The sequence below is a fragment of the Medicago sativa genome, chromosome 6 (assembly GCF_051527215.1).
Source record: "Medicago sativa cultivar Bolivia chromosome 6, Bolivia_mono, whole genome shotgun sequence".
Lineage (NCBI taxonomy): Eukaryota > Viridiplantae > Streptophyta > Magnoliopsida > Fabales > Fabaceae > Medicago > Medicago sativa.
The window spans coordinates 100,780,575-100,852,663 of NC_140754.1; positions in this window are offsets into that span (position 1 = coordinate 100,780,575).

The following is a 72,089-nucleotide window of genomic DNA, read 5'->3' on the forward strand; positions in this document are numbered from 1 at the left end:
ACCCCCATTTTGGCTGAATTTTTAGAGAATGCAAAAATATCCCATGGAAGTCGTAGTTATGTTGTTTACCTATCCAACGAATTGTCACACGCTAAGATTCAATGCAAATCGGCCACATTATGGCCTTCCTACTAAAAAAGGGTCGAAAACGAGTAATGTCCCAAATTAACGAGGATATTTTCTTAACCCCCATTTTGGCTGAATTTTTAGAGAATGCAAAAATATCCCATGGAAGTCATAGTTATGTTGTTTACCTATCCAACGAATTGTCACACGCTAAGATTCAATGCAAATCCGCCACATTATGGCCTTCCTACTAAAAAAGGGTCGAAAACGAGTAATGTCCCAAATTAACGAGGAGATTTTCTTAACCTCCATTTTGGCTGAATTTTTAAAAAATGCAAAAATATCCCATGGAAGTCGTAGCTATGTTGTTTACCTATCCAACAAATTGTCCCATGCTAAGATTCAATACAAACCGGCCACTTTATGGCCTTCCTTATAAAAAAGGGTCGAAAACGAGTAATGTCCTAAATTAACGAGGGGATTTTCTTAACCTCCATTTTGGCTGAATTTTTAGAGAATGCAAAAATATCCCATGGAAGTCGTAGTTATGTTGTTTACCTATCCAACGAATTGTCACACGCTAAGATTCAATGCAAATCGGCCACATTATGGCCTTCCTAGTAAAAAAGGGTCGAAAACGAGTAATGTCCCAAATTAACGAGGAGATTTTATTAACCTCCATTTTGGCTGAATTTTTAAAAAATGCAAAAATATCCCATGGAAGTCGTAGCTATGTTGTTTACCTATCCAACAAATTGTCCCATGCTAAGATTCAATACAAACCGGCACTTTATGGCCTTCCTTATAAAAAAGGGTCGAAAACGGGTAATGTCCTAAATTAACGAGGGGATTTTCTTAACCTCCATTTTGGCTGAATTTTTAGAGAATGCAAAAATATCCCATGGAAGTCGTAGTTATGTTGTTTACCTATCCAACGAATTGTCACACGCTAAGATTCAATGCAAATCGGCCACATTATGGCCTTCCTACTAAAAAAGGGTCGAAAACGAGTAATGTCCCAAATTAACGAGGAGATTTTCTTAACCTCCATTTTGGCTGAATTTTTAAAAAATGCAAAAATATCCCATGGAAGTCGTAGCTATGTTGTTTACCTATCCAACAAATTGTCCCATGCTAAGATTCAATACAAACCGGCCAATTTATGGCCTTCCTTATAAAAAAGGGTCGAAAATGAGTAATGTCCTAAATTAACGAGGGGATTTTCTTAACCTCCATTTTGGCTGAATTTTTAGAGAATGCAAAAATATCCCATGGAAGTCGTAGTTATGTTGTTTACCTATCCAACGAATTGTCACACGCTAAGATTCAATGCAAATCGGCCACATTATGGCCTTCCTACTAAAAAAGGGTCGAAAACGAGTAATGTCCCAAATTAACGAGGATATTTTCTTAACCCCCATTTTGGCTGAATTTTTAGAGAATGCAAAAATATCCCATGGAAGTCATAGTTATGTTGTTTACCTATCCAACGAATTGTCACACGCTAAGATTCAATGCAAATCGGTCACATTATGGCCTTCCTACTAAAAAAGGGTCGAAAACGAGTAATGTCAAAAATTAACGAGGATATTTTCTTAACCCCCATTTTGGCTGAATTTTTAGAGAATGCAAAAATATCCCATGGAAGTCGTAGCTATGTTGTTTACCTATCCAACGAATTGTCCCATGCTAAGATTCAATACAAACCGGCCACTTTATGGCCTTCCTTATAAAAAAGGGTCGAAAACGAGTAATGTCCTAAATTAACGAGGGGATTTTCTTAACCTCCATTTTGGCTGAATTTTTAGAGAATGCAAAAATATCCCATGGAAGTCGTAGTTATGTTGTTAACCTATCCAACGAATTGTCACACGCTAAGATTCAATGCAAATCGGCCACATTATGGCCTTCCTACTAAAAAAGGGTCGAAAACGAGTAATGTCCCAAATTAACGAGGAGATTTTCTTAACCTCCATTTTGGCTGAATTTTTAAAAAATGCAAAAATATCCCATGGAAGTCGTAGCTATGTTGTTTACCTATCCAACAAATTGTCCCATGCTAAGATTCAATACAAACCGGCCACTTTATGGCCTTCCTTATAAAAAAGGGTCGAAAACGAGTAATGTCCTAAATTAACGAGGGGATTTTCTTAACCTCCATTTTGGCTGAATTTTTAGAGAATGCAAAAATATCCCATGGAAGTCGTAGTTATGTTGTTTACCTATCCAACGAATTGTCACACGCTAAGATTCAATGCAAATCGGCCACATTATGGCCTTCCTACTAAAAAAGGGTCGAAAACGAGTAATGTCCCAAATTAACAAGGATATTTTCTTAACCCCAATTTTGGCTGAATTTTTAGAGAATGCAAAAATATCCCATGGAAGTCATAGTTATGTTGTTTACCTATCCAACGAATTGTCACACGCTAAGATTCAATGCAAATCGGCCACATTATGGCCTTCCTAGTAAAAATGGGTCGAAAACGAGTAATGTCCCAAATTAACGAGGAGATTTTCTTAACCTCCATTTTGGCTGAATTTTTAAAAAATGCAAAAATATCCCATGGAAGTCGTAGCTATGTTGTTTACCTATCCAACGAATTGTCCCATGCTAAGATTCAATACAAACCGGCCACTTTATGGCCTTCCTTATAAAAAAGGGTCGAAAACGAGTAATGTCCTAAATTAACGAGGGGATTTTCTTAACCTCCATTTTGGCTGAATTTTTAGAGAATGCAAAAATATCCCATGGAAGTCGTAGTTATGTTGTTTACCTATCCAACGAATTGTCACACGCTAAGATTCAATGCAAATCGGCCACATTATGGCCTTCCTACTAAAAAAGGGTCGAAAACGAGTAATGTCCCAAATTAACGAGGAGATTTTCTTAACCTCCATTTTGGCTGAATTTTTAAAAAATGCAAAAATATCCCATGGAAGTCGTAGCTATGTTGTTTACCTATCCAACAAATTGTCCCATGCTAAGATTCAATACAAACCGGCCACTTTATGGCCTTCCTTATAAAAAAGGGTCGAAAACGAGTAATGTCCTAAATTAACGAGGGGATTTTCTTAACCTCCATTTTGGCTGAATTTTTAGAGAATGCAAAAATATCCCATGGAAGTCGTAGTTATGTTGTTTACCTATCCAACGAATTGTCACACGCTAAGATTCAATGCAAATCGGCCACATTATGGCCTTCCTACTAAAAAAGGGTCGAAAACGAGTAATGTCCCAAATTAACGAGGATATTTTCTTAACCCCCATTTTGGCTGAATTTTTAGAGAATGCAAAAATATCCCATGGAAGTCATAGTTATGTTGTTTACCTATCCAACGAATTGTCACACGCTAAGATTCAATGCAAATCGGCCACATTATGGCCTTCCTAGTAAAAAAGGGTCGAAAACGAGTAATGTCCCAAATTAACGAGGAGATTTTCTTAACCTCCATTTTGGCTGAATTTTTAAAAAATGCAAAAATATCCCATGGAAGTCGTAGCTATGTTGTTTACCTATCCAACAAATTGTCCCATGCTAAGATTCAATACAAACCGGCCACTTTATGGCCTTCCTTATAAAAAAGGGTCGAAAACGAGTAATGTCCTAAATTAACGAGGGGATTTTCTTAACCTCCATTTTGGCTGAATTTTTAGAGAATGCAAAAATATCCCATGGAAGTCGTAGTTATGTTGTTTACCTATCCAACGAATTGTCACACGCTAAGATTCAATGCAAATCGGCCACATTATGGCCTTCCTAGTAAAAAAGGGTCGAAAACGAGTAATGTCCCAAATTAACGAGGAGATTTTATTAACCTCCATTTTGGCTGAATTTTTAAAAAATGCAAAAATATCCCATGGAAGTCGTAGCTATGTTGTTTACCTATCCAACAAATTGTCCCATGCTAAGATTCAATACAAACCGGCACTTTATGGCCTTCCTTATAAAAAAGGGTCGAAAACGGGTAATGTCCTAAATTAACGAGGGGATTTTCTTAACCTCCATTTTGGCTGAATTTTTAGAGAATGCAAAAATATCCCATGGAAGTCGTAGTTATGTTGTTTACCTATCCAACGAATTGTCACACGCTAAGATTCAATGCAAATCGGCCACATTATGGCCTTCCTACTAAAAAAGGGTCGAAAACGAGTAATGTCCCAAATTAACGAGGATATTTTCTTAACCCCCATTTTGGCTGAATTTTTAGAGAATGCAAAAATATCCCATGGAAGTCATAGTTATGTTGTTTACCTATCCAACGAATTGTCACACGCTAAGATTCAATGCAAATCGGCCACATTATGGCCTTCCTAGTAAAAAAGGGTCGAAAACGAGTAATGTCCCAAATTAACGAGGAGATTTTCTTAACCTCCATTTTGGCTGAATTTTTAAAAAATGCAAAAATATCCCATGGAAGTCGTAGCTATGTTGTTTACCTATCCAACAAATTGTCCCATGCTAAGATTCAATACAAACCGGCCACTTTATGGCCTTCCTTATAAAAAAGGGTCGAAAACGAGTAATGTCCTAAATTAACGAGGGGATTTTCTTAACCTCCATTTTGGCTGAATTTTTAGAGAATGCAAAAATATCCCATGGAAGTCGTAGTTATGTTGTTTACCTATCCAACGAATTGTCACACGCTAAGATTCAATGCAAATCGGCCACATTATGGCCTTCCTAGTAAAAAAGGGTCGAAAACGAGTAATGTCCCAAATTAACGAGGAGATTTTATTAACCTCCATTTTGGCTGAATTTTTAAAAAATGCAAAAATATCCCATGGAAGTCGTAGCTATGTTGTTTACCTATCCATCAAATTGTCCCATGCTAAGATTCAATACAAACCGGCACTTTATGGCCTTCCTTATAAAAAAGGGTCGAAAACGGGTAATGTCCTAAATTAACGAGGGGATTTTCTTAACCTCCATTTTGGCTGAATTTTTAGAGAATGCAAAAATATCCCATGGAAGTCGTAGTTATGTTGTTTACCTATCCAACGAATTGTCACACGCTAAGATTCAATGCAAATCGGCCACATTATGGCCTTCCTACTAAAAAAGGGTCGAAAACGAGTAATGTCCCAAATTAACGAGGAGATTTTCTTAACCTCCATTTTGGCTGAATTTTTAAAAAATGCAAAAATATCCCATGGAAGTCGTAGCTATGTTGTTTACCTATCCAACAAATTGTCCCATGCTAAGATTCAATACAAACCGGCCAATTTATGGCCTTCCTTATAAAAAAGGGTCGAAAATGAGTAATGTCCTAAATTAACGAGGGGATTTTCTTAACCTCCATTTTGGCTGAATTTTTAGAGAATGCAAAAATATCCCATGGAAGTCGTAGTTATGTTGTTTACCTATCCAACGAATTGTCACACGCTAAGATTCAATGCAAATCGGCCACATTATGGCCTTCCTACTAAAAAAGGGTCGAAAACGAGTAATGTCCCAAATTAACGAGGATATTTTCTTAACCCCCATTTTGGCTGAATTTTTAGAGAATGCAAAAATATCCCATGGAAGTCATAGTTATGTTGTTTACCTATCCAACGAATTGTCACACGCTAAGATTCAATGCAAATCGGTCACATTATGGCCTTCCTACTAAAAAAGGGTCGAAAACGAGTAATGTCAAAAATTAACGAGGATATTTTCTTAACCCCCATTTTGGCTGAATTTTTAGAGAATGCAAAAATATCCCATTCGTAGCTATGTTGTTTACCTATCCAACGAATTGTCCCATGCTAAGATTCAATACAAACCGGCCAATTTATGGCCTTCCTTATAAAAAAGGGTCGAAAATGAGTAATGTCCTAAATTAACGAGGGGATTTTCTTAACCTCCATTTTGGCTGAATTTTTAGAGAATGCAAAAATATCCCATGGAAGTCGTAGTTATGTTGTTTACCTATCCAACGAATTGTCACACGCTAAGATTCAATGCAAATCGGCCACATTATGGCCTTCCTACTAAAAAAGGGTCGAAAACGAGTAATGTCCCAAATTAACGAGGATATTTTCTTAACCTCCATTTTGGCTGAATTTTTAAAAAATGCAAAAATATCCCATGGAAGTCGTAGCTATGTTGTTTACCTATCCAACAAATTGTCCCATGCTAAGATTCAATACAAACCGGCCAATTTATGGCCTTCCTTATAAAAAAGGGTCGAAAATGAGTAATGTCCTAAATTAACGAGGGGATTTTCTTAACCTCCATTTTGGCTGAATTTTTAGAGAATGCAAAAATATCCCATGGAAGTCGTAGTTATGTTGTTTACCTATCCAACGAATTGTCACACGCTAAGATTCAATGCAAATCGGCCACATTATGGCCTTCCTACTAAAAAAGGGTCGAAAACGAGTAATGTCCCAAATTAACGAGGATATTTTCTTAACCCCCATTTTGGCTGAATTTTTAGAGAATGCAAAAATATCCCATGGAAGTCATAGTTATGTTGTTTACCTATCCAACGAATTGTCACACGCTAAGATTCAATGCAAATCGGTCACATTATGGCCTTCCTACTAAAAAAGGGTCGAAAACGAGTAATGTCAAAAATTAACGAGGATATTTTCTTAACCCCCATTTTGGCTGAATTTTTAGAGAATGCAAAAATATCCCATTCGTAGCTATGTTGTTTACCTATCCAACGAATTGTCCCATGCTAAGATTCAATACAAACCGGCCACTTTATGGCCTTCCTTATAAAAAAGGGTCGAAAACGGGTAATGTCCTAAATTAACGAGGGGATTTTCTTAACCTCCATTTTGGCTGAATTTTTAGAGAATGCAAAAATATCCCATGGAAGTCGTAGTTATGTTGTTTACCTATCCAACGAATTGTCACACGCTAAGATTCAATGCAAATCGGCCACATTATGGCCTTCCTACTAAAAAAGGGTCGAAAACGAGTAATGTCCCAAATTAACGAGGATATTTTCTTAACCCCCATTTTGGCTGAATTTTTAGAGAATGCAAAAATATCCCATGGAAGTCATAGTTATGTTGTTTACCTATCCAACGAATTGTCACACGCTAAGATTCAATGCAAATCGGCCACATTATGGCCTTCCTAGTAAAAAAGGGTCGAAAACGAGTAATGTCCCAAATTAACGAGGAGATTTTCTTAACCTCCATTTTGGCTGAATTTTTAAAAAATGCAAAAATATCCCATGGAAGTCGTAGCTATGTTGTTTACCTATCCAACAAATTGTCCCATGCTAAGATTCAATACAAACCGGCCACTTTATGGCCTTCCTTATAAAAAAGGGTCGAAAACGAGTAATGTCCTAAATTAACGAGGGGATTTTCTTAACCTCCATTTTGGCTGAATTTTTAGAGAATGCAAAAATATCCCATGGAAGTCGTAGTTATGTTGTTTACCTATCCAACGAATTGTCACACGCTAAGATTCAATGCAAATCGGCCACATTATGGCCTTCCTAGTAAAAAAGGGTCGAAAACGAGTAATGTCCCAAATTAACGAGGAGATTTTATTAACCTCCATTTTGGCTGAATTTTTAAAAAATGCAAAAATATCCCATGGAAGTCGTAGCTATGTTGTTTACCTATCCAACAAATTGTCCCATGCTAAGATTCAATACAAACCGGCACTTTATGGCCTTCCTTATAAAAAAGGGTCGAAAACGGGTAATGTCCTAAATTAACGAGGGGATTTTCTTAACCTCCATTTTGGCTGAATTTTTAGAGAATGCAAAAATATCCCATGGAAGTCGTAGTTATGTTGTTTACCTATCCAACGAATTGTCACACGCTAAGATTCAATGCAAATCGGCCACATTATGGCCTTCCTACTAAAAAAGGGTCGAAAACGAGTAATGTCCCAAATTAACGAGGAGATTTTCTTAACCTCCATTTTGGCTGAATTTTTAAAAAATGCAAAAATATCCCATGGAAGTCGTAGCTATGTTGTTTACCTATCCAACAAATTGTCCCATGCTAAGATTCAATACAAACCGGCCAATTTATGGCCTTCCTTATAAAAAAGGGTCGAAAATGAGTAATGTCCTAAATTAACGAGGGGATTTTCTTAACCTCCATTTTGGCTGAATTTTTAGAGAATGCAAAAATATCCCATGGAAGTCGTAGTTATGTTGTTTACCTATCCAACGAATTGTCACACGCTAAGATTCAATGCAAATCGGCCACATTATGGCCTTCCTACTAAAAAAGGGTCGAAAACGAGTAATGTCCCAAATTAACGAGGATATTTTCTTAACCCCCATTTTGGCTGAATTTTTAGAGAATGCAAAAATATCCCATGGAAGTCATAGTTATGTTGTTTACCTATCCAACGAATTGTCACACGCTAAGATTCAATGCAAATCGGTCACATTATGGCCTTCCTACTAAAAAAGGGTCGAAAACGAGTAATGTCAAAAATTAACGAGGATATTTTCTTAACCCCCATTTTGGCTGAATTTTTAGAGAATGCAAAAATATCCCATTCGTAGCTATGTTGTTTACCTATCCAACGAATTGTCCCATGCTAAGATTCAATACAAACCGGCCACTTTATGGCCTTCCTTATAAAAAAGGGTCGAAAACGAGTAATGTCCTAAATTAACGAGGGGATTTTCTTAACCTCCATTTTGGCTGAATTTTTAGAGAATGCAAAAATATCCCATGGAAGTCGTAGTTATGTTGTTTACCTATCCAATGAATTGTCACACGCTAAGATTCAATGCAAATCGGCCACATTATGGCCTTCCTACTAAAAAAGGGTCGAAAACGAGTAATGTCCCAAATTAACGAGGAGATTTTCTTAACCTCCATTTTGGCTGAATTTTTAAAAAATGCAAAAATATCCCATGGAAGTCGTAGCTATGTTGTTTACCTATCCAACAAATTGTCCCATGCTAAGATTCAATACAAACCGGCCACTTTATGGCCTTCCTTATAAAAAAGGGTCGAAAACGAGTAATGTCCTAAATTAACGAGGGGATTTTCTTAACCTCCATTTTGGCTGAATTTTTAGAGAATGCAAAAATATCCCATGGAAGTCGTAGTTATGTTGTTTACCTATCCAACGAATTGTCACACGCTAAGATTCAATGCAAATCGGCCACATTATGGCCTTCCTACTAAAAAAGGGTCGAAAACGAGTAATGTCCCAAATTAACAAGGATATTTTCTTAACCCCAATTTTGGCTGAATTTTTAGAGAATGCAAAAATATCCCATGGAAGTCATAGTTATGTTGTTTACCTATCCAACGAATTGTCACACGCTAAGATTCAATGCAAATCGGCCACATTATGGCCTTCCTAGTAAAAATGGGTCGAAAACGAGTAATGTCCCAAATTAACGAGGAGATTTTCTTAACCTCCATTTTGGCTGAATTTTTAAAAAATGCAAAAATATCCCATGGAAGTCGTAGCTATGTTGTTTACCTATCCAACGAATTGTCCCATGCTAAGATTCAATACAAACCGGCCACTTTATGGCCTTCCTTATAAAAAAGGGACGAAAACGAGTAATGTCCTAAATTAACGAGGGGATTTTCTTAACCTCCATTTTGGCTGAATTTTTAGAGAATGCAAAAATATCCCATGGAAGTCGTAGTTATGTTGTTTACCTATCCAACGAATTGTCACACGCTAAGATTCAATGCAAATCGGCCACATTATGGCCTTCCTACTAAAAAAGGGTCGAAAACGAGTAATGTCCCAAATTAACGAGGAGATTTTCTTAACCTCCATTTTGGCTGAATTTTTAAAAAATGCAAAAATATCCCATGGAAGTCGTAGCTATGTTGTTTACCTATCCAACAAATTGTCCCATGCTAAGATTCAATACAAACCGGCCAATTTATGGCCTTCCTTATAAAAAAGGGTCGAAAATGAGTAATGTCCTAAATTAACGAGGGGATTTTCTTAACCTCCATTTTGGCTGAATTTTTAGAGAATGCAAAAATATCCCATGGAAGTCGTAGTTATGTTGTTTACCTATCCAACGAATTGTCACACGCTAAGATTCAATGCAAATCGGCCACATTATGGCCTTCCTACTAAAAAAGGGTCGAAAACGAGTAATGTCCCAAATTAACGAGGATATTTTCTTAACCCCCATTTTGGCTGAATTTTTAGAGAATGCAAAAATATCCCATGGAAGTCATAGTTATGTTGTTTACCTATCCAACGAATTGTCACACGCTAAGATTCAATGCAAATCGGTCACATTATGGCCTTCCTACTAAAAAAGGGTCGAAAACGAGTAATGTCAAAAATTAACGAGGATATTTTCTTAACCCCCATTTTGGCTGAATTTTTAGAGAATGCAAAAATATCCCATTCGTAGCTATGTTGTTTACCTATCCAACGAATTGTCCCATGCTAAGATTCAATACAAACCGGCCACTTTATGGCCTTCCTTATAAAAAAGGGTCGAAAACGAGTAATGTCCTAAATTAACGAGGGGATTTTCTTAACCTCCATTTTGGCTGAATTTTTAGAGAATGCAAAAATATCCCATGGAAGTCGTAGTTATGTTGTTTACCTATCCAATGAATTGTCACACGCTAAGATTCAATGCAAATCGGCCACATTATGGCCTTCCTACTAAAAAAGGGTCGAAAACGAGTAATGTCCCAAATTAACGAGGAGATTTTCTTAACCTCCATTTTGGCTGAATTTTTAAAAAATGCAAAAATATCCCATGGAAGTCGTAGCTATGTTGTTTACCTATCCAACAAATTGTCCCATGCTAAGATTCAATACAAACCGGCCACTTTATGGCCTTCCTTATAAAAAAGGGTCGAAAACGAGTAATGTCCTAAATTAACGAGGGGATTTTCTTAACCTCCATTTTGGCTGAATTTTTAGAGAATGCAAAAATATCCCATGGAAGTCGTAGTTATGTTGTTTACCTATCCAACGAATTGTCACACGCTAAGATTCAATGCAAATCGGCCACATTATGGCCTTCCTACTAAAAAAGGGTCGAAAACGAGTAATGTCCCAAATTAACAAGGATATTTTCTTAACCCCAATTTTGGCTGAATTTTTAGAGAATGCAAAAATATCCCATGGAAGTCATAGTTATGTTGTTTACCTATCCAACGAATTGTCACACGCTAAGATTCAATGCAAATCGGCCACATTATGGCCTTCCTAGTAAAAATGGGTCGAAAACGAGTAATGTCCCAAATTAACGAGGAGATTTTCGTAACCTCCATTTTGGCTGAATTTTTAAAAAATGCAAAAATATCCCATGGAAGTCGTAGCTATGTTGTTTACCTATCCAACGAATTGTCCCATGCTAAGATTCAATACAAACCGGCCACTTTATGGCCTTCCTTATAAAAAAGGGTCGAAAACGAGTAATGTCCTAAATTAACGAGGGGATTTTCTTAACCTCCATTTTGGCTGAATTTTTAGAGAATGCAAAAATATCCCATGGAAGTCGTAGTTATGTTGTTTACCTATCCAACGAATTGTCACACGCTAAGATTCAATGCAAATCGGCCACATTATGGCCTTCCTACTAAAAAAGGGTCGAAAACGAGTAATGTCCCAAATTAACGAGGAGATTTTCTTAACCTCCATTTTGGCTGAATTTTTAAAAAATGCAAAAATATCCCATGGAAGTCGTAGCTATGTTGTTTACCTATCCAACAAATTGTCCCATGCTAAGATTCAACACAAACCGGCAACTTTATGGCCTTCCTTATAAAAAAGGGTCGAAAACGAGTAATGTCCTAAATTAACGAGGGGATTTTCTTAACCTCCATTTTGGCTGAATTTTTAGAGAATGCAAAAATATCCCATGGAAGTCGTAGTTATGTTGTTTACCTATCCAACGAATTGTCACACGCTAAGATTCAATGCAAATAGGCCACATTATGGCCTTCCTACTAAAAAAGGGTCGAAAACGAGTAATGTCCCAAATTAACGAGGATATTTTCTTAACCCCCATTTTGGCTGAATTTTTAGAGAATGCAAAAATATCCCATGGAAGTCATAGTTATGTTGTTTACCTATCCAACGAATTGTCACACGCTAAGATTCAATGCAAATCGGTCACATTATGGCCTTCCTACTAAAAAAGGGTCGAAAACGAGTAATGTCAAAAATTAACGAGGATATTTTCTTAACTCCCATTTTGGCTGAATTTTTAGAGAATGCAAAAATATCCCATGGAAGTCGTAGCTATGTTGTTTACCTATCCAACGAATTGTCCCATGCTAAGATTCAATACAAACCGGCCACTTTATGGCCTTCCTTATAAAAAAGGGTCGAAAACGAGTAATGTCCTAAATTAACGAGGGGATTTTCTTAACCTCCATTTTGGCTGAAATTTTAGAGAATGCAAAAATATCCCATGGAAGTCGTAGTTATGTTGTTTACCTATCCAACGAATTGTCACACTCTAAGATTCAATGCAAATCGGCCACATTATGGCCTTCCTACTAAAAAAGGGTCGAAAACGAGTAATGTCCCAAATTAACGAGGAGATTTTCTTAACCTCCATTTTGGCTGAATTTTTAAAAAATGCAAAAATATCCCATGGAAGTCGTAGCTATGTTGTTTACCTATCCAACAAATTGTCCCATGCTAAGATTCAATACAAACCGGCCAATTTATGGCCTTCCTTATAAAAAAGGGTCGAAAACGAGTAATGTCCTAAATTAACGAGGGGATTTTCTTAACCTCCATTTTGGCTGAATTTTTAGAGAATGCAAAAATATCCCATGGAAGTCGTAGTTATGTTGTTTACCTATCCAACGAATTGTCACACGCTAAGATTCAATGCAAATCGGCCACATTATGGCCTTCCTACTAAAAAAGGGTCGAAAACGAGTAATGTCCCAAATTAACAAGGATATTGTCTTAACCCCCATTTTGGCTGAATTTTTAGAGAATGCAAAAACATCCCATGGAAGTCATAGTTATGTTGTTTACCTATCCAACGAATTGTCACACGCTAAGATTCAATGCAAATCGGCCACATTATGGCCTTCCTAGTAAAAATGGGTCGAAAACGAGTAATGTCCCAAATTAACGAGGAGATTTTCTTAACCTCCATTTTGGCTGAATTTTTAAAAAATGCAAAAATATCCCATTGAAGTCGTAGCTATGTTGTTTACCTATCCAACGAATTGTCCCATGCTAAGATTCAATACAAACCGGCCACTTTATGGCCTTCCTTATAAAAAAGGGTCGAAAACGAGTAATGTCCTAAATTAACGAGGGGATTTTCTTAACCTCCATTTTGGCTGAATTTTTAGAGAATGCAAAAATATCCCATGGAAGTCGTAGTTATGTTGTTTACCTATCCAACGAATTGTCACACGCTAAGATTCAATGCAAATCGGCCACATTATGGCCTTCCTACTAAAAAAGGGTCGAAAACGAGTAATGTCCCAAATTAACGAGGAGATTTTCTTAACCTCCATTTTGGCTGAATTTTTAAAAAATGCAAAAATATCCCATGGAAGTCGTAGCTATGTTGTTTACCTATCCAACAAATTGTCCCATGCTAAGATTCAACACAAACCGGCCACTTTATGGCCTTCCTTATAAAAAAGGGTCGAAAACGAGTAATGTCCTAAATTAACGAGGGGATTTTCTTATCCTCCATTTTGGCTGAATTTTTAGAGAATGCAAAAATATCCCATGGAAGTCGTAGTTATGTTGTTTACCTATCCAACGAATTGTCACACGCTAAGATTCAATGCAAATAGGCCACATTATGGCCTTCCTACTAAAAAAGGGTCGAAAACGAGTAATGTCCCAAATTAACGAGGATATTTTCTTAACCCCCATTTTGGCTGAATTTTTAGAGAATGCAAAAATATCCCATGGAAGTCATAGTTATGTTGTTTACCTATCCAACGAATTGTCACACGCTAAGATTCAATGCAAATCGGTCACATTATGGCCTTCCTACTAAAAAAGGGTCGAAAACGAGTAATGTCAAAAATTAACGAGGATATTTTCTTAACTCCCATTTTGGCTGAATTTTTAGAGAATGCAAAAATATCCCATGGAAGTCGTAGCTATGTTGTTTACCTATCCAACGAATTGTCCCATGCTAAGATTCAATACAAACCGGCCACTTTATGGCCTTCCTTATAAAAAAGGGTCGAAAACGAGTAATGTCCTAAATTAACGAGGGGATTTTCTTAACCTCCATTTTGGCTGAAATTTTAGAGAATGCAAAAATATCCCATGGAAGTCGTAGTTATGTTGTTTACCTATCCAACGAATTGTCACACTCTAAGATTCAATGCAAATCGGCCACATTATGGCCTTCCTACTAAAAAAGGGTCGAAAACGAGTAATGTCCCAAATTAACGAGGAGATTTTCTTAACCTCCATTTTGGCTGAATTTTTAAAAAATGCAAAAATATCCCATGGAAGTCGTAGCTATGTTGTTTACCTATCCAACAAATTGTCCCATGCTAAGATTCAATACAAACCGGCCAATTTATGGCCTTCCTTATAAAAAAGGGTCGAAAACGAGTAATGTCCTAAATTAACGAGGGGATTTTCTTAACCTCCATTTTGGCTGAATTTTTAGAGAATGCAAAAATATCCCATGGAAGTCGTAGTTATGTTGTTTACCTATCCAACGAATTGTCACACGCTAAGATTCAATGCAAATCGGCCACATTATGGCCTTCCTACTAAAAAAGGGTCGAAAACGAGTAATGTCAAAAATTAACGAGGATATTTTCTTAACCCCCATTTTGGCTGAATTTTTAGAGAATGCAAAAATATCCCATGGAAGTCGTAGTTATGCTGTTTACCTATCCAACGAATTGTCACACGCTAAGATTCAATGCAAATCGGCCACATTATGGCCTTCCTACTAAAAAAGGGTCGAAAACGAGTAATGTCCCAAATTAACGAGGAGATTTTCTTAACCTCCATTTTGGCTGAATTTTTTAAAAATGCAAAAATATCCCATGGAAGTCGTAGCTATGTTGTTTACCTATCCAACAAATTGTCCCATGCTAAGATTCAATACAAACCGGCCACTTTATGGCCTTCCTTATAAAAAAGGGTCGAAAACGAGTAATGTCCTAAATTAACGAGGGGATTTTCTTAACCTCCATTTTGGCTGAATTTTTAGAGAATGCAAAAATATCCCATGGAAGTCGTAGTTATGTTGTTTACCTATCCAACGAATTGTCACACGCTAAGATTCAATGCAAATCGGCCACATTATGGCCTTCCTACTAAAAAAGGGTCGAAAACGAGTAATGTCCCAAATTAACGAGGATATTTTCTTAACCCCCATTTTGGCTGAATTTTTAGAGAATGCAAAAATATCCCATGGAAGTCATAGTTATGTTGTTTACCTATCCAACGAATTGTCACACGCTAAGATTCAATGCAAATCGGTCACATTATGGCCTTCCTACTAAAAAAGGGTCGAAAACGAGTAATGTCAAAAATTAACGAGGATATTTTCTTAACCCCCATTTTGGCTGAATTTTTAGAGAATGCAAAAATATCCCATGGAAGTCGTAGCTATGTTGTTTACCTATCCAACGAATTGTCCCATGCTAAGATTCAATACAAACCGTCCACTTTATGGCCTTCCTTATAAAAAAGGGTCGAAAACGAGTAATGTCCTAAATTAACGAGGGGATTTTCTTAACCTCCATTTTGGCTGAATTTTTAGAGAATGCAAAAATATCCCATGGAAGTCGTAGTTATGTTGTTTACCTATCCAACGAATTGTCACACGCTAAGATTCAATGCAAATCGGCCACATTATGGCCTTCCTACTAAAAAAGGGTCGAAAACGAGTAATGTCAAAAATTAACGAGGATATTTTCTTAACCCCCATTTTGGCTGAATTTTTAGAGAATGCAAAAATATCCCATGGAAGTCGTAGTTATGTTGTTTACCTATCCAACGAATTGTCACACGCTAAGATTCAATGCAAATCGGGCACATTATGGCCTTCCTACTAAAAAAGGGTCGAAAACGAGTAATGTCCCAAATTAACGAGGATATTTTCTTAACCCCCATTTTGGCTGAATTTTTAGAGAATGCAAAAATATCCCATGGAAGTCATAGTTATGTTGTTTACCTATCCAACGAATTGTCACACGCTAAGATTCAATGCAAATCGGCCACATTATGGCCTTCCTAGTAAAAAAGGGTCGAAAACGAGTAATATCCCAAATTAACGAGGAGATTTTCTTAACCTCCATTTTGGCTGAATTTTTAAAAAATGCAAAAATATCCCATGGAAGTCGTAGCTATGTTGTTTACCTATCCAACAAATTGTCCCATGCTAAGATTCAATACAAACCGGCCACTTTATGGCCTTCCTTATAAAAAAGGGTCGAAAACGAGTAATGTCCTAAATTAACGAGGGGATTTTCTTAACCTCCATTTTGGCTGAATTTTTAGAGAATGCAAAAATATCCCATGGAAGTCGTAGTTATGTTGTTTACCTATCCAACGAATTGTCACACGCTAAGATTCAATGCAAATCGGCCACATTATGGCCTTCCTACTAAAAAAGGGTCGAAAACGAGTAATGTCCCAAATTAACAAGGATATTTTCTTAACCCCCATTTTGGCTGAATTTTTAGAGAATGCAAAAATATCCCATGGAAGTCATAGTTATGTTGTTTACCTATCCAACGAATTGTCACACGCTAAGATTCAATGCAAATCGGCCACATTATGGCCTTCCTAGTAAAAAAGGGTCGAAAACGAGTAATGTCCCAAATTAACGAGGAGATTTTCTTAACCTCCATTTTGGCTGAATTTTTAAAAAATGCAAAAATATCCCATGGAAGTCGTAGCTATGTTGTTTACCTATCCAACAAATTGTCCCATGCTAAGATTCAATACAAACCGGCCACTTTATGGCCTTCCTTATAAAAAAGGGTCGAAAACGAGTAATGTCCTAAATTAACGAGGGGATTTTCTTAACCTCCATTTTGGCTGAATTTTTAGAGAATGCAAAAATATCCCATGGAAGTCGTAGTTATGTTGTTTACCTATCCAACGAATTGTCACACGCTAAGATTCAATGCAAATCGGCCACATTATGGCCTTCCTACTAAAAAAGGGTCGAAAATGAGTAATGTCCTAAATTAACGAGGGGATTTTCTTAACCTCCATTTTGGCTGAATTTTTAGAGAATGCAAAAATATCCCATGGAAGTCGTAGTTATGTTGTTTACCTATCCAACGAATTGTCACACGCTAAGATTCAATGCAAATCGGCCACATTATGGCCTTCCTACTAAAAAAGGGTCGAAAACGAGTAATGTCAAAAATTAACGAGGATATTTTCTTAACCCCCATTTTGGCTGAATTTTTAGAGAATGCAAAAATATCCCATGGAAGTCGTAGTTATGTTGTTTACCTATCCAACGAATTGTCACACGCTAAGATTCAATGCAAATCGGCCACATTATGGCCTTCCTACTAAAAAAGGGTCGAAAACGAGTAATGTCCCAAATTAACAAGGATATTTTCTTAACCCCCATTTTGGCTGAATTTTTAGAGAATGCAAAAATATCCCATGGAAGTCATAGTTATGTTGTTTACCTATCCAACGAATTGTCACACGCTAAGATTCAATGCAAATCGGCCACATTATGGCCTTCCTAGTAAAAATGGGTCGAAAACGAGTAATGTCCCAAATTAACGAGGAGATTTTCTTAACCTCCATTTTGGCTGAATTTTTAAAAAATGCAAAAATATCCCATGGAAGTCGTAGCTATGTTGTTTACCTATCCAACGAATTGTCCCATGCTAAGATTCAATACAAACCGGCCACTTTATGGCCTTCCTTATAAAAAAGGGTCGAAAACGAGTAATGTCCTAAATTAACGAGGGGATTTTCTTAACCTCCATTTTGGCTGAATTGTTAGAGAATGCAAAAATATCCCATGGAAGTCGTAGTTATGTTGTTTACCTATCCAACGAATTGTCACACGCTAAGATTCAATGCAAATCGGCCACATTATGGCCTTCCTACTAAAAAAGGGTCGAAAACGAGTAATGTCCCAAATTAACGAGGATATTTTCTTAACCCCCATTTTGGCTGAATTTTTAGAGAATGCAAAAATATCCCATGGAAGTCATAGTTATGTTGTTTACCTATCCAACGAATTGTCACACGCTAAGATTCAATGCAAATCGGTCACATTATGGCCTTCCTACTAAAAAAGGGTCGAAAACGAGTAATGTCAAAAATTAACGAGGATATTTTCTTAACCCCCATTTTGGCTGAATTTTTAGAGAATGCAAAAATATCCCATGGAAGTCATAGTTATGTTGTTTACCTATCCAACGAATTGTCACACGCTAAGATTCAACGCAAATCGGCCACATTATGGCCTTCCTACTAAAAAAGGGTCGAAAACGAGTAATGTCCCAAAATAACGAGGATATTTTCTTAACCCCCATTTTGGCTGAATTTTTAGAGAATGCAAAAATATCCCATGGAAGTCGTAGCTATGTTGTTTACTTATCCAACGAATTGTCACACGCTAAGATTCAATGCAAATCGGCCACATTATGGCCTTCCTACTAAAAAAGGGTCGAAAACGAGTAATGTCCCAAATTAACGAGGAGATTTTCTTAACCTCCATTTTGGCTGAATTTTTAGAGAATGCAAAAATATCCCATGGAAGTCGTAGTTATGTTGTTTACCTATCCAACGAATTGTCACACGCTAAGATTCAATGCAAATCGGCCACATTATGGCCTTCCTACTAAAAAAGGGTCGAAAACGAGTAATGTCCTAAATTAACGAGGGGATTTTCTTAACCTCCATTTTGGCTGAATTTTTAGAGAATGCAAAAATATCCCATGGAAGTCGTAGTTATGTTGTTTACCTATCCAACGAATTGTCACACGCTAAGATTCAATGCAAATCGGCCACATTATGGCCTTCCTACTAAAAAAGGGTCGAAAACGAGTAATGTCCCAAATTAACGAGGATATTTTCTTAACCCCCATTTTGGCTGAATTTTTAGAGAATGCAAAAATATCCCATGGAAGTCGTAGTTATGTTTTTTACCTATCCAACGAATTGTCACACGCTAAGATTCAATGCAAATCGGCCACATTATGGCCTTCCTACTAAAAAAGGGTCGAAAACGAGTAATGTCCCAAATTAACGAGGATATTTTCTTAACCCCCATTTTGGCTGAATTTTTAGAGAATGCAAAATATCCCATGGAAGTCATAGTTATGTTGTTTACCTATCCAACGAATTGTCACACGCTAAGATTCAATGCAAATCGGCCACGTTATGGCCTTCCTAGTAAAAAAGGGTCGAAAACGAGTAATGTCCCAAATTAACGAGGAGATTTTCTTAACCTCCATTTTGGCTGAATTTTTAAAAAATGCAAAAATATCACATGGAAGTCGTAGCTATGTTGTTTACCTATCCAACGAATTGTCCCATGCTAAGATTCAATACAAACCGACCACTTTATGGCCTTCCTTATAAAAAAGGGTCGAAAACGAGTAATGTCCTAAATTAACGAGGGGATTTTCTTAACCTCCATTTTGGCTGAATTTTTAGAGAATGCAAAAATATCCCATGGAAGTCGTAGTTATGTTGTTTACCTATCCAACGAATTGTCACACGCTTAGATTCAATGCAAATCGGCCACATTATGGCTTTCCTACTAAAAAAGGGTCGCAAACGAGTAATGTCCCAAATTAACGAGGATATTTTCTTAACCCCCATTTTGGCTGAATTTTTAGAGAATTCGAAAATATCCCATGGAAGTCATAGTTATGTTGTTTACCAATCCAACGAATTGTCACACGCTAAGATTCAATGCAAATCGGCCACATTATGGCCTTCCTACTAAAAAAGGGTCGAAAACGAGTAATGTCCTAAATTAACGAGGGGATTTTCTTAACCTCCATTTTGGCTGAATTTTTAGAGAATGCAAAAATATCCCATGGAAGTCGTAGTTATGTTGTTTACCTATCCAACGAATTGTCACACGCTAAGATTCAATGCAAATCGGCCACATTATGGCCTTCCTACTAAAAAAGGGTCGAAAACGAGTAATGTCCCAAATTAACGAGGATATTTTCTTAACCCCCATTTTGGCTGAATTTTTAGAGAATGCAAAAATATCCCATGGAAGTCGTAGTTATGTTTTTTACCTATCCAACGAATTGTCACACGCTAAGATTCAATGCAAATCGGCCACATTATGGCCTTCCTACTAAAAAAGGGTCGAAAACGAGTAATGTCCCAAATTAACGAGGATATTTTCTTAACCCCCATTTTGGCTGAATTTTTAGAGAATGCAAAAATATCCCATGGAAGTCATAGTTATGTTGTTTACCTATCCAACGAATTGTCACACGCTAAGATTCAATGAAAATCGGCCACGTTATGGCCTTCCTAGTAAAAAAGGGTCGAAAACGAGTAATGTCCCAAATTAACGAGGAGATTTTCTTAACCTCCATTTTGGCTGAATTTTTAAAAAATGCAAAAATATCACATGGAAGTCGTAGCTATGTTGTTTACCTATCCAACGAATTGTCCCATGCTAAGATTCAATACAAACCGACCACTTTATGGCCTTCCTTATAAAAAAGGGTCGAAAACGAGTAATGTCCTAAATTAACGAGGGGATTTTCTTAACCTCCATTTTGGCTGAATTTTTAGAGAATGCAAAAATATCCCATGGAAGTCGTAGTTATGTTGTTTACCTATCCAACGAATTGTCACACGCTTAGATTCAATGCAAATCGGCCACATTATGGCTTTCCTACTAAAAAAGGGTCGCAAACGAGTAATGTCCCAAATTAACGAGGATATTTTCTTAACCCCCATTTTGGCTGAATTTTTAGAGAATTCAAAAATATCCCATGGAAGTCATAGTTATGTTGTTTACCAATCCAACGAATTGTCACACGCTAAGATTCAATGCAAATCGGCCACATTATGGCCTTCCTACTAAAAAAGGGTCGAAAACGAGTAATGTCCTAAATTAACGAGGGGATTTTCTTAACCTCCATTTTGGCTGAATTTTTAGAGAATGCAAAAATATCCCATGGAAGTCGTAGTTATGTTGTTTACCTATCCAACGAATTGTCACACGCTAAGATTCAATGCAAATCGGCCACATTATGGCCTTCCTACTAAAAAAGGGTCGAAAACGAGTAATGTCCCAAATTAACGAGGATATTTTCTTAACCCCCATTTTGGCTGAATTTTTAGAGAATGCAAAAATATCCCATGGAAGTCGTAGTTATGTTTTTTACCTATCCAACGAATTGTCACACGCTAAGATTCAATGCAAATCGGCCACATTATGGCCTTCCTACTAAAAAAGGGTCGAAAACGAGTAATGTCCCAAATTAACGAGGATATTTTCTTAACCCCCATTTTGGCTGAATTTTTAGAGAATGCAAAAATATCCCATGGAAGTCATAGTTATGTTGTTTACCTATCCAACGAATTGTCACACGCTAAGATTCAATGCAAATCGGCCACGTTATGGCCTTCCTAGTAAAAAAGGGTCGAAAACGAGTAATGTCCCAAATTAACGAGGAGATTTTCTTAACCTCCATTTTGGCTGAATTTTTAAAAAATGCAAAAATATCACATGGAAGTCGTAGCTATGTTGTTTACCTATCCAACGAATTGTCCCATGCTAAGATTCAATACAAACCGACCACTTTATGGCCTTCCTTATAAAAAAGGGTCGAAAACGAGTAATGTCCTAAATTAACGAGGGGATTTTCTTAACCTCCATTTTGGCTGAATTTTTAGAGAATGCAAAAATATCCCATGGAAGTCGTAGTTATGTTGTTTACCTATCCAACGAATTGTCACACGCTTAGATTCAATGCAAATCGGCCACATTATGGCTTTCCTACTAAAAAAGGGTCGCAAACGAGTAATGTCCCAAATTAACGAGGATATTTTCTTAACCCCCATTTTGGCTGAATTTTTAGAGAATTCAAAAATATCCCATGGAAGTCATAGTTATGTTGTTTACCAATCCAACGAATTGTCACACGCTAAGATTCAATGCAAATCGGCCACATTATGGCCTTCCTACTAAAAAAGGGTCGAAAACGAGTAATGTCCTAAATTAACGAGGGGATTTTCTTAACCTCCATTTTGGCTGAATTTTTAGAGAATGCAAAAATATCCCATGGAAGTCGTAGTTATGTTGTTTACCTATCCAACGAATTGTCACACGCTAAGATTCAATGCAAATCGGCCACATTATGGCCTTCCTACTAAAAAAGGGTCGAAAACGAGTAATGTCCCAAATTAACAAGGATATTTTCTTAACCCCCATTTTGGCTGAATTTTTAGAGAATGCAAAAATATCCCATGGAAGTCATAGTTATGTTGTTTACCTATCCAACGAATTGTCACACGCTAAGATTCAATGCAAATCGGCCACATTATGGCCTTCCTAGTAAAAATGGGTCGAAAACGAGTAATGTCCCAAATTAACGAGGAGATTTTCTTAACCTCCATTTTGGCTGAATTTTTAAAAAATGCAAAAATATCCCATGGAAGTCGTAGCTATGTTGTTTACCTATCCAACGAATTGTCCCATGCTAAGATTCAATACAAACCGGCCACTTTATGGCCTTCCTTATAAAAAAGGGTCGAAAACGAGTAATGTCCTAAATTAACGAGGGGATTTTCTTAACCTCCATTTTGGCTGAATTGTTAGAGAATGCAAAAATATCCCATGGAAGTCGTAGTTATGTTGTTTACCTATCCAACGAATTGTCACACGCTAAGATTCAATGCAAATCGGCCACATTATGGCCTTCCTACTAAAAAAGGGTCGAAAACGAGTAATGTCCCAAATTAACGAGGATATTTTCTTAACCCCCATTTTGGCTGAATTTTTAGAGAATGCAAAAATATCCCATGGAAGTCATAGTTATGTTGTTTACCTATCCAACGAATTGTCACACGCTAAGATTCAATGCAAATCGGTCACATTATGGCCTTCCTACTAAAAAAGGGTCGAAAACGAGTAATGTCAAAAATTAACGAGGATATTTTCTTAACCCCCATTTTGGCTGAATTTTTAGAGAATGCAGAAATATCCCATGGAAGTCATAGTTATGTTGTTTACCTATCCAACGAATTGTCACACGCTAAGATTCAACGCAAATCGGCCACATTATGGCCTTCCTACTAAAAAAGGGTCGAAAACGAGTAATGTCCCAAAATAACGAGGATATTTTCTTAACCCCCATTTTGGCTGAATTTTTAGAGAATGCAAAAATATCCCATGGAAGTCGTAGCTATGTTGTTTACTTATCCAACGAATTGTCACACGCTAAGATTCAATGCAAATCGGCCACATTATGGCCTTCCTACTAAAAAAGGGTCGAAAACGAGTAATGTCCCAAATTAACGAGGAGATTTTCTTAACCCCCATTTTGGCTGAATTTTTAGAGAATGCAAAAATATCCCATGGAAGTCATAGTTATGTTGTTTACCTATCCAACGAATTGTCACACGCTAAGATTCAATGCAAATCGGCCACATTATGGCCTTCCTAGTAAAAAAGCGTCGAAAACGAGTAATGTCCCAAATTAACGAGGAGATTTTCTTAACCTCCATTTTGGCTGAATTTTTAAAAAATGCAAAAATATCCCATGGAAGTCGTAGCTATGTTGTTTACCTATCCAACGAATTGTCCCATACTAAGATTCAATACAAACCGGCCACTTTATGGCCTTCCTTATAAAAAAGGGTCGAAAACGAGTAATGTCCTAAATTAACGAGGGGATTTTCTTAACCTCCATTTTGGCTGAATTTTTAGAGAATGCAAAAATATCCCATGGAAGTCGTAGTTATGTTGTTTACCTATCCAACGAATTGTCACATGCTAAGATTCAATACAAATCGGCCACTTTATGGCCTTCCTAGTAAAAATAGGTCGCAAACGAGTAATGTCCTAAATTAACGAGGAGATTTTCTTAACCTCCATTTTGGCCAAATTTTTAGAGAATGCAAAAATATTCCATGGAAGTCGTAGTTATGTTGTTTACCTATCCAACGAATTGTCACACGCTAAGATTCAATGCAAATATGCCACATTATGGCCTTCCTAGTAAAGAAGGGTCGAAAATGAGTAATGTCCCAAATTAACGAGGAGATTTTCTTAACCTCCATTTTGGCTGAATTTTTAGAGAATGCAAAAAAATCCCATGGAAGTCGTAGCTATGTTGTTTACCTATCCAACAAATTGTCCCATGCTAAGATTCAATACAAACCGGCCACTTTATGGCCTTCCTTATAAAAAAGGGTCGAAAACGAGTAATGTCCTAAATTAACGAGGGGATTTTCTTAACCTCCATTTTGGCTGAATTTTTAGAGAATGCAAAAATATCCCATGGAAGTCGTAGTTATGTTGTTTACCTATCCAACGAATTGTCACACGCTAAGATTCAATGCAAATCGGCTACATTATGGCCTTCCTACTAAAAAAGGGTCGAAAACGAGTAATGTCCCAAATTAACGAGGATATTTTCTTAACCCCCATTTTGGCTGAATTTTTAGAGAATGCAAAAATATCCCATGGAAGTCGTAGTTATGTTGTTTACCTATCCAACGAATTGTCACACGCTAAGATTCAATGCAAATCGGCCACATTATGGCCTTCCTACTAAAAAAGGGTCGAAAACGAGTAATGTCCCAAATTAACGAGGATATTTTCTTAACCCCCATTTTGGCTGAATTTTTAGAGAATGCAAAAATATCCCATGGAAGTCATAGTTATGTTGTTTACCTATCCAACGAATTGTCACACGCTAAGATTCAATGCAAATCGGCCACATTATGGCCTTCCTAGTAAAAAAGCGTCGAAAACGAGTAATGTCCCAAATTAACGAGGAGATTTTCTTAACCTCCATTTTGGCTGAATTTTTAAAAAATGCAAAAATATCCCATGGAAGTCGTAGCTATGTTGTTTACCTATCCAACGAATTGTCACACGCTTAGATTCAATGCAAATCGGCCACATTATGGCCTTCCTACTAAAAAAGGGTCGAAAACGAGTAATGTCCCAAATTAACGAGGATATTTTCTTAACCCCCATTTTGGCTGAATTTTTAGAGAATGCAAAAATATCCCATGGAAGTCATAGTTATGTTGTTTACCAATCCAACGAATTGTCACACGCTAAGATTCAATGCAAATCGGCCACATTATGGCCTTCCTAGTAAAAAAGGGTCGAAAACGAGTAATGTCCCAAATTAACGAGGAGATTTTCTTAACCTCCATTTTGGCTGAATTTTTAAAAAATGCAAAAATATCCCGTGGAAGTCGTAGCTATGTTGTTTACCTATCCAACGAATTGTCCCATGCTAAGATTCAGTACAAACCGGCCACTTTATGGCCTTCCTTATAAAAAAGGGTCGAAAACGAGTAATGTCCCAAATTAACGAGGATATTTTCTTAACCCCCATTTTGGCTGAATTTTTAGAGAATGCAAAAATATCCCATGGAAGTCGTAGTTATGTTGTTTACCTATCCAACGAATTGTCACACGCTAAGATTCAATGCAAATCGGCCACATTATGGCCTTCCTACTAAAAAAGGGTCAAAAACGAGTAATGTCCCAAATTAACGAGGATATTTTCTTAACCCCCATTTTGGCTGAATTTTTAGAGAATGCAAAAATATCCCATGGAAGTCATAGTTATGTTGTTTACCTATCCAACGAATTGTCACACGCTAAGATTCAATGCAAATCGGCCACATTATGGCCTTCCTAGTAAAAAAGCGTCGAAAACGAGTAATGTCCCAAATTAACGAGGAGATTTTCTTAACCTCCATTTTGGCTGAATTTTTAAAAAATGCAAAAATATCCCATGGAAGTCGTAGCTATGTTTTTTACCTATCCAACGAATTGTCCCATACTAAGATTCAATACAAACCGGCCACTTTATGGCCTTCCTTATAAAAAAGGGTCGAAAACGAGTAATGTCCTAAATTAACGAGGGGATTTTCTTAACCTCCATTTTGGCTGAATTTTTAGAGAATGCAAAAATATCCCATGGAAGTCGTAGTTATGTTGTTTACCTATCCAACGAATTGTCACATGCTAAGATTCAATACAAATCGGCCACTTTATGGCCTTCCTAGTAAAAATAGGTCGCAAACGAGTAATGTCCTAAATTAACGAGGAGATTTTCTTAACCTCCATTTTGGCCAAATTTTTAGAGAATGCAAAAATATTCCATGGAAGTCGTAGTTATGTTGTTTACCTATCCAACGAATTGTCACACGCTAAGATTCAATGCAAATATGCCACATTATGGCCTTCCTAGTAAAGAAGGGTCGAAAATGAGTAATGTCCCAAATTAACGAGGAGATTTTCTTAACCTCCATTTTGGCTGAATTTTTAGAGAATGCAAAAAAATCCCATGGAAGTCGTAGCTATGTTGTTTACCTATCCAACAAATTGTCCCATGCTAAGATTCAATACAAACCGGCCACTTTATGGCCTTCCTTATAAAAAAGGGTCGAAAACGAGTAATGTCCTAAATTAACGAGGGGATTTTCTTAACCTCCATTTTGGCTGAATTTTTAGAGAATGCAAAAATATCCCATGGAAGTCGTAGTTATGTTGTTTACCTATCCAACGAATTGTCACACGCTAAGATTCAATGCAAATCGGCTACATTATGGCCTTCCTACTAAAAAAGGGTCGAAAACGAGTAATGTCCCAAATTAACGAGGATATTTTCTTAACCCCCATTTTGGCTGAATTTTTAGAGAATGCAAAAATATCCCATGGAAGTCGTAGTTATGTTGTTTACCTATCCAACGAATTGTCACACGCTAAGATTCAATGCAAATCGGCCACATTATGGCCTTCCTACTAAAAAAGGGTCGAAAACGAGTAATGTCCCAAATTAACGAGGATATTTTCTTAACCCCCATTTTGGCTGAATTTTTAGAGAATGCAAAAATATCCCATGGAAGTCATAGTTATGTTGTTTACCTATCCAACGAATTGTCACACGCTAAGATTCAATGCAAATCGGCCACATTATGGCCTTCCTAGTAAAAAAGCGTCGAAAACGAGTAATGTCCCAAATTAACGAGGAGATTTTCTTAACCTCCATTTTGGCTGAATTTTTAAAAAATGCAAAAATATCCCATGGAAGTCGTAGCTATGTTGTTTACCTATCCAACGAATTGTCCCATGCTAAGATTCAATACAAACCGGCCACTTTATGGCCTTCCTTATAAAAAAGGGTCGAAAACGAGTAATGTCCCAAATTAACGAGGATATTTTCTTAACCCCCATTTTGGCTGAATTTTTAGAGAATGCAAAAATATCCCATGGAAGTCGTAGTTATGTTGTTTACCTATCCAACGAATTGTCACACGCTAAGATTCAATGCAAATCGGCCACATTATGGCCTTCCTACTAAAAAAGGGTCGAAAACGAGTAATGTCCCAAATTAACGAGGATATTTTCTTAACCCCCATTTTGGCTGAATTTTTAGAGAATGCAAAAATATCCCATGGAAGTCATAGTTATGTTGTTTACCTATCCAACGAATTGTCACACGCTAAGATTCAATGCAAATCGGCCACATTATGGCCTTCCTAGTAAAAAAGCGTCGAAAACGAGTAATGTCCCAAATTAACGAGGAGATTTTCTTAACCTCCATTTTGGCTGAATTTTTAAAAAATGCAAAAATATCCCATGGAAGTCGTAGCTATGTTGTTTACCTATCCAACGAATTGTCCCATGCTAAGATTCAATACAAACCGGCCACTTTATGGCCTTCCTTATAAAAAAGGGTCGAAAACGAGTAATGTCCTAAATTAACGAGGGGATTTTCTTAACCTCCATTTTGGCTGAATTTTTAGAGAATGCAAAAATATCCCATGGAAGTCGTAGTTATGTTGTTTACCTATCCAACGAATTGTCACATGCTAAGATTCAATACAAATCGGCCACTTTATGGCCTTCCTAGTAAAAATAGGTCGCAAACGAGTAATGTCCTAAATTAACGAGGAGATTTTCTTAACCTCCATTTTGGCTGAATTTTTAAAAAATGCAAAAATATCCCATGGAAGTCGTAGCTATGTTGTTTACCTATCCAACGAATTGTCCCATGCTAAGATTCAATACAAACCGGCCACTTTATGGCCTTCCTTATAAAAAAGGGTCGAAAACGAGTAATGTCCTAAATTAACGAGGGGATTTTCTTAACCTCCATTTTGGCTGAATTTTTAGAGAATGCAAAAATATTCCATGGAAGTCGTAGTTATGTTGTTTACCTATCCAACGAATTGTCACACGCTAAGATTCAATGCAAATATGCCACATTATGGCCTTCCTAGTAAAGAAGGGTCGAAAATGAGTAATGTCCCAAATTAACGAGGAGATTTTCTTAACCTCCATTTTGGCTGAATTTTTAGAGAATGCAAAAAAATCCCATGGAAGTCGTAGCTATGTTGTTTACCTATCCAACAAATTGTCCCATGCTAAGATTCAATACAAACCGGCCACTTTATGGCCTTCCTTATAAAAAAGGGTCGAAAACGAGTAATGTCCTAAATTAACGAGGGGATTTTCTTAACCTCCATTTTGGCTGAATTTTTAGAGAATGCAAAAATATCCCATGGAAGTCGTAGTTATGTTGTTTACCTATCCAACGAATTGTCACACGCTAAGATTCAATGCAAATCGGCTACATTATGGCCTTCCTACTAAAAAAGGGTCGAAAACGAGTAATGTCCCAAATTAACGAGGATATTTTCTTAACCCCCATTTTGGCTGAATTTTTAGAGAATGCAAAAATATCCCATGGAAGTCATAGTTATGTTGTTTACCTATCCAACGAATTGTCACACGCTAAGATTCAATGCAAATCGGCCACATTATGGCCTTCCTAGTAAAAAAGCGTCGAAAACGAGTAATGTCCCAAATTAACGAGGAGATTTTCTTAACCTCCATTTTGGCTGAATTTTTAAAAAATGCAAAAATATCCCATGGAAGTCGTAGCTATGTTGTTTACCTATCCAACGAATTGTCCCATGCTAAGATTCAATACAAACCGGCCACTTTATGGCCTTCCTTATAAAAAAGGGTCGAAAACGAGTAATGTCCTAAATTAACGAGGGGATTTTCTTAACCTCCATTTTGGCTGAATTTTTAGAGAATGCAAAAATATCCCATGGAAGTCGTAGTTATGTTGTTTACCTATCCAACGAATTGTCACATGCTAAGATTCAATACAAATCGGCCACTTTATGGCCTTCCTAGTAAAAATAGGTCGCAAACGAGTAATGTCCTAAATTAACGAGGAGATTTTCTTAACCTCCATTTTGGCTGAATTTTTAAAAAATGCAAAAATATCCCATGGAAGTCGTAGCTATGTTGTTTACCTATCCAACGAATTGTCCCATGCTAAGATTCAATACAAACCGGCCACTTTATGGCCTTCCTTATAAAAAAGGGTCGAAAACGAGTAATGTCCTAAATTAACGAGGGGATTTTCTTAACCTCCATTTTGGCTGAATTTTTAGAGAATGCAAAAATATTCCATGGAAGTCGTAGTTATGTTGTTTACCTATCCAACGAATTGTCACACGCTAAGATTCAATGCAAATATGCCACATTATGGCCTTCCTAGTAAAGAAGGGTCGAAAATGAGTAATGTCCCAAATTAACGAGGAGATTTTCTTAACCTCCATTTTGGCTGAATTTTTAGAGAATGCAAAAAAATCCCATGGAAGTCGTAGCTATGTTGTTTACCTATCCAACAAATTGTCCCATGCTAAGATTCAATACAAACCGGCCACTTTATGGCCTTCCTTATAAAAAAGGGTCGAAAACGAGTAATGTCCTAAATTAACGAGGGGATTTTCTTAACCTCCATTTTGGCTGAATTTTTAGAGAATGCAAAAATATCCCATGGAAGTCGTAGTTATGTTGTTTACCTATCCAACGAATTGTCACACGCTAAGATTCAATGCAAATCGGCTACATTATGGCCTTCCTACTAAAAAAGGGTCGAAAACGAGTAATGTCCCAAATTAACGAGGATATTTTCTTAACCCCCATTTTGGCTGAATTTTTAGAGAATGCAAAAATATCCCATGGAAGTCGTAGTTATGTTGTTTACCTATCCAACGAATTGTCACACGCTAAGATTCAATGCAAATCGGCCACATTATGGCCTTCCTACTAAAAAAGGGTCGAAAACGAGTAATGTCCCAAATTAACGAGGATATTTTCTTAACCCCCATTTTGGCTGAATTTTTAGAGAATGCAAAAATATCCCATGGAAGTCATAGTTATGTTGTTTACCTATCCAACGAATTGTCACACGCTAAGATTCAATGCAAATCGGCCACATTATGGCCTTCCTAGTAAAAAAGGGTCGAAAACGAGTAATGTCCCAAATTAACGAGGAGATTTTCTTAACCTCCATTTTGGCTGAATTTTTAAAAAATGCAAAAATATCCCATGGAAGTCGTAGCTATGTTGTTTACCTATCCAACGAATTGTCCCATGCTAAGATTCAATACAAACCGGCCACTTTATGGCCTTCCTTATAAAAAAGGGTCGAAAACGAGTAATGTCCTAAATTAACGAGGGGATTTTCTTAACCTCCATTTTGGCTGAATTTTTAGAGAATGCAAAAATATCCCATGGAAGTCGTAGTTATGTTGTTTACCTATCCAACGAATTGTCACACGCTTAGATTCAATGCAAATCGGCCACATTATGGCCTTCCTACTAAAAAAGGGTCGAAAACGAGTAATGTCCCAAATTAACGAGGATATTTTCTTAACCCCCATTTTGGCTGAATTTTTAGAGAATGCAAAAATATCCCATGGAAGTCATAGTTATGTTGTTTACCAATCCAACGAATTGTCACACGCTAAGATTCAATGCAAATCGGCCACATTATGGCCTTCCTAGTAAAAAAGGGTCGAAAACGAGTAATGTCCCAAATTAACGAGGAGATTTTCTTAACCTCCATTTTGGCTGAATTTTTAAAAAATGCAAAAATATCCCATGGAAGTCGTAGCTATGTTGTTTACCTATCCAACGAATTGTCCCATGCTAAGATTCAATACAAACCGGCCACTTTATGGCCTTCCTTATAAAAAAGGGTCGAAAACGAGTAATGTCCCAAATTAACGAGGATATTTTCTTAACCCCCATTTTGGCTGAATTTTTAGAGAATGCAAAAATATCCCATGGAAGTCGTAGTTATGTTGTTTACCTATCCAACGAATTGTCACACGCTTAGATTCAATGCAAATCGGCCACATTATGGCCTTCCTACTAAAAAAGGGTCGAAAACGAGTAATGTCCCAAATTAACGAGGATATTTTCTTAACCCCCATTTTGGCTGAATTTTTAGAGAATGCAAAAATATCCCATGGAAGTCATAGTTATGTTGTTTACCAATCCAACGAATTGTCACACGCTAAGATTCAATGCAAATCGGCCACATTATGGCCTTCCTAGTAAAAAAGGGTCGAAAACGAGTAATGTCCCAAATTAACGAGGAGATTTTCTTAACCTCCATTTTGGCTGAATTTTTAAAAAATGCAAAAATATCCCATGGAAGTCGTAGCTATGTTGTTTACCTATCCAACGAATTGTCCCATGCTAAGATTCAATACAAACCGGCCACTTTATGGCCTTCCTTATAAAAAAGGGTCGAAAACGAGTAATGTCCCAAATTAACGAGGATATTTTCTTAACCCCCATTTTGGCTGAATTTTTAGAGAATGCAAAAATATCCCATGGAAGTCATAGTTATGTTGTTTACCAATCCAACGAATTGTCACACGCTAAGATTCAATGCAAATCGGCCACATTATGGCCTTCCTAGTAAAAAAGGGTCGAAAACGAGTAATGTCCCAAATTAACGAGGAGATTTTCTTAACCTCCATTTTGGCTGAATTTTTAAAAAATGCAAAAATATCCCATGGAAGTCGTAGCTATGTTGTTTACCTATCCAACGAATTGTCCCATGCTAAGATTCAATACAAACCGGCCACTTTATGGCCTTCCTTATAAAAAAGGGTCGAAAACGAGTAATGTCCTAAATTAACGAGGGGATTTTCTTAACCTCCATTTTGGCTGAATTTTTAGAGAATGCAAAAATATCCCATGGAAGTCGTAGTTATGTTGTTTACCTATCCAACGAATTGTCACACGCTTAGATTCAATGCAAATCGGCCACATTATGGCCTTCCTACTAAAAAAGGGTCGAAAACGAGTAATGTCCCAAATTAACGAGGATATTTTCTTAACCCCCATTTTGGCTGAATTTTTAGAGAATGCAAAAATATCCCATGGAAGTCATAGTTATGTTGTTTACCAATCCAACGAATTGTCACACGCTAAGATTCAATGCAAATCGGCCACATTATGGCCTTCCTAGTAAAAAAGGGTCGAAAACGAGTAATGTCCCAAATTAACGAGGAGATTTTCTTAACCTCCATTTTGGCTGAATTTTTAAAAAATGCAAAAATATCCCATGGAAGTCGTAGCTATGTTGTTTACCTATCCAACGAATTGTCCCATGCTAAGATTCAATACAAACCGGCCACTTTATGGCCTTCCTTATAAAAAAGGGTCGAAAACGAGTAATGTCCCAAATTAACGAGGATATTTTCTTAACCCCCATTTTGGCTGAATTTTTAGAGAATGCAAAAATATCCCATGGAAGTCGTAGTTATGTTGTTTACCTATCCAACGAATTGTCACACGCTTAGATTCAATGCAAATCGGCCACATTATGGCCTTCCTACTAAAAAAGGGTCGAAAACGAGTAATGTCCCAAATTAACGAGGATATTTTCTTAACCCCCATTTTGGCTGAATTTTTAGAGAATGCAAAAATATCCCATGGAAGTCATAGTTATGTTGTTTACCAATCCAACGAATTGTCACACGCTAAGATTCAATGCAAATCGGCCACATTATGGCCTTCCTAGTAAAAAAGGGTCGAAAACGAGTAATGTCCCAAATTAACGGGGAGATTTTCTTAACCTCCATTTTGGCTGAATTTTTAAAAAATGCAAAAATATCCCATGGAAGTCGTAGCTATGTTGTTTACCTATCCAACGAATTGTCCCATGCTAAGATTCAATACAAACCGGCCACTTTATGGCCTTCCTTATAAAAAAGGGTCGAAAACGAGTAATGTCCCAAATTAACGAGGATATTTTCTTAACCCCCATTTTGGCTGAATTTTTAGAGAATGCAAAAATATCCCATGGAAGTCATAGTTATGTTGTTTACCAATCCAACGAATTGTCACACGCTAAGATTCAATGCAAATCGGCCACATTATGGCCTTCCTAGTAAAAAAGGGTCGAAAACGAGTAATGTCCCAAATTAACGAGGAGATTTTCTTAACCTCCATTTTGGCTGAATTTTTAAAAAATGCAAAAATATCCCATGGAAGTCGTAGCTATGTTGTTTACCTATCCAACGAATTGTCCCATGCTAAGATTCAATACAAACCGGCCACTTTATGGCCTTCCTTATAAAAAAGGGTCGAAAACGAGTAATGTCCCAAATTAACGAGGATATTTTCTTAACCCCCATTTTGGCTGAATTTTTAGAGAATGCAAAAATATCCCATGGAAGTCGTAGTTATGTTGTTTACCTATCCAACGAATTGTCACACGCTAAGATTCAATGCAAATCGGCCACATTATGGCCTTCCTACTAAAAAAGGGTCGAAAACGAGTAATGTCCCAAATTAACGAGGATATTTTCTTAACCCCCATTTTGGCTGAATTTTTAGAGAATGCAAAAATATCCCATGGAAGTCATAGTTATGTTGTTTACTTATCCAACGAATTGTCACACGCTAAGATTCAACGCAAATCGGCCACATTATGGCCTTCCTAGTAAAAAAGGGTCGAAAACGAGTAATGTCCCAAATTAACGCGGAGATTTTCTTAACCTCCATTTTGGCTGAATTTTTAAAAAATGCAAAAATATCCCATGGAAGTCGTAGCTATGTTGTTTACCTATCCAACGAATTGTCCCATGCTAAGATTCAATACAAACCGGCCACTTTATGGCCTTCCTTATAAAAAAGGGTTGAAAACGAGTAATGTCCTAAATTAACGAGGGGATTTTCTTAACCTCCATTTTGGCTGAATTTTTAGAGAATGCAAAAATATCCCATGGAAGTCGTAGTTATGTTGTTTACCTATCCAACGAATTGTCACACGCTAAGATTCAATGCAAATATGCCACATTATGGCCTTCCTAGTAAAGAAGGGTCGAAAACGAGTAATGTCCCAAATTAACGAGGAGATTTTCTTAACCTCCATTTTGGCCAAATTTTTAGAGAATGCAAAAATATTCCATGGAAGTCGTAGTTATGTTGTTTACCTATCCAACGAATTGTCACACGCTAAGATTCAATGCAAATCGGCCACATTATGGCCTTCCTAGTAAAAAAGCGTCGAAAACGAGTAATGTCCCAAATTAACGAGGAGATTTTCTTAACCTCCATTTTGGCTGAATTTTTAAAAAATGCAAAAATATCCCATGGAAGTCGTAGCTATGTTGTTTACCTATCCAACGAATTGTCCCATGCTAAGATTCAAAACAAACCGGCCACTTTATGGCCTTCCTTATAAAAAAGGGTCGAAAACGAGTAATGTCCCAAATTAACGAGGATATTTTCTTAACCCCCATTTTGGCTGAATTTTTAGAGAATGCAAAAATATCCCATGGAAGTCGTAGTTATGTTGTTTACCTATCCAACGAATTGTCACACGCTAAGATTCAATGCAAATCGGCCACATTATGGCCTTCCTACTAAAAAAGGGTCGAAAACGAGTAATGTCCCAAATTAACGAGGATATTTTCTTAACCCCCATTTTGGCTGAATTTTTAGAGAATGCAAAAATATCCCATGGAAGTCATAGTTATGTTGTTTACCTATCCAACGAATTGTCACACGCTAAGATTCAATGCAAATCGGCCACATTATGGCCTTCCTAGTAAAAAAGCGTCGAAAACGAGTAATGTCCCAAATTAACGAGGAGATTTTCTTAACCTCCATTTTGGCTGAATTTTTAAAAAATGCAAAAATATCCCATGGAAGTCGTAGCTATGTTGTTTACCTATCCAACGAATTGTCCCATGCTAAGATTCAATACAAACCGGCCACTTTATGGCCTTCCTTATAAAAAAGGGTTGAAAACGAGTAATGTCCTAAATTAACGAGGGGATTTTCTTAACCTCCATTTTGGCTGAATTTTTAGAGAATGCAAAAATATCCCATGGAAGTCGTAGTTATGTTGTTTACCTATCCAACGAATTGTCACACGCTAAGATTCAATGCAAATATGCCACATTATGGCCTTCCTAGTAAAGAAGGGTCGAAAACGAGTAATGTCCCAAATTAACGAGGAGATTTTCTTAACCTCCATTTTGGCCAAATTTTTAGAGAATGCAAAAATATTCCATGGAAGTCGTAGTTATGTTGTTTACCTATCCAACGAATTGTCACACGCTAAGATTCAATGCAAATCGGCCACATTATGGCCTTCCTAGTAAAAAAGCGTCGAAAACGAGTAATGTCCCAAATTAACGAGGAGATTTTCTTAACCTCCATTTTGGCTGAATTTTTAAAAAATGCAAAAATATCCCATGGAAGTCGTAGCTATGTTGTTTACCTATCCAACGAATTGTCCCATGCTAAGATTCAAAACAAACCGGCCACTTTATGGCCTTCCTTATAAAAAAGGGTCGAAAACGAGTAATGTCCCAAATTAACGAGGATATTTTCTTAACCCCCATTTTGGCTGAATTTTTAGAGAATGCAAAAATATCCCATGGAAGTCGTAGTTATGTTGTTTACCTATCCAACGAATTGTCACACGCTAAGATTCAATGCAAATCGGCCACATTATGGCCTTCCTACTAAAAAAGGGTCGAAAACGAGTAATGTCCCAAATTAACGAGGATATTTTCTTAACCCCCATTTTGGCTGAATTTTTAGAGAATGCAAAAATATCCCATGGAAGTCATAGTTATGTTGTTTACCTATCCAACGAATTGTCACACGCTAAGATTCAATGCAAATCGGCCACATTATGGCCTTCCTAGTAAAAAAGCGTCGAAAACGAGTAATGTCCCAAATTAACGAGGAGATTTTCTTAACCTCCATTTTGGCTGAATTTTTAAAAAATGCAAAAATATCCCATGGAAGTCGTAGCTATGTTGTTTACCTATCCAACGAATTGTCCCATGCTAAGATTCAATACAAACCGGCCACTTTATGGCCTTCCTTATAAAAAAGGGTCGAAAACGAGTAATGTCCTAAATTAACGAGGGGATTTTCTTAACCTCCATTTTGGCTGAATTTTTAGAGAATGCAAAAATATCCCATGGAAGTCGTAGTTATGTTGTTTACCTATCCAACGAATTGTCACATGCTAAGATTCAATACAAATCGGCCACTTTATGGCCTTCCTAGTAAAAATAGGTCGCAAACGAGTAATGTCCTAAATTAACGAGGAGATTTTCTTAACCTCCATTTTGGCCAAATTTTTAGAGAATGCAAAAATATTCCATGGAAGTCGTAGTTATGTTGTTTACCTATCCAAAGAATTGTCACACGCTAAGATTCAATGCAAATATGCCACATTATGGCCTTCCTAGTAAAGAAGGGTCGAAAATGAGTAATGTCCCAAATTAACGAGGAGATTTTCTTAACCTCCATTTTGGCTGAATTTTTAGAGAATGCAAAAAAATCCCATGGAAGTCGTAGCTATGTTGTTTACCTATCCAACAAATTGTCCCATGCTAAGATTCAATACAAACCGGCCACTTTATGGCCTTCCTTATAAAAAAGGGTCGAAAACGAGTAATGTCCTAAATTAACGAGGGGATTTTCTTAACCTCCATTTTGGCTGAATTTTTAGAGAATGCAAAAATATCCCATGGAAGTCGTAGTTATGTTGTTTACCTATCCAACGAATTGTCACACGCTAAGATTCAATGCAAATCGGCTACATTATGGCCTTCCTACTAAAAAAGGGTCGAAAACGAGTAATGTCCCAAATTAACGAGGATATTTTCTTAACCCCCATTTTGGCTGAATTTTTAGAGAATGCAAAAATATCCCATGGAAGTCGTAGTTATGTTGTTTACCTATCCAACGAATTGTCACACGCTAAGATTCAATGCAAATCGGCCACATTATGGCCTTCCTACTAAAAAAGGGTCGAAAACGAGTAATGTCCCAAATTAACGAGGATATTTTCTTAACCCCCATTTTGGCTGAATTTTTAGAGAATGCAAAAATATCCCATGGAAGTCATAGTTATGTTGTTTACCTATCCAACGAATTGTCACATGCTAAGATTCAATACAAATCGGCCACTTTATGGCCTTCCTAGTAAAAATAGGTCGCAAACGAGTAATGTCCTAAATTAACGAGGAGATTTTCTTAACCTCCATTTTGGCCAAATTTTTAGAGAATGCAAAAATATTCCATGGAAGTCGTAGTTATGTTGTTTACCTATCCAAAGAATTGTCACACGCTAAGATTCAATGCAAATATGCCACATTATGGCCTTCCTAGTAAAGAAGGGTCGAAAATGAGTAATGTCCCAAATTAACGAGGAGATTTTCTTAACCTCCATTTTGGCTGAATTTTTAGAGAATGCAAAAAAATCCCATGGAAGTCGTAGCTATGTTGTTTACCTATCCAACAAATTGTCCCATGCTAAGATTCAATACAAACCGGCCACTTTATGGCCTTCCTTATAAAAAAGGGTCGAAAACGAGTAATGTCCTAAATTAACGAGGGGATTTTCTTAACCTCCATTTTGGCTGAATTTTTAGAGAATGCAAAAATATCCCATGGAAGTCGTAGTTATGTTGTTTACCTATCCAACGAATTGTCACACGCTAAGATTCAATGCAAATCGGCTACATTATGGCCTTCCTACTAAAAAAGGGTCGAAAACGAGTAATGTCCCAAATTAACGAGGATATTTTCTTAACCCCCATTTTGGCTGAATTTTTAGAGAATGCAAAAATATCCCATGGAAGTCGTAGTTATGTTGTTTACCTATCCAACGAATTGTCACACGCTAAGATTCAATGCAAATCGGCCACATTATGGCCTTCCTACTAAAAAAGGGTCGAAAACGAGTAATGTCCCAAATTAACGAGGATATTTTCTTAACCCCCATTTTGGCTGAATTTTTAGAGAATGCAAAAATATCCCATGGAAGTCATAGTTATGTTGTTTACCTATCCAACGAATTGTCACACGCTAAGATTCAATGCAAATCGGCCACATTATGGCCTTCCTAGTAAAAAAGGGTCGAAAACGAGTAATGTCCCAAATTAACGAGGAGATTTTCTTAACCTCCATTTTGGCTGAATTTTTAAAAAATGCAAAAATATCCCATGGAAGTCGTAGCTATGTTGTTTACCTATCCAACGAATTGTCCCATGCTAAGATTCAATACAAACCGGCCACTTTATGGCCTTCCTTATAAAAAAGGGTCGAAAACGAGTAATGTCCTAAATTAACGAGGGGATTTTCTTAACCTCCATTTTGGCTGAATTTTTAGAGAATGCAAAAATATCCCATGGAAGTCGTAGTTATGTTGTTTACCTATCCAACGAATTGTCACACGCTTAGATTCAATGCAAATCGGCCACATTATGGCCTTCCTACTAAAAAAGGGTCGAAAACGAGTAATGTCCCAAATTAACGAGGATATTTTCTTAACCCCCATTTTGGCTGAATTTTTAGAGAATGCAAAAATATCCCATGGAAGTCATAGTTATGTTGTTTACCAATCCAACGAATTGTCACACGCTAAGATTCAATGCAAATCGGCCACATTATGGCCTTCCTAGTAAAAAAGGGTCGAAAACTAGTAATGTCCCAAATTAACGAGGAGATTTTCTTAACCTCCATTTTGGCTGAATTTTTAAAAAATGCAAAAATATCCCATGGAAGTCGTAGCTATGTTGTTTACCTATCCAACGAATTGTCCCATGCTAAGATTCAATACAAACCGGCCACTTTATGGCCTTCCTTATAAAAAAGGGTCGAAAACGAGTAATGTCCCAAATTAACGAGGATATTTTCTTAACCCCCATTTTGGCTGAATTTTTAGAGAATGCAAAAATATCCCATGGAAGTCGTAGTTATGTTGTTTACCTATCCAACGAATTGTCACACGCTTAGATTCAATGCAAATCGGCCACATTATGGCCTTCCTACTAAAAAAGGGTCGAAAACGAGTAATGTCCCAAATTAACGAGGATATTTTCTTAACCCCCATTTTGGCTGAATTTTTAGAGAATGCAAAAATATCCCATGGAAGTCATAGTTATGTTGTTTACCAATCCAACGAATTGTCACACGCTAAGATTCAATGCAAATCGGCCACATTATGGCCTTCCTAGTAAAAAAGGGTCGAAAACGAGTAATGTCCGAAATTAACGAGGAGATTTTCTTAACCTCCATTTTGGCTGAATTTTTAAAAAATGCAAAAATATCCCATGGAAGTCGTAGCTATGTTGTTTACCTATCCAACGAATTGTCCCATGCTAAGATTCAATACAAACCGGCCACTTTATGGCCTTCCTTATAAAAAAGGGTCGAAAACGAGTAATGTCCCAAATTAACGAGGATATTTTCTTAACCCCCATTTTGGCTGAATTTTTAGAGAATGCAAAAATATCCCATGGAAGTCGTAGTTATGTTGTTTACCTATCCAACGAATTGTCACACGCTTAGATTCAATGCAAATCGGCCACATTATGGCCTTCCTACTAAAAAAGGGTCGAAAACGAGTAATGTCCCAAATTAACGAGGATATTTTCTTAACCCCCATTTTGGCTGAATTTTTAGAGAATGCAAAAATATCCCATGGAAGTCATAGTTATGTTGTTTACCAATCCAACGAATTGTCACACGCTAAGATTCAATGCAAATCGGCCACATTATGGCCTTCCTAGTAAAAAAGGGTCGAAAACGAGTAATGTCCCAAATTAACGAGGAGATTTTCTTAACCTCCATTTTGGCTGAATTTTTAAAAAATGCAAAAATATCCCATGGAAGTCGTAGCTATGTTGTTTACCTATCCAACGAATTGTCCCATGCTAAGATTCAATACAAACCGGCCACTTTATGGCCTTCCTTATAAAAAAGGGTCGAAAACGAGTAATGTCCCAAATTAACGAGGATATTTTCTTAACCCCCATTTTGGCTGAATTTTTAGAGAATGCAAAAATATCCCATGGAAGTCATAGTTATGTTGTTTACCAATCCAACGAATTGTCACACGCTAAGATTCAATGCAAATCGGCCACATTATGGCCTTCCTAGTAAAAAAGGGTCGAAAACGAGTAATGTCCCAAATTAACGAGGAGATTTTCTTAACCTCCATTTTGGCTGAATTTTTAAAAAATGCAAAAATATCCCATGGAAGTCGTAGCTATGTTGTTTACCTATCCAACGAATTGTCCCATGCTAAGATTCAATACAAACCGGCCACTTTATGGCCTTCCTTATAAAAAAGGGTCGAAAACGAGTAATGTCCCAAATTAACGAGGATATTTTCTTAACCCCCATTTTGGCTGAATTTTTAGAGAATGCAAAAATATCCCATGGAAGTCGTAGTTATGTTGTTTACCTATCCAACGAATTGTCACACGCTAAGATTCAATGCAAATCGGCCACATTATGGCCTTCCTACTAAAAAAGGGTCGAAAACGAGTAATGTCCCAAATTAACGAGGATATTTTCTTAACCCCCATTTTGGCTGAATTTTTAGAGAATGCAAAAATATCCCATGGAAGTCATAGTTATGTTGTTTACTTATCCAACGAATTGTCACACGCTAAGATTCAACGCAAATCGGCCACATTATGGCCTTCCTAGTAAAAAAGGGTCGAAAACGAGTAATGTCCCAAATTAACGCGGAGATTTTCTTAACCTCCATTTTGGCTGAATTTTTAAAAAATGCAAAAATATCCCATGGAAGTCGTAGCTATGTTGTTTACCTATCCAACGAATTGTCCCATGCTAAGATTCAATACAAACCGGCCACTTTATGGCCTTCCTTATAAAAAAGGGTTGAAAACGAGTAATGTCCTAAATTAACGAGGGGATTTTCTTAACCTCCATTTTGGCTGAATTTTTAGAGAATGCAAAAATATCCCATGGAAGTCGTAGTTATGTTGTTTACCTATCCAACGAATTGTCACACGCTAAGATTCAATGCAAATATGCCACATTATGGCCTTCCTAGTAAAGAAGGGTCGAAAACGAGTAATGTCCCAAATTAACGAGGAGATTTTCTTAACCTCCATTTTGGCCAAATTTTTAGAGAATGCAAAAATATTCCATGGAAGTCGTAGTTATGTTGTTTACCTATCCAACGAATTGTCACACGCTAAGATTCAATGCAAATATGCCACATTATGGCCTTCCTAGTAAAGAAGGGTCGAAAATGAGTAATGTCCCAAATTAACGAGGAGATTTTCTTAACCTCCATTTTGGCTGAATTTTTAGAGAATGCAAAAAAATCACATGGAAGTCGTAGCTATGTTGTTTACCTATCCAACAAATTGTCCCATGCTAAGATTCAATACAAACCGGCCACTTTATGGCCTTCCTTATAAAAAAGGGTCGAAAACGAGTAATGTCCTAAATTAACGAGGGGATTTTCTTAACCTCCATTTTGGCTTAATTTTTAGAGAATGCAAAAATATCCCACGGAAGTCGTAGTTATGTTGTTTACCTATCCAACGAATTGTCACACGCTAAGATTCAATGCAAATCGGCTACATTATGGCCTTCCTACTAAAAAAGGGTCGAAAACGAGTAATGTCCCAAATTAACGAGGATATTTTCTTAACCCCCATTTTGGCTGAATTTTTAGAGAATGCAAAAATATCCCATGGAAGTCGTAGTTATGTTGTTTACCTATCCAACGAATTGTCACACGCTAAGATTCAATGCAAATCGGCCACATTATGGCCTCCCTACTAAAAAAGGGTCGAAAACGAGTAATGTCCCAAATTAACGAGGATATTTTCTTAACCCCCATTTTGGCTGAATTTTTAGAGAATGCAAAAATATCCCATGGAAGTCACAGTCATGTTGTTTACCTATCCAACGAATTGTCACACGCTAAGATTCAATGCAAATCGGCCACATTATGGCCTTCCTAGTAAAAAAGGGTCGAAAACGAGTAATGTCCCAAATTAACGAGGAGATTTTCTTAACCTCCATTTTGGCTGAATTTTTAAAAAATGCAAAAATATCCCATGGAAGTCGTAGCTATGTTGTTTACCTATCCAACGAATTGTCCCATGCTAAGATTCAATACAAACCGGCCACTTTATGGCCTTCCTTATAAAAAAGGGTCGAAAACGAGTAATGTCCTAAATTAACGAGGGGATTTTCTTAACCTCCATTTTGGCTGAATTTTTAGAGAATGCAAAAATATCCCATGGAAGTCGTAGTTATGTTGTTTACCTATCCAACGAATTGTCACACGCTTAGATTCAATGCAAATCGGCCACATTATGGCCTTCCTACTAAAAAAGGGTCGAAAACGAGTAATGTCCCAAATTAACGAGGATATTTTCTTAACCCCCATTTTGGCTGAATTTTTAGAGAATGCAAAAATATCCCATGGAAGTCATAGTTATGTTGTTTACCAATCCAACGAATTGTCACACGCTAAGATTCAATGCAAATCGGCCACATTATGGCCTTCCTAGTAAAAAAGGGTCGAAAACGAGTAATGTCCCAAATTAACGAGGAGATTTTCTTAACCTCCATTTTGGCTGAATTTTTAAAAAATGCAAAAATATCCCATGGAAGTCGTAGCTATGTTGTTTACCTATCCAACGAATTGTCCCATGCTAAGATTCAATACAAACCGGCCACTTTATGGCCTTCCTTATAAAAAAGGGTCGAAAACGAGTAATGTCCCAAATTAACGAGGATATTTTCTTAACCCCCATTTTGGCTGAATTTTTAGAGAATGCAAAAATATCCCATGGAAGTCGTAGTTATGTTGTTTACCTATCCAACGAATTGTCACACGCTTAGATTCAATGCAAATCGGCCACATTATGGCCTTCCTACTAAAAAAGGGTCGAAAACGAGTAATGTCCCAAATTAACGAGGAGATTTTCTTAACCTCCATTTTGGCTGAATTTTTAAAAAAATGCAAAAATATCCCATGGAAGTCGTAGCTATGTTGTTTACCTATCCAACGAATTGTCCCATGCTAAGATTCAATACAAACCGGCCACTTTATGGCCTTCCTTATAAAAAAGGGTCGAAAACGAGTAATGTCCCAAATTAACGAGGATATTTTCTTAACCCCCATTTTGGCTGAATTTTTAGAGAATGCAAAAATATCCCATGGAAGTCGTAGTTATGTTGTTTACCTATCCAACGAATTGTCACACGCTAAGATTCAATGCAAATCGGCCACATTATGGCCTTCCTACTAAAAAAGGGTCGAAAACGAGTAATGTCCCAAATTAACGAGGATATTTTCTTAACCCCCATTTTGGCTGAATTTTTAGAGAATGCAAAAATATCCCATGGAAGTCATAGTTATGTTGTTTACTTATCCAACGAATTGTCACACGCTAAGATTCAACGCAAATCGGCCACATTATGGCCTTCCTAGTAAAAAAGGGTCGAAAACGAGTAATGTCCCAAATTAACGCGGAGATTTTCTTAACCTCCATTTTGGCTGAATTTTTAAAAAATGCAAAAATATCCCATGGAAGTCGTAGCTATGTTGTTTACCTATCCAACGAATTGTCCCATGCTAAGATTCAATACAAACCGGCCACTTTATGGCCTTCCTTATAAAAAAGGGTCGAAAACGAGTAATGTCCTAAATTAACGAGGGGATTTTCTTAACCTCCATTTTGGCTGAATTTTTAGAGAATGCAAAAATATCCCATGGAAGTCGTAGTTATGTTGTTTACCTATCCAACGAATTGTCACACGCTAAGATTCAATGCAAATATGCCACATTATGGCCTTCCTAGTAAAGAAGGGTCGAAAACGAGTAATGTCCCAAATTAACGAGGAGATTTTCTTAACCTCCATTTTGGCTGAATTTTTAGAGAATGCAAAAAAATCCCATGGAAGTCGTAGCTATGTTGTTTACCTATCCAACAAATTGTCCCATGCTAAGATTCAATACAAACCGGCCATTTTATGGCCTTCCTTATAAAAAAGGGTCGAAAACGAGTAATGTCCTAAATTAACGAGGGGATTTTCTTAACCTCCATTTTGGCTGAATTTTTAGAGAATGCAAAAATATCCCATGGAAGTCGTAGTTATGTTGTTTACCTATCCAACGAATTGTCACACGCTAAGATTCAATGCAAATTGGCTACATTATGGCCTTCCTACTAAAAAAGGGTCGAAAACGAGTAATGTCCCAAATTAACGAGGATATTTTCTTAACCCCCATTTTGGCTGAATTTTTAGAGAATGCAAAAATATCCCATGGAAGTCGTAGTTATGTTGTTTACCTATCCAACGAATTGTCACACGCTAAGATTCAATGCAAATCGGCCACATTATGGCCTTCCTACTAAAAAAGGGTCGAAAACGAGTAATGTCCCAAATTAACGAGGATATTTTCTTAACCCCCATTTTGGCTGAATTTTTAGAGAATGCAAAAATATCCCATGGAAGTCATAGTTATGTTGTTTACTTATCCAACGAATTGTCACACGCTAAGATTCAACGCAAATCGGCCACATTATGGCCTTCCTAGTAAAAAAGGGTCGAAAACGAGTAATGTCCCAAATTAACGCGGAGATTTTCTTAACCTCCATTTTGGCTGAATTTTTAAAAAATGCAAAAATATCCCATGGAAGTCGTAGCTATGTTGTTTACCTATCCAACGAATTGTCCCATGCTAAGATTCAATACAAACCGGCCACTTTATGGCCTTCCTTATAAAAAAGGGTCGAAAACGAGTAATGTCCTAAATTAACGAGGGGATTTTCTTAACCTCCATTTTGGCTGAATTTTTAGAGAATGCAAAAATATCCCATGGAAGTCGTAGTTATGTTGTTTACCTATCCAACGAATTGTCACACGCTAAGATTCAATGCAAATATGCCACATTATGGCCTTCCTAGTAAAGAAGGGTCGAAAACGAGTAATGTCCCAAATTAACGAGGAGATTTTCTTAACCTCCATTTTGGCTGAATTTTTAGAGAATGCAAAAAAATCCCATGGAAGTCGTAGCTATGTTGTTTACCTATCCAACAAATTGTCCCATGCTAAGATTCAATACAAACCGGCCATTTTATGGCCTTCCTTATAAAAAAGGGTCGAAAACGAGTAATGTCCTAAATTAACGAGGGGATTTTCTTAACCTCCATTTTGGCTGAATTTTTAGAGAATGCAAAAATATCCCATGGAAGTCGTAGTTATGTTGTTTACCTATCCAACGAATTGTCACACGCTAAGATTCAATGCAAATTGGCTACATTATGGCCTTCCTACTAAAAAAGGGTCGAAAACGAGTAATGTCCCAAATTAACGAGGATATTTTCTTAACCCCCATTTTGGCTGAATTTTTAGAGAATGCAAAAATATCCCATGGAAGTCGTAGTTATGTTGTTTACCTATCCAACGAATTGTCACACGCTAAGATTCAATGCAAATCGGCCACATTATGGCCTTCCTACTAAAAAAGGGTCGAAAACGAGTAATGTCCCAAATTAACGAGGATATTTTCTTAACCCCCATTTTGGCTGAATTTTTAGAGAATGCAAAAATATCCCATGGAAGTCATAGTTATGTTGTTTACTTATCCAACGAATTGTCACACGCTAAGATTCAACGCAAATCGGCCACATTATGGCCTTCCTAGTAAAAAAGGGTCGAAAACGAGTAATGTCCCAAATTAACGCGGAGATTTTCTTAACCTCCATTTTGGCTGAATTTTTAAAAAATGCAAAAATATCCCATGGAAGTCGTAGCTATGTTGTTTACCTATCCAACGAATTGTCCCATGCTAAGATTCAATACAAACCGGCCACTTTATGGCCTTCCTTATAAAAAAGGGTCGAAAACGAGTAATGTCCTAAATTAACGAGGGGATTTTCTTAACCTCCATTTTGGCTGAATTTTTAGAGAATGCAAAAATATCCCATGGAAGTCGTAGTTATGTTGTTTACCTATCCAACGAATTGTCACACGCTAAGATTCAATGCAAATATGCCACATTATGGCCTTCCTAGTAAAGAAGGGTCGAAAACGAGTAATGTCCCAAATTAACGAGGAGATTTTCTTAACCTCCATTTTGGCTGAATTTTTAGAGAATGCAAAAAAATCCCATGGAAGTCGTAGCTATGTTGTTTACCTATCCAACAAATTGTCCCATGCTAAGATTCAATACAAACCGGCCATTTTATGGCCTTCCTTATAAAAAAGGGTCGAAAACGAGTAATGTCCTAAATTAACGAGGGGATTTTCTTAACCTCCATTTTGGCTGAATTTTTAGAGAATGCAAAAATATCCCATGGAAGTCGTAGTTATGTTGTTTACCTATCCAACGAATTGTCACACGCTAAGATTCAATGCAAATTGGCTACATTATGGCCTTCCTACTAAAAAAGGGTCGAAAACGAGTAATGTCCCAAATTAACGAGGATATTTTCTTAACCCCCATTTTGGCTGAATTTTTAGAGAATGCAAAAATATCCCATGGAAGTCGTAGTTATGTTGTTTACCTATCCAACGAATTGTCACACGCTAAGATTCAATGCAAATCGGCCACATTATGGCCTTCCTACTAAAAAAGGGTCGAAAACGAGTAATGTCCCAAATTAACGAGGATATTTTCTTAACCCCCATTTTGGCTGAATTTTTAGAGAATGCAAAAATATCCCATGGAAGTCATAGTTATGTTGTTTACTTATCCAACGAATTGTCACACGCTAAGATTCAACGCAAATCGGCCACATTATGGCCTTCCTAGTAAAAAAGGGTCGAAAACGAGTAACGTCCCAAATTAACGCGGAGATTTTCTTAACCTCCATTTTGGCTGAATTTTTAAAAAATGCAAAAATATCCCATGGAAGTCGTAGCTATGTTGTTTACCTATCCAACGAATTGTCCCATGCTAAGATTCAATACAAACCGGCCACTTTATGGCCTTCCTTATAAAAAAGGGTCGAAAACGAGTAATGTCCTAAATTAACGAGGGGATTTTCTTAACCTCCATTTTGGCTGAATTTTTAGAGAATGCAAAAATATCCCATGGAAGTCGTAGTTATGTTGTTTACCTATCCAACGAATTGTCACACGCTAAGATTCAATGCAAATATGCCACATTATGGCCTTCCTAGTAAAGAAGGGTCGAAAACGAGTAATGTCCCAAATTAACGAGGAGATTTTCTTAACCTCCATTTTGGCTGAATTTTTAGAGAATGCAAAAAAATCCCATGGAAGTCGTAGCTATGTTGTTTACCTATCCAACAAATTGTCCCATGCTAAGATTCAATACAAACCGGCCATTTTATGGCCTTCCTTATAAAAAAGGGTCGAAAACGAGTAATGTCCTAAATTAACGAGGGGATTTTCTTAACCTCCATTTTGGCTGAATTTTTAGAGAATGCAAAAATATCCCATGGAAGTCGTAGTTATGTTGTTTACCTATCCAACGAATTGTCACACGCTAAGATTCAATGCAAATCGGCTACATTATGGCCTTCCTACTAAAAAAGGGTCGAAAACGAGTAATGTCCCAAATTAACGAGGATATTTTCTTAACCCCCATTTTGGCTGAATTTTTAGAGAATGAAAAAATATCCCATGGAAGTCGTAGTTATGTTGTTTACCTATCCAATGAATTGTCACACGCTAAGATTCAATGCAAATCGGCCACATTATGGCCTTCCTACTAAAAAAGGGTCGAAAACGAGTAATGTCCCAAATTAACGAGGATATTTTCTTAACCCCCATTTTGGCTGAATTTTTAGAGAATGCAAAAATATCCCATGGAAGTCATAGTTATGTTGTTTACCTATCCAACGAATTGTCACACGCTAAGATTCAATGCAAATCGGCCACATTATGGCCTTCCTAGTAAAAAAGGGTCGAAAACGAGTAATGTCCCAAATTAACGAGGAGATTTTCTTAACCTCCATTTTGGCTGAATTTTTAAAAAATTCAAAAATATCCCATGGAAGTCGTAGCTATGTTGTTTACCTATCCAACGAATTGTCCCATGCTAAGATTCAATACAAACCGGCCACTTTATGGCCTTCCTTATAAAAAAGGGTCGAAAACGAGTAATGTCCTAAATTAACGAGGGGATTTTCTTAACCTCCATTTTGGCTGAATTTTTAGAGAATGCAAAAATATCCCATGGAAGTCGTAGTTATGTTGTTTACCTATCCAACGAATTGTCACACGCTAAGATTCAATGCAAATATGCCACATTATGGCCTTCCTAGTAAAGAAGGGTCGAAAACGAGTAATGTCCCAAATTAACGAGGAGATTTTCTTAACCTCCATTTTGGCTGAATTTTTAGAGAATGCAAAAAAATCCCATGGAAGTCGTAGCTATGTTGTTTACCTATCCAACAAATTGTCCCATGCTAAGATTCAATACAAACCGGCCATTTTATGGCCTTCCTTATAAAAAAGGGTCGAAAACGAGTAATGTCCTAAATTAACGAGGGGATTTTCTTAACCTCCATTTTGGCTGAATTTTTAGAGAATGCAAAAATATCCCATGGAAGTCGTAGTTATGTTGTTTACCTATCCAACGAATTGTCACACGCTAAGATTCAATGCAAATCGGCTACATTATGGCCTTCCTACTAAAAAAGGGTCGAAAACGAGTAATGTCCCAAATTAACGAGGATATTTTCTTAACCCCCATTTTGGCTGAATTTTTAGAGAATGAAAAAATATCCCATGGAAGTCGTAGTTATGTTGTTTACCTATCCAACGAATTGTCACACGCTAAGATTCAATGCAAATCGGCCACATTATGGCCTTCCTACTAAAAAAGGGTCGAAAACGAGTAATGTCCCAAATTAACGAGGATATTTTCTTAACCCCCATTTTGGCTGAATTTTTAGAGAATGAAAAAATATCCCATGGAAGTCGTAGTTATGTTGTTTACCTATCCAACGAATTGTCACACGCTAAGATTCAATGCAAATCGGCCACATTATGGCCTTCCTACTAAAAAAGGGTCGAAAACGAGTAATGTCCCAAATTAACGAGGATATTTTCTTAACCCCCATTTTGGCTGAATTTTTAGAGAATGCAAAAATATCCCATGGAAGTCATAGTTATGTTGTTTACCTATCCAACGAATTGTCACACGCTAAGATTCAATGCAAATCGGCCACATTATGGCCTTCCTAGTAAAAAAGGGTCGAAAACGAGTAATGTCCCAAATTAACGAGGAGATTTTCTTAACCTCCATTTTGGCTGAATTTTTAAAAAATGCAAAAATATCCCATGGAAGTCGTAGCTATGTTGTTTACCTATCCAACGAATTGTCCCATGCTAAGATTCAATACAAACCGGCCACTTTATGGCCTTCCTTATAAAAAAGGGTCGAAAACGAGTAATGTCCTAAATTAACGAGGGGATTTTCTTAACCTCCATTTTGGCTGAATTTTTAGAGAATGCAAAAATATCCCATGGAAGTCGTAGTTATGTTGTTTACCTATCCAACGAATTGTCACATGCTAAGATTCAATGCAAATATGCCACATTATGGCCTTCCTAGTAAAGAAGGGTCGAAAACGAGTAATGTCCCAAATTAACGAGGAGATTTTCTTAACCTCCATTTTGGCTGAATTTTTAGAGAATGCAAAAAAATCCCATGGAAGTCGTAGCTATGTTGTTTACCTATCCAACAAATTGTCCCATGCTAAGATTCAATACAAACCGGCCACTTTATGGCCTTCCTTATAAAAAAGGGTCGAAAACGAGTAATGTCCTAAATTAACGAGGGGATTTTCTTAACCTCCATTTTGGCTGAATTTTTAGAGAATGCAAAAATATCCCATGGAAGTCGTAGTTATGTTGTTTACCTATCCAACGAATTGTCACACGCTAAGATTCAATGCAAATCGGCTACATTATGGCCTTCCTACTAAAAAAGGGTCGAAAACGAGTAATGTCCCAAATTAACGAGGATATTTTCTTAACCCCCATTTTGGCTGAATTTTTAGAGAATGCAAAAATATCCCATGGAAGTCGTAGTTATGTTGTTTACCTATCCAACGAATTGTCACACGCTAAGATTCAATGCAAATCGGCCACATTATGGCCTTCCTACTAAAAAAGGGTCGAAAACGAGTAATGTCCCAAATTAACGAGGATATTTTCTTAACCCCCATTTTGGCTGAATTTTTAGAGAATGCAAAAATATCCCATGGAAGTCATAGTTATGTTGTTTACCTATCCAACGAATTGTCACACGCTAAGATTCAATGCAAATCGGCCACATTATGGCCTTCCTAGTAAAAAAGGGTCGAAAACGAGTAATGTCCCAAATTAACGAGGAGATTTTCTTAACCTCCATTTTGGCTGAATTTTTAAAAAATGCAAAAATATCCCATGGAAGTCGTAGCTATGTTGTTTACCTATCCAACGAATTGTCCCATGCTAAGATTCAATACAAACCGGCCACTTTATGGCCTTCCTTATAAAAAAGGGTCGAAAACGAGTAATGTCCTAAATTAACGAGGGGATTTTCTTAACCTCCATTTTGGCTGAATTTTTAGAGAATGCAAAAATATCCCATGGAAGTCGTAGTTATGTTGTTTACCTATCCAACGAATTGTCACACGCTTAGATTCAATGCAAATCGGCCACATTATGGCCTTCCTACTAAAAAAGGGTCGAAAACGAGTAATGTCCCAAATTAACGAGGATATTTTCTTAACCCCCATTTTGGCTGAATTTTTAGAGAATGCAAAAATATCCCATGGAAGTCATAGTTATGTTGTTTACCAATCCAACGAATTGTCACACGCTAAGATTCAATGCAAATCGGCCACATTATGGCCTTCCTAGTAAAAAAGGGTCGAAAACGAGTAATGTCCCAAATTAACGAGGAGATTTTCTTAACCTCCATTTTGGCTGAATTTTTAAAAAATGCAAAAATATCCCATGGAAGTCGTAGCTATGTTGTTTACCTATCCAACGAATTGTCCCATGCTAAGATTCAATACAAACCGGCCACTTTATGGCCTTCCTTATAAAAAAGGGTCGAAAACGAGTAATGTCCCAAATTAACGAGGATATTTTCTTAACCCCCATTTTGGCTGAATTTTTAGAGAATGCAAAAATATCCCATGGAAGTCGTAGTTATGTTGTTTACCTATCCAACGAATTGTCACACGCTAAGATTCAATGCAAATCGGCCACATTATGGCCTTCCTACTAAAAAAGGGTCGAAAACGAGTAATGTCCCAAATTAACGAGGATATTTTCTTAACCCCCATTTTGGCTGAATTTTTAGAGAATGCAAAAATATCCCATGGAAGTCATAGTTATGTTGTTTACTTATCCAACGAATTGTCACACGCTAAGATTCAACGCAAATCGGCCACATTATGGCCTTCCTAGTAAAAAAGGGTCGAAAACGAGTAATGTCCCAAATTAACGCGGAGATTTTCTTAACCTCCATTTTGGCTGAATTTTTAAAAAATGCAAAAATATCCCATGGAAGTCGTAGCTATGTTGTTTACCTATCCAACGAATTGTCCCATGCTAAGATTCAATACAAACCGGCCACTTTATGGCCTTCCTTATAAAAAAGGGTCGAAAACGAGTAATGTCCTAAATTAACGAGGGGATTTTCTTAACCTCCATTTTGGCTGAATTTTTAGAGAATGCAAAAATATCCCATGGAAGTCGTAGTTATGTTGTTTACCTATCCAACGAATTGTCACACGCTAAGATTCAATGCAAATATGCCACATTATGGCCTTCCTAGTAAAGAAGGGTCGAAAACGAGTAATGTCCCAAATTAACGAGGAGATTTTCTTAACCTCCATTTTGGCTGAATTTTTAGAGAATGCAAAAAAATCCCATGGAAGTCGTAGCTATGTTGTTTACCTATCCAACAAATTGTCCCATGCTAAGATTCAATACAAACCGGCCACTTTATGGCCTTCCTTATAAAAAAGGGTCGAAAACGAGTAATGTCCTAAATTAACGAGGGGATTTTCTTAACCTCCATTTTGGCTGAATTTTTAGAGAATGCAAAAATATCCCATGGAAGTCGTAGTTATGTTGTTTACCTATCCAACGAATTGTCACACGCTAAGATTCAATGCAAATCGGCTACATTATGGCCTTCCTACTAAAAAAGGGTCGAAAACGAGTAATGTCCCAAATTAACGAGGATATTTTCTTAACCCCCATTTTGGCTGAATTTTTAGAGAATGCAAAAATATCCCATGGAAGTCGTAGTTATGTTGTTTACCTATCCAACGAATTGTCACACGCTAAGATTCAATGCAAATCGGCCACATTATGGCCTTCCTACTAAAAAAGGGTCGAAAACGAGTAATGTCCCAAATTAACGAGGATATTTTCTTAACCCCCATTTTGGCTGAATTTTTAGAGAATGCAAAAATATCCCATGGAAGTCATAGTTATGTTGTTTACCTATCCAACGAATTGTCACACGCTAAGATTCAATGCAAATCGGCCACATTATGGCCTTCCTAGTAAAAAAGGGTCGAAAACGAGTAATGTCCCAAATTAACGAGGAGATTATCTTAACCTCCATTTTGGCTGAATTTTTAAAAAATGCAAAAATATCCCATGGGAGTCGTAGCTATGTTGTTTACTTATCCAACGAATTGTCCCATGCTAAGATTCAATGCAAATCGGCCACATTATGGCCTTCCTACTAAAAAAGGGTCGAAAACGAGTAATGTCCCAAATTAACGAGGATATTTTCTTAACCCCCATTTTGGCTGAATTTTTAGAGAATGCAAAAATATCCCATGGAAGTCATAGTTATGTTGTTTACCAATCCAACGAATTGTCACACGCTAAGATTCAATGCAAATCGGCCACATTATGGCCTTCCTAGTAAAAAAGGGTCGAAAACGAGTAATGTCCCAAATTAACGAGGAGATTTTCTTAACCTCCATTTTGGCTGAATTTTTAAAAAATGCAAAAATATCCCATGGAAGTCGTAGCTATGTTGTTTACCTATCCAACGAATTGTCCCATGCTAAGATTCAATACAAACCGGCCACTTTATGGCCTTCCTTATAAAAAAGGGTCGAAAACGAGTAATGTCCCAAATTAACGACGATATTTTCTTAATCCCCATTTTGGCTGAATTTTTAGAGAATGCAAAAATATCCCATGGAAGTCGTAGTTATGTTGTTTACCTATCCAACGAATTGTCACACGCTAAGATTCAATGCAAATCGGCCACATTATGGCCTTCCTACTAAAAAAGGGTCGAAAACGAGTAATGTCCCAAATTAACGAGGATATTTTCTTAACCCCCATTTTGGCTGAATATTTAGAGAATGCAAAAATATCCCATGGAAGTCATAGTTATGTTGTTTACTTATCCAACGAATTGTCACACGCTAAGATTCAACGCAAATCGGCCACATTATGGCCTTCCTAGTAAAAAAGGGTCGAAAACGAGTAATGTCCCAAATTAACGCGGAGATTTTCTTAACCTCCATTTTGGCTGAATTTTTAAAAAATGCAAAAATATCCCATGGAAGTCGTAGCTATGTTGTTTACCTATCCAACGAATTGTCCCATGCTAAGATTCAATACAAACCGGCCACTTTATGGCCTTCCTTATAAAAAAGGGTCGAAAACGAGTAATGTCCTAAATTAACGAGGGGATTTTCTTAACCCCCATTTTGGCTGAATATTTAGAGAATGCAAAAATATCCCATGGAAGTCATAGTTATGTTGTTTACTTATCCAACGAATTGTCACACGCTAAGATTCAACGCAAATCGGCCACATTATGGCCTTCCTAGTAAAAATGGGTCGAAAACGAGTAATGTCCCAAATTAACGCGGAGATTTTCTTAACCTCCATTTTGGCTGAATTTTTAAAAAATGCAAAAATATCCCATGGAAGTCGTAGCTATGTTGTTTACCTATCCAACGAATTGTCCCATGCTAAGATTCAATACAAACCGGCCACTTTATGGCCTTCCTTATAAAAAAGGGTCGAAAACGAGTAATGTCCTAAATTAACGAGGGGATTTTCTTAACCTCCATTTTGGCTGAATTTTTAGAGAATGCAAAAAAATCCCATGGAAGTCGTAGCTATGTTGTTTACCTATCCAACAAATTGTCCCATGCTAAGATTCAATACAAACCGGCCACTTTATGGCCTTCCTTATAAAAAAGGGTCGAAAACGAGTAATGTCCTAAATTAACGAGGGGATTTTCTTAACCTCCATTTTGGCTGAATTTTTAGAGAATGCAAAAATATCCCATGGAAGTCGTAGTTATGTTGTTTACCTATCCAACGAATTGTCACACGCTAAGATTCAATGCAAATCGGCTACATTATGGCCTTCCTACTAAAAAAGGGTCGAAAACGAGTAATGTCCCAAATTAACGAGGATATTTTCTTAACCCCCATTTTGGCTGAATTTTTAGAGAATGCAAAAATATCCCATGGAAGTCGTAGTTATGTTGTTTACCTATCCAACGAATTGTCACACGCTAAGATTCAATGCAAATCGGCCACATTATGGCCTTCCTACTATAAAAGGGTCGAAAACGAGTAATGTCCCAAATTAACGAGGATATTTTCTTAACCCCCATTTTGGCTGAATTTTTAGAGAATGCAAAAATATCCCATGGAAGTCATAGTTATGTTGTTTACCTATCCAACGAATTGTCACACGCTAAGATTCAATGCAAATCGGCCACATTATGGCCTTCCTAGTAAAAAAGGGTCGAAAACGAGTAATGTCCCAAATTAACGAGGAGATTTTCTTAACCTCCATTTTGGCTGAATTTTTAAAAAATGCAAAAATATCCCATTTAAGTCGTAGCTTTGTTGTTTACCTATCCAACGAATTGTCCCATGCTAAGATTCAATACAAACCGGCCACTTTATGGCCTTCCTTATAAAAAAGGGTCGAAAACGAGTAATGTCCTAAATTAACGAGGGGATTTTCTTAACCTCCATTTTGGCTGAATTTTTAGAGAATGCAAAAATATCCCATGGAAGTCGTAGTTATGTTGTTTACCTATCAAACGAATTGTCACACGCTAAGATTCAATGCAAATCGGCCACATTATGGCCTTCGTACTAAAAAAGGGTCGAAAACGAGTAATGTCCCAAATTAACGAGTATATTTTCTTAACCCCCATTTTGGCTGAATTTTTAGAGAATGCAAAAATATCCCATGGAAGTCGTAGTTATGTTGTTTACCTATCCAACGAATTGTCACACGCTAAGATTCAATGCAAATCGGCCACATTATGGCCTTCCTACTAAAAAAGGGTTGAAAACGAGTAATGTCCCAAATTAACGAGGATATTTTCTTAACCCCCATTTTGGCTGAATTTTTAGAGAATGCAAAAATATCCCATGGAAGTCATAGTTATGTTGTTTACCTATCCAACGAATTGTCACACGCTAAGATTCAATGCAAATCGGCCACATTATGGCCTTCCTACTAAAAAAGAGGGAGAAGAAAAGAATAGCTCGTCAACACAAGCTAAATGAGGGAGAAGAGAGAAAAGTTCTTTGACAACTCAAGAGAACTTTTGGTGTGTGAAATTGTGAAGGATGAGAGCTCTATTTATAGGTTCTAAGGTTGATGAAAAATGGAAAATTGGTTTAATGCACTTTGATGGGGATTTGAATGAGATTGATGGTTTTGGAATGTGATTTGAATGAATTTTCAAATGGGAGAGTTGACATGTAAAAATGGCATGATTGGTGGCACACTTGAGAAAGGAAGAAAAAAAAAATTGGACCTTGAGACTATATTTTTTGACAATTTTTGGACTCATTAAAAAAGTTAATAAAAACCTAAAGAAGTAATTAAACGAAAAAATAAAAATAAAATGGCAAAATGGAAAATAAAAAAAAATATATAAAAATCAAGACTGAATAAAAATGAAAGATAAAAATAAAAACTAAAAGTTTAATAAAATAAGACTAATAAATAAAAAAAGTGAGAAGAGGTATTGATGATGAAACGCGTTCCTGATGAAAAATGGGAAGAAAGTTTTGACTCTGCACTGATTATGGCATGACTTGGAGGAAAAAATATTTTGGACCCCTGGACACTTAATTCTGGACTCATTGACACTTTGGTTTTTTTTTACTTGGACAATAAAATAAAAGTGACTAAAATAAAATATGAAAAAATGACTAATTAATAGATAAAATAAAAATTGAAAATAAAAATAAAAATTATAAAATTAAATAAAAGATAGAAATAATAAAAAAACTAATAATAAAAATAAAGTGAGAAAAGGGCCCGAATCGGAACAAAAATGAGGTATTTTAAAATACCTTTCTGCCAAAATTTTCACTGAAAAGACAGAATATTCCGGGTCAGAGGACATGTGTCAGTGGGACCTTAGGTCAAAAATTGGAGTAAGACAAATGCAAATCGGCCACATTATGGCCTTCCTACTAAAAAAGGGTCGAAAACGAGTAATGTCCTAAATTAACGAGGAGATTTTCTTAACCTCCATTTTGGCTGAATTTTTAGAGAATGCAAAAATATCCCATGGAAGTCGTAGTTATGTTGTTTACCTATCCAACGAATTGTCACACGCTAAGATTCAATGCTGTCGCGTCATTTTTCGGAGATCAAGGCTATTTGATTAGCTTTTTGACTCACTAGTTATTTCACGACTGAACATTTAATTTTATTAAGAAAAAAGGGAAAAAAGTTCAAACACCCCATTTTGAAAAGATTTTAGGTTCGGGGGTTGGTTATATTTAGGGAAGGTATTAGCACCCTAAATATTCCTAGTACTCTACGAGAACCTCTTGATTTTATTTAACTTTTTGTACTATAAACTTGCTTGCTTTTTTTAAAAAAAAAAAGAAACTTTGAAATGATTAAAAAAGGAAGACCTAATTATCTACATTTTATTGATTTGGAAGGACGAGTGTCCTCTGCCTACGTACCCGTGAGGGATCAAAACCTCGTAGTTCGGGGTTAAAAAAATGACGTTTGATTTGTTTTGTGTTTTTTATTGGTTTTGAAAAAAAGTTTTAAAATAAAAAGTCAAGTGGCAAATGAGAATTGGTTTGTATTTTTTATATTGAAAGAAAAATGGACTCAAGGTATGATTAAATTGATTGAAGTTTGCTTAAGAAATAAAATAAAAAAGAACGATCACTGGATTGAAAATCAAGGTTTATTATGAAAATATTTTTGTGATTTTTGTTATTTGAATGTTTTTGTTGTTTTGGAATATTAAATGAAAATTAAACTAACGGAGCAATAAAAATAAAAGCGCGTGGATTTTTGTAGTGACGTTGGGTCACCACAAAATCCCTAATCTATTTTTTTTTGTATTTTTTGATATATATAAAGCGGTAAAGAAATAAAAGACACACACACACACACACACACACTTTTCTCATTTATATTTACATTGGACCTAAATACATTCTAATTGCTGGATAATAAATGACAATAATTAAAATGCTAAATAGAAATAAAATAAAATGCTAAAAAGAATAAAATGCAAGAAAATAAAAGAAAGGGACAACCGGAGGGACAAAAATTACCGAAGGGACAAAATTCCGAAGGGACAAAAAAAAGAGGGAGAAGAAAAGAATAGCTCGTCAACACAAGCTAAATGAGGGAGAAGAGAGAAAAGTTCTTTGACAACTCAAGAGAACTTTTGGTGTGTGAAATTGTGAAGGATGAGAGCTCTATTTATAGGTTCTAAGGTTGATGAAAAATGGAAAATTGGTTTAATGCACTTTGATGGGGATTTGAATGAGATTGATGGTTTTGGAATGTGATTTGAATGAATTTTCAAATGGGAGAGTTGACATGTAAAAATGGCATGATTGGTGGCACACTTGAGAAAGGAAGAAAAAAAAAATTGGACCTTGAGACTATATTTTTTGACAATTTTTGGACTCATTAAAAAAGTTAATAAAAACCTAAAGAAGTAATTAAACGAAAAAATAAAAATAAAATGGCAAAATGGAAAATAAAAAAAAATATATAAAAATCAAGACTGAATAAAAATGAAAGATAAAAATAAAAACTAAAAGTTTAATAAAATAAGACTAATAAATAAAAAAAGTGAGAAGAGGTATTGATGATGAAACGCGTTCCTGATGAAAAATGGGAAGAAAGTTTTGACTCTGCACTGATTATGGCATGACTTGGAGGAAAAAATATTTTGGACCCCTGGACACTTAATTCTGGACTCATTGACACTTTGGTTTTTTTTTACTTGGACAATAAAATAAAAGTGACTAAAATAAAATATGAAAAAATGACTAATTAAAAGATAAAATAAAAATTGAAAATAAAAATAAAAATTATAAAATTAAATAAAAGATAGAAATAATAAAAAAACTAATAATAAAAATAAAGTGAGAAAAGGGCCCGAATCGGAACAAAAATGAGGTATTTTAAAATACCTTTCTGCCAAAATTTTCACTGAAAAGACAGAATATTCCGGGTCAGAGGACATGTGTCAGTGGGACCTTAGGTCAAAAATTGGAGTAAGACAAATGCAAATCGGCCACATTATGGCCTTCCTACTAAAAAAGGGTCGAAAACGAGTAATGTCCTAAATTAACGAGGAGATTTTCTTAACCTCCATTTTGGCTGAATTTTTAGAGAATGCAAAAATATCCCATGGAAGTCGTAGTTATGTTGTTTACCTATCCAACGAATTGTCACACGCTAAGATTCAATGCTGTCGCGTCATTTTTCGGAGATCAAGGCTATTTGATTAGCTTTTTGACTCACTAGTTATTTCACGACTGAACATTTAATTTTATTAAGAAAAAAGGGAAAAAAGTTCAAACACCCCATTTTGAAAAGATTTTAGGTTCGGGGGTTGGTTATATTTAGGGAAGGTATTAGCACCCTAAATATTCCTAGTACTCTACGAGAACCTCTTGATTTTATTTAACTTTTTGTACTATAAACTTGCTTGCTTTTTTTAAAAAAAAAAAGAAACTTTGAAATGATTAAAAAAGGAAGACCTAATTATCTACATTTTATTGATTTGGAAGGACGAGTGTCCTCTGCCTACGTACCCGTGAGGGATCAAAACCTCGTAGTTCGGGGTTAAAAAAATGACGTTTGATTTGTTTTGTGTTTTTTATTGGTTTTGAAAAAAAGTTTTAAAATAAAAAGTCAAGTGGCAAATGAGAATTGGTTTGTATATTTTATATTGAAAGAAAAATGGACTCAAGGTATGATTAAATTGATTGAAGTTTGCTTAAGAAATAAAATAAAAAAGAACGATCACTGGATTGAAAATCAAGGTTTATTATGAAAATATTTTTGTGATTTTTGTTATTTGAATGTTTTTGTTGTTTTGGAATATTAAATGAAAATTAAACTAACGGAGCAATAAAAATAAAAGCGCGTGGATTTTTGTAGTGACGTTGGGTCACCACAAAATCCCTAATCTATTTTTTTTTGTATTTTTTGATATATATAAAGCGGTAAAGAAATAAAAGACACACACACACACACACACACTTTTCTCATTTATATTTACATTGGACCTAAATACATTCTAATTGCTGGATAATAAATGACAATAATTAAAATGCTAAATAGAAATAAAATAAAATGCTAAAAAGAATAAAATGCAAGAAAATAAAAGAAAGGGACAACCGGAGGGACAAAAATTACCGAAGGGACAAAATTACCGAAGGGACAAGTTAATGTCAAGTGGGTCAAGGATCTTCTTGGTTTATATCATGTATTAAAATGTGTATGATGTATGTATATCAGTTAAGAAGGTAAAAATTCACCTTTGAAGTTTAAGTATGTTATTGTGTAGGGAGATGCGACTCTCGAGATTGTGCAATGAGAATCATACTCTCGTATGCAATACTTGTTGGGTGAAAACGATACTTGTTAAGACATGTTAAGTCATGATTTTATAATTTTTAAAAGTTAAGATTGGTATGAAGGAACTTGGGAACGATGTTTATTTTAAAACTCGTGGAATTATACATTTTCGAAACTGATGAGATACGTCGTAAGCAAACTTACTTAAGGCGTACAAACTTCAGGACCAACTTGTCGTGGGCAAGTTTTGGGCGAGTTGTAAAATCTTTTTCAAATATAGAAACTCGTCCGGTGGTTCTGTAGTACCATTACAAATTCAGTTTTGGGAATGATAAAATCTTTTTAGTCATGTGTATATTCGTTCCAAGAACCTGAATACCAAAGTTTAAGAAAAAGTTTCCTTAAGAAAGATTTTAGAACACGTATCGTTATCATTTAACAAGAGGTGGCACTTGAAAGTATGCACATATTATGGAAACGACAATGTTCGTATAAAGTTAATATCCTACGGGATACACGGAGATATGTTAAGAATGTATGATGTATGTGCAAGTAAATTTGCTAGGAAGTTTCAAGAACATGTTAACCACAATGTTGGATGTTAGATTGTCAGATAAAGTAACAATTTGATTTCACTTCTTGTGTAAAGCTATATGAGATACCCATGAGTTCGGGTGCGATAAGATGCAATGAGATTGCAATGAAATTGGAAGATTTCTCAAGGCTCTGGAAAGAAATAAGAGATTCGTGGAATCGTCTATACGAGTAAAGAATGTAAGAGGCATAAGTCGCAAAATGCGGTAAGAAAGATTATGTATGCATGAAAAGATGTTTTAAAGTTACAAGTAAGCACTGCAGGGCAAACCTGGTTTTCGGTAGGATTCTAGTTAAAAAGCAAATCCTGAGTGTTCATGTTTATGATAAGATATCTTTATGAATGGTTCATGCTAATCGGATAAGATACGAGTCCGAGATAATAATACGTCTATGTGTAGCAAGGTAAGTTCTGAATCATGATGTACTAAGATAACCCTATGTATGAGTGGTATTAATAACAAGAAAGCTATATGCTTATGTATGTGAATCGAGAAACAGGACGAAAAACAAACAATGATGAACTTCTTGGATATGTATGAATAAGAAATGTATGGCTCAGACCATAGATGGTAAGTTTTTGTCATGATGATTGGTAGTCAGTCTCTAAATTTCGAGGACGAAATTTTTTTAAGGGGGGTAGAATGTAATATCCCGCCTGTCAGTATCGGTATATTACCCGTTGACCGTGTCAGATGAATTTAATTCATGGAAAGTAAGTTATTGGAAATATTTTATGACATGCCAGCTATTTACGGGAAAATTATCTGTGTCGGATTTAACCCGTTTAAAGGCAAGGGCATAATGGTAATTTCACGTGGAAAAGATATTTAATTGGTTTTAACCCAAAAATATCTCATTTCCTATTCTCTTTCTCTCTCTTCAAATGTTGGCAAACTTTTTCTCCTCCTTCTCTCTACTCCATCGATCTCTCCTTCTTCTCTCCCTACCTCACCAATTCATCAAGTCTTCTTCATCAAGAATCATGTTCAAGTTTGGTTCTTCTATCATCCTACAAGAGATTGGTACCTTGAGGTAAGCTTCTTTCCACTTCTTCTCCTCTTTATAAGAAATTCAAGGTTAGGGTTTTGTTGTTTGGGAAAGAGGAAGCTAGAGCTTGCTTATGTTATGGTTTTCCCTTGTTCAAGGAAGTAATATGAAGTTGTAGTGAGATGATTTCACTATTTTTCCTTCTCAAGGGAAGTTTAAGAAAACTTAGGGTTTGGTTTGATCAAGAAGCTAAGGCTTTTGTTTTGTTAATTTAGGGCTTATAAGGATCCTATTTCATGGAGTTGGAGAGTGAAGCATGAAAACAACCTTGAAGTTGATTTTGTATTGAAGTCAAGAGTTATGTTTTGGCTCATGGTATGATGAAAGAGGTTTCAAGTTAGGTTTTCTTCAAGATCAAGAAATCATGGTGCTAAGGTTGCAAGAAAGAGCAATAAAATGGATTGGTCTAAGTCAAGGAAGTAAGTGTTCAAAGCTAAGGTTTTGGGTATGTTTGAACTTGGAGCTTGGAGTTGCTTCAAGATTATGATTAGGTGAGTTCCATAGCTAGTTTTTCCTACCCCTTTGGGATTATGATTATGCCATGTATGTTTAGTATGAATAACATGAAATTCTAGGGTTTATGTATTAGTCTAGTTGCCCCTTTTTATGTCATGCATGCTATACATGTTAATACTTGCCATATGCATGTTTTATAAGTTTCCAATGATCAAATATGTTCCAAAACACATAGAGACACTTGGTTTGAGGTTTTTGGGGCAAAAATACCAATTTTAAGTGTTCTGGGCTGTCCTAACTCGCCACGGCGAGTAATTACTCGCTATGGCGAGCTAGAACTGCGAATGGGGGGTCCTGCTCGCCCCCAACTCGCCATGGCGAGCTACCACTCGCCTCCCCAGCAAATCTACTCGCCTAGGCGAGTAAGACAGGGAGAAATCCCATTGTTTTGCTCGCTTCAGGCAGGCGTGGGGATTCGCGACGCAGTTTTCTCTGTGGTGTCTTTTTATGAATGTAAAACCCTCAAACCAAGGTCCTAAATGATGATCAAAGAAAGCATGATTTTTATGAGATGAGGCAAGTATCAAGCATGTTAGTAAGGCATGGCATACGAGAGGAACAAGTCATGAATTGGGTAGCAAAATATTCATTAAGCAAGGGAAAACTAGAGCCTCGACATAGTTGTCGAGAACTAGCTAGTTAGCAAGATCCCTAGAATGTTAAGACGCGAAGTATACTATCTTCGCACATGATTAAGAACTTACAAGCATGAACAAGTATGTATTTACCGATAATCGGATCGACTCAAGGGTCCGAGGTATTAAGCAAGCAAGTATGAATATGTTTAAGTTATATGTACGACAAGACCATGACTAATAAGTGTAGGTGGCATGTCTCTTGCTATCCACATCAGGGGGATATAAGGGGTTCTCATGATGAGAACGATTCAAGCCGTAAGGGACCCGCATGTCACCGAGTAAGCAAGATGTAGGTGTTCGTGTCTCTTGTTATCCACGCTAGGGGGATACGGGAGGTTCTTGACCTAAGGGGAACGGTTTAAGCCGCAAGGGACCCGCACGACACCGAGGGAGTCCGATGTACGTACATCGGTCATGTATGGGATTGATCTCGGGGTTACTTCACCCGGGACTATCCGTAAAATGAATCAAGATAATAATTGTTTGTTCAACGCTAACCTAATGAATGAACTTAGATACGTTTATGTACGATATGAATATGATTATGTTACTTATGATTATGATTATGATTATGATATGTTCACGGTCAAGCAAGAATGAATCCATGCACATTTATGTTTAAGAACAAGAGCATTAGATGCTATATGACAAGTATAAGGCATGGAATAGAGCAAGTGAAGAGCATGATACCGACGACGATCTTAGGTTTCCCCTAATCGTCCGGTTAAGAGTCGTGTCATGATTATGTTATGTTTAGGCCTCGATACATAAAGTGTATTCTTGGCAACGCGGTTCTAGGTTCCCCTCAACCGCCATGACACGTATAGGATGAGAAGCCTATAACAAGTGAGATAAAACTATGACGGCTCTAGTATGCACTACCGTCTAAGTATGCAAATCCCCACACACGTATAATCAACCGTCAGGTTGTAATGTAGACACGAGGTGACCGTAGGTTTCCCCTTGAGGTTGCCTATAGCCTAGGATTTAGGGGAACTCACTGAGACATTATGTCTCATCCCAATCCTTATTTGTTTCAGATAAGCAGGATGTTATGCATGTTCGGAGCCGGATGGATATTACGTCAAGGGTTCGTTCGTAAAGCTGCAGGACGTTATGGACATCAAGGATGTATTTTTATGTATGGATTGAGTTGTATTGTATTATGCTTTATACGAATGTGACTTGATGTAAATATTATTCATTCGAAGAAATTTTATGTTGTATATTTTAATGTATCCAGTACTAATATTAACGCACGTGCCAGACTTTCTAGATACGTCTGGTATGGGTGTTACAATTGGTATCAGAGCAGGTCGATTCAGACCGTGCCTTGGGTCATTAAATTACAACTAAGGAAGTGGGACCATTGGGTTCCGGGTAAATGTTCTAGTTGTTATTGTTAGTTGAGCCTGATCAACTCAATTTAGCCTTCAACAGTTAGAACGGATGCCTGAGAGCTGAATAGGACCCAGGAGGAACGAAGTATGTGATGAAGAAGTTTTATCGTGCCAAAAGGTGGCCGGTGAACTAATCAGGTACAAGTGTGAATCCTCCGGGAATGTAAGGCATGTTAAGAAGGGACGTTCCGACAATGTCGGGTAAGATGTTAGTGATCTTTCAGGTACCCGAAAGTGAAGTTCAGGACATGTAAGTTATCAAGTTGCGTTAAGTGGGATGTATGAGGTAAGCTATTCGTAGCGGAGAAAGTTATATGTTATCAGGATTAAGGCATTGATTTCCGACGTGCCAAGAATTGTATCGAAAAGGTTGAAGTTGCCATGCCTACGTTATAGAATGTTTTATGATGCTAGGAATGAATGATGTGCATTGGTTACTTGAAAAAAAAAATAGATAGTTGGAGAAACTCACCAATAGCGAACTTGGAACGAAATTTTCTGTTTTTATGAAATTTAACCGTTCGTTCCAGAGGTTTGCAATGACTATTGGGGAGATGTCTTCACAATAGTATTTTATGTGATGAAAAATCTTTTGTGACATCAAGTGATGAAAGCATATCATATCCTAAGATTTTTAAGGAAAAGGACATGGGCAACCATCAACGAAATCGATACGGTTTAAGGTAGCTTTGGAGGTTAATATGTCAAGAGTCAAGAACGAGCTAAGATCAGGAGTATAGAAGTGCCGGCAATTAGAAGGAAAGTCACAGATGTTTATGCATGAGGTATGAAGTAAGAAGTTAAAGTGGTGCTAAGTTATGAGGAATCACAAGGTTCACTGATTATGTGGAATTATGACGTATCGCTCGAACCTATGTTTTGCTTAATTAACTTGCTAAGGCTCATTATGAAATTGAACTATCAGGTTTAAAGGGATTTTAAAAAAGAATTACGCGTATGGGTGATTGAAGTTGACATTTTGGAAATTCACAAGAGATTTCTAGGAACCGGTTTGCTACGACACTCGTAGAGCGGGCTAGACTTATTAGAGTCTAGGATTGGTGGCACGTATGTGTTATCAACTCGTTCTATGATTTTAGAGTAACGACCGGGGGCCTAAACTCAGTATTTGTATACAGTAGAAAATCATCAACGTCAATGACCTGTGCGCTAGCTTACAAAGTTTTCTTTTAAAAGAAAAATCAACGAGCAAGCATTGTTATGATTAAGCAAAATATAGTATGCGAGGATGCGAAGGTACAAGGATTAGATGTTCAAGAAGAATATGTTCAAGTGTTATATGAGTTTGTCAAAGGAATTTGAGTTGCTTGGAAACAGGTTCAATTATGATATGTATGGTAAATGTAACCAGCAAGAACGTAAGGTTTACCCCCAAGTCAAGTATTATGAGCATAAGATAAGTTATCACAAGTTTTGAATGTACAAGACAAGTGTAAGGTTGTGATGTTGGTTGTAACATGAAAGATTTTGAGGATAATTCAAGAAGTGAGTATTCAAGCTGATAAGCATGAATTGAAGTCTCAATTGCTCTAACGGAATAGGGTATTAGTTTAAGCCAACCGGTGGGAATCAGAGTAGCGCCATGGAAGCTAATCGATTAATCATGAAATATGGAAGTTTAGTATGAAAGAATGTTCGATTGGTAACACAAGTTAATGTCAAGTGGGTCAAGGATCTTCTTGGTTTATATCATGTATTAAAATGTGTATGATGTATGTATATCAGTTAAGAAGGTAAAAATTCACCTTTGAAGTTTAAGTATGTTATTGTGTAGGGAGATGCGACTCTCGAGATTGTGCAATGAGAATCATACTCTCGTATGCAATACTTGTTGGGTGAAAACGATACTTGTTAAGACATGTTAAGTCATGATTTTATAATTTTTAAAAGTTAAGATTGGTATGAAGGAACTTGGGAACGATGTTTATTTTAAAACTCGTGGAATTATACATTTTCGAAACTGATGAGATACGTCGTAAGCAAACTTACTTAAGGCGTACAAACTTCAGGACCAACTTGTCGTGGGCAAGTTTTGGGCGAGTTGTAAAATCTTTTTCAAATATAGAAACTCGTCCGGTGGTTCTGTAGTACCATTACAAATTCAGTTTTGGGAATGATAAAATCTTTTTAGTCATGTGTATATTCGTTCCAAGAACCTGAATACCAAAGTTTAAGAAAAAGTTTCCTTAAGAAAGATTTTAGAACACGTATCGTTATCATTTAACAAGAGGTGGCACTTGAAAGTATGCACATATTATGGAAACGACAATGTTCGTATAAAGTTAATATCCTACGGGATACACGGAGATATGTTAAGAATGTATGATGTATGTGCAAGTAAATTTGCTAGGAAGTTTCAAGAACATGTTAACCACAATGTTGGATGTTAGATTGTCAGATAAAGTAACAATTTGATTTCACTTCTTGTGTAAAGCTATATGAGATACCCATGAGTTCGGGTGCGATAAGATGCAATGAGATTGCAATGAAATTGGAAGATTTCTCAAGGCTCTGGAAAGAAATAAGAGATTCGTGGAATCGTCTATACGAGTAAAGAATGTAAGAGGCATAAGTCGCAAAATGCGGTAAGAAAGATTATGTATGCATGAAAAGATGTTTTAAAGTTACAAGTAAGCACTGCAGGGCAAACCTGGTTTTCGGTAGGATTCTAGTTAAAAAGCAAATCCTGAGTGTTCATGTTTATGATAAGATATCTTTATGAATGGTTCATGCTAATCGGATAAGATACGAGTCCGAGATAATAATACGTCTATGTGTAGCAAGGTAAGTTCTGAATCATGATGTACTAAGATAACCCTATGTATGAGTGGTATTAATAACAAGAAAGCTATATGCTTATGTATGTGAATCGAGAAACAGGACGAAAAACAAACAATGATGAACTTCTTGGATATGTATGAATAAGAAATGTATGGCTCAGACCATAGATGGTAAGTTTTTGTCATGATGATTGGTAGTCAGTCTCTAAATTTCGAGGACGAAATTTTTTTAAGGGGGGTAGAATGTAATATCCCGCCTGTCAGTATCGGTATATTACCCGTTGACCGTGTCAGATGAATTTAATTCATGGAAAGTAAGTTATTGGAAATATTTTATGACATGCCAGCTATTTACGGGAAAATTATCTGTGTCGGATTTAACCCGTTTAAAGGCAAGGGCATAATGGTAATTTCACGTGGAAAAGATATTTAATTGGTTTTAACCCAAAAATATCTCATTTCCTATTCTCTTTCTCTCTCTTCAAATGTTGGCAAACTTTTTCTCCTCCTTCTCTCTACTCCATCGATCTCTCCTTCTTCTCTCCCTACCTCACCAATTCATCAAGTCTTCTTCATCAAGAATCATGTTCAAGTTTGGTTCTTCTATCATCCTACAAGAGATTGGTACCTTGAGGTAAGCTTCTTTCCACTTCTTCTCCTCTTTATAAGAAATTCAAGGTTAGGGTTTTGTTGTTTGGGAAAGAGGAAGCTAGAGCTTGCTTATGTTATGGTTTTCCCTTGTTCAAGGAAGTAATATGAAGTTGTAGTGAGATGATTTCACTATTTTTCCTTCTCAAGGGAAGTTTAAGAAAACTTAGGGCTTGGTTTGATCAAGAAGCTAAGGCTTTTGTTTTGTTAATTTAGGGCTTATAAGGATCCTATTTCATGGAGTTGGAGAGTGAAGCATGAAAACAACCTTGAAGTTGATTTTGTATTGAAGTCAAGAGTTATGTTTTGGCTCATGGTATGATGAAAGAGGTTTCAAGTTAGGTTTTCTTCAAGATCAAGAAATCATGGTGCTAAGGTTGCAAGAAAGAGCAATAAAATGGATTGGTCTAAGTCAAGGAAGTAAGTGTTCAAAGCTAAGGTTTTGGGTATGTTTGAACTTGGAGCTTGGAGTTGCTTCAAGATTATGATTAGGTGAGTTCCATAGCTAGTTTTTCCTACCCCTTTGGGATTATGATTATGCCATGTATGTTTAGTATGAATAACATGAAATTCTAGGGTTTATGTATTAGTCTAGTTGCCCCTTTTTATGTCATGCATGCTATACATGTTAATACTTGCCATATGCATGTTTTATAAGTTTCCAATGATCAAATATGTTCCAAAACACATAGAGACACTTGGTTTGAGGTTTTTGGGGCAAAAATACCAATTTTAAGTGTTCTGGGCTGTCCTAACTCGCCACGGCGAGTAATTACTCGCTATGGCGAGCTAGAACTGCGAATGGGGGGTCCTGCTCGCTCCCAACTCGCCATGGCGAGCTACCACTCGCCTCCCCAGCAAATCTACTCGCCTAGGCGAGTAAGACAGGGAGAAATCCCATTGTTTTGCTCGCTTCAGGCAGGCGTGGGGATTCGCGACGCAGTTTTCTCTGTGGTGTCTTTTTATGAATGTAAAACCCTCAAACCAAGGTCCTAAATGATGATCAAAGAAAGCATGATTTTTATGAGATGAGGCAAGTATCAAGCATGTTAGTAAGGCATGGCATACGAGAGGAACAAGTCATGAATTGGGTAGCAAAATATTCATTAAGCAAGGGAAAACTAGAGCCTCGACATAGTTGTCGAGAACTAGCTAGTTAGCAAGATCCCTAGAATGTTAAGACGCGAAGTATACTATCTTCGCACATGATTAAGAACTTACAAGCATGAACAAGTATGTATTTACCGATAATCGGATCGACTCAAGGGTCTGAGGTATTAAGCAAGCAAGTATGAATATGTTTAAGTTATATGTACGACAAGACCATGACTAATAAGTGTAGGTGGCATGTCTCTTGCTATCCACATCAGGGGGATACAAGGGGTTCTCATGATGAGAACGATTCAAGCCGTAAGGGACCCGCATGTCACCGAGTAAGCAAGATGTAGGTGTTCGTGTCTCTTGTTATCCACGCTAGGGGGATACGGGAGGTTCTTGACCTAAGGGGAACAGTTTAAGCCGCAAGGGACCCGCACGACACCGAGGGAGTCCGATGTACGTACATCGGTCATGTATGGGATTGATCTCGGGGTTACTCCACCCGGGACTATCCGTAAAATGAATCAAGATAATAATTGTTTGTTCAACGCTAACCTAATGAATGAACTTAGATACGTTTATGTACGATATGAATATGATTATGTTACTTATGATTATGATTATGATTATGATATGTTCACGGTCAAGCAAGAATGAATCCATGCACGTTTATGTTTAAGAACAAGAGCATTAGATGCTATATGACAAGTATAAGGCATGGAATAGAGCAAGTGAAGAGCATGATACCGACGACGATCTTAGGTTTCCCCTAATCGTCCGGTTAAGAGTCGTGTCATGATTATGTTATGTTTAGGCCTCGATACATAAAGTGTATTCTTGGCAACGCGGTTCTAGGTTCCCCTCAACCGCCATGACACGTATAGGATGAGAAGCCTATAACAAGTGAGATAAAACTATGACGGCTCTAGTATGCACTACCGTCTAAGTATGCAAATCCCCACACACGTATAATCAACCGTCAGGTTGTAATGTAGACACGAGGTGACCGTAGGTTTCCCCTTGAGGTTGCCTATAGCCTAGGATTTAGGGGAACTCACTGAGACATTATGTCTCATCCCAATCCTTATTTGTTTCAGATAAGCAGGATGTTATGCATGTTCGGAGCCGGATGGATATTACGTCAAGGGTTCGTTCGTAAAGCTGCAGGACGTTATGGACATCAAGGATGTATTTTTATGTATGGATTGAGTTGTATTGTATTATGCTTTATACGAACGTGACTTGATGTAAATATTATTCATTCGAAGAAATTTTATGTTGTATATTTTAATGTATCCAGTACTAATATTAACGCACGTGCCAGACTTTCTAGATACGTCTGGTATGGGTGTTACAAATGGACTCAAGGTATGATTAAATTGATTGAAGTTTGCTTAAGAAATAAAATAAAAAAGAACGATCACTGGATTGAAAATCAAGGTTTATTATGAAAATATTTTTGTGATTTTTGTTATTTGAATGTTTTTGTTGTTTTGGAATATTAAATGAAAATTAAACTAACGGAGCAATAAAAATAAAAGCGCGTGGATTTTTGTAGTGACGTTGGGTCACCACAAAATCCCTAATCTATTTTTTTTTGTATTTTTTGATATATATAAAGCGGTAAAGAAATAAAAGACACACACACACACACACACACACTTTTCTCATTTATATTTACATTGGACCTAAATACATTCTAATTGCTGGAAAATAAATGACAATAATTAAAATGCTAAATAGAAATAAAATAAAATGCTAAAAAGAATAAAATGCAAGAAAATAAAAGAAAGGGACAACCGGAGGGACAAAAATTACCGAAGGGACAAAATTCCGAAGGGACAGAAAAAAGAGGGAGAAGAAAAGAATAGCTCGTCAACACAAGCTAAATGAGGGAGAAGAGAGAAAAGTTCTTTGACAACTCAAGAGAACTTTTGGTGTGTGAAATTGTGAAGGATGAGAGCTCTATTTATAGGTTCTACGGTTGATGAAAAATGGAAAATTGGTTTAATGCACTTTGATGGGGATTTGAATGAGATTGATGGTTTTGGAATGTGATTTGAATGAATTTTCAAATGGGAGAGTTGACATGTAAAAATGGCATGATTGGTGGCACACTTGAGAAAGGAAGAAAAAAAAAAATTGGACCTTGAGACTATATTTTTTGACAATTTTTGGACTCATTAAAAAAGTTAATAAAAACCTAAAGAAGTAATTAAACGAAAAAATAAAAATAAAATGGCAAAATGGAAAATAAAAAAAAATATATAAAAATCAAGACTGAATAAAAATGAAAGATAAAAATAAAAACTAAAAGTTTAAAAAAATAAGACTAATAAATAAAAAAAGTGAGAAGAGGTATTGATGATGAAACGCGTTCCTGATGAAAAATGGGAAGAAAGTTTTGACTATGCACTGATTATGGCATGACTTGGAGGAAAAAATATTTTGGACCCCTGGACACTTAATTCTGGACTCATTGACACTTTGGTTTTTTTTTACTTGGACAATAAAATAAAAGTGACTAAAATAAAATATGAAAAAATGACTAATTAAAAGATAAAATAAAAATTGAAAATAAAAATAAAAATTATAAAATTAAATAAAAGATAGAAATAATAAAAAAACTAATAATAAAAATAAAGTGAGAAAAGGGCCCGAATCGGAACAAAAATGAGGTATTTTAAAATACCTTTCTGCCAAAATTTTCACTGAAAAGACAGAATATTCCGGGTCAGAGGACATGTGTCAGTGGGACCTTAGGTCAAAAATTGGGGTAAGACAAATGAAAATCGGCCACATTATGGCCTTCCTACTAAAAAAGGGTCGAAAACGAGTAATGTCCCAAATTAACGAGGATATTTTCTTAACCCCCATTTTGGCTGAATTTTTAGAGAATGCAAAAATATCCCATGGAAGTCATATTTATGTTGTTTACCTATCCAACGAATTGTCACACGCTAAGATTCAATGCAAATCGGCCACATTATGGCCTTCCTAGTAAAAAAGGGTCGAAAACGAGTAATGTCTCAAATTAACGAGGAGATTTTCTTAACCTCCATTTTGGCTGAATTTTTAAAAAATGCAAAAATATCCCATGGAAGTCGTAGCTATGTTGTTTACCTATCCAACGAATTGTCCCATGCTAAGATTCAATACAAACCGGCCACTTTATGGCCTTCCTTATAAAAAAGGGTCG